At 36.2% G+C, this 72,089-nt stretch overlaps 2 protein-coding genes across 2 annotated transcripts; one reads left to right on the top strand and one right to left on the bottom strand.

Annotated features, from left to right (window-relative positions):
- Nucleotides 1-12,003: 12,003 nt before the first annotated feature.
- LOC140149012 (2,3-bisphosphoglycerate-independent phosphoglycerate mutase-like) lies at nucleotides 12,004-46,948 on the bottom strand. The gene is made up of 11 exons (XM_072171149.1): nucleotides 46,821-46,948; nucleotides 37,270-37,439; nucleotides 35,820-35,936; nucleotides 34,814-34,946; nucleotides 33,662-33,840; nucleotides 30,174-30,377; nucleotides 25,735-25,861; nucleotides 25,447-25,595; nucleotides 22,284-22,401; nucleotides 21,123-21,257; nucleotides 12,004-15,684 (listed from the first exon to the last, which is right to left on the bottom strand). The coding sequence occupies exons 1-11, from the start codon at nucleotides 46,885-46,887 to the stop codon at nucleotides 15,539-15,541; spliced, it is 1,545 nt and encodes a 514-aa protein (XP_072027250.1). The 5' UTR covers nucleotides 46,888-46,948; the 3' UTR covers nucleotides 12,004-15,538.
- A 3,238-nt stretch (nucleotides 46,949-50,186) lies between these two features.
- On the top strand, nucleotides 50,187-63,872 carry LOC140149011 (phosphoacetylglucosamine mutase-like). Its single transcript, XM_072171148.1, has 17 exons — nucleotides 50,187-50,376; nucleotides 52,549-52,619; nucleotides 53,190-53,322; nucleotides 54,022-54,191; nucleotides 54,701-54,828; nucleotides 55,375-55,533; nucleotides 56,127-56,169; nucleotides 57,333-57,413; nucleotides 57,586-57,629; nucleotides 59,054-59,167; nucleotides 59,593-59,694; nucleotides 60,394-60,449; nucleotides 60,797-60,860; nucleotides 61,889-62,011; nucleotides 62,278-62,399; nucleotides 63,095-63,146; nucleotides 63,568-63,872. The coding sequence occupies exons 1-17, from the start codon at nucleotides 50,276-50,278 to the stop codon at nucleotides 63,655-63,657; spliced, it is 1,653 nt and encodes a 550-aa protein (XP_072027249.1). The 5' UTR covers nucleotides 50,187-50,275; the 3' UTR covers nucleotides 63,658-63,872.
- The last annotated feature ends 8,217 nt before the right edge of the window (nucleotides 63,873-72,089 follow it).

Raw genomic sequence — 72,089 nt, 5'->3', positions numbered from 1 at the left:
TTTTGACTCAAGACGCAAGCTACTGTCTCAAAGCGCAAGCTAACGACTATCATATCTGTTCAAAATATATATTCATGTGCAAGGAACCACATCTGGTTTCTTTATACGAAATCATTTACGGGAGATATTCATCATTTTCTACACCGGTATCCAAAGATTTTCTTCTCATATCAAACTTGTGCATAGCAAATTCACGTGTATCGATCTCGGGTATTTATTTTAGTATCTCTGCTGACAAAGTAATTATTAGCCAGGCGATGTCGGTGTGCGGCGTTGTGCTGAATTGGGCTGAGTTATGCTATATGGCGTATGGTGGTGTTATATGCTATTGATATTCATACTTAGATCTTTGAATGTCTACATCTGGAGCTGGGTACAAAATCATGAATATCTCCCGTTATTTTTGGTTTCTACTGTTTCTATTGTGGGGCTTGCACTTGACTATATGTATTGAAAGAATATGGTAAGCTTCAGCCTGCGCATTGAAAACCAAGCCTGCGTGTTGAAATGAAAAACTGACAAAAAAAATCGTATTTTACATACGCAGAACATAAAAATTCTTCACACAGATGAGGGGCTACCGCCCATGCGTAGTGGGGAAGATAGCCTGAGTAGGATTCCCTCGGCCCATAGTCTCAAAACTATTAGACATGTCGGAACAAAAGGCCATGCGTGGCTGTTGAAGAACTAGTGGATTCGACCAATCATCATGGGGATTTCTGCCATGCAGGGGCGTAGCCAGCTTTCTTGGTCAGGGGGGGCAAAATAAAATTTTTGGGGCACAGACGAAAAAAATTGCAGTAACATCATACAATACATAGAGACTGTATGTCTTCGAGCTTCTCGAAAAGGGCCTTATTGGGATGATGTGCGCGCGTAGCGCGAAAAAAAATGGTATTTTACACTATTTTCGCCCATTATCCAGCTAAAAAAGGGCTTTATTGTTACAATTTGCGCGCGTAGCGCGGAAAATTTTGTATTTTACACTATTTTGGCCCTGAATTTTGCTAGAAAAGGGCTCCTTGCCCTTTTTCTTTTCCTTTGCCCTCCTGATTTTCTCTCTCATTTTTTGTCAGAGGGGCACTTTTTCATTCATTTTTTGTCAGGGGGGCACTCTGCCCCACCTGCCCCCCGCTGGCTACGCTACTGCTGCCATGAAGATATCGGGGCGATTACCATGATGACATTGTGACCCGGTGGGCACAAGTAGATAGGATTTTGACGTTGTCTCAACGTTGATACAACGTCAGTCTTAATATTTCACAACTATCTTATACTACATCATTACTACATTTCCTTTTTTTTTTGATTATTTATTTGCTTTATCTACATAATTGCTTTGAACCCGTGTTACCTCAATAAATACTTCATTGATTGTTTTGCCAATTTAAAACGGCACTCTATACTACGGATGTTACAATAACGAGGTAAAGCTTATTAGTTCCAGGAACTCTATTAAGCCCAATTTTCCAGAAACGGGAACGAAAAAAGTGAAATTCTAAAAATGAGTAGATAAAGGAATTTTCAGCTCTTTCAAGATTTAACACATGAGCCTATGACAATATTTTGTAAATCTTCTACATAAGCTTGATAATGGAAGTGACATAGTTTAAACACTTAATACCCTCTGCATTTCTTATTATTTTTATTGCGGTAAAGGTCATTACTTCAAGAGCGTTGAGAATGCGAGTCATTTCTGGTCATGTTTTTTGTTTCATTGAACAAAATAAATGTACGGTAATTTTAAGTACAAATACGAAACCAATCTGTCTAGTAGGATTTATGTTGCTTATGCAAATATTGTCAAGTGAGAATTTGCATTGCGTATACAAATTGAATTTACAAAAATAACACACTGGAGATTATTGAGTCGGAAGCTAAAACAACAACATAATGTCAATGCATTAAAAGCATTCAAAAACGCGAATATACCTTCCCCTCTCAGGTTTCATTTTTCCCCGACTCCTCTCATTTTATTTTGTCTATCTTTGTCTATCTTTCTGTTTACTTCAACTCTCTTTTTTCTCTCAATGTCCCTCTGCGGATCCCTCCTTTCTCTCCCTCCCTTTTCTCTCCGCATTTCTTTTTCATCTCTACAAACTTAGTACATTATAGTCAAGGACAAGAGGTGAGCTACCGGGAGACAATTCTTTCACAGGAATGACACCTGTGATATAACTGACTTGACTGGCTTAATGTGTTTAAAATGGTTGTAATGTTTTATAAGATACTATTATTGTCAAGCGGATGAAATTTGATTAAAAGTGGGAAAGTAATTTGATCATTCTATGTGTCATCATTTTCACACGGATTTATATTTTCAGTAGAAAGGATTGATTTTCTTTGTTTTTAATCTTTTGAATGCTGGAATTAGGGACAAATCCTTTCTAATTGATGTCACAACCTCATTATAGTTTGTCACTATGGTCTATGGTAACTTGTTGTAACGTCAGGTGTATCTTTAATACGAAAGGTCAAAATTTAAAAAATTATAGACGGCTTTTCCTCCCAGCTACATACACCTTAAGTACATATCATTAGATTGATAACATTTACTTCGAGGACTGTTAAAAGTTGTTAAATATCCAAAAACTATTAAAAAAATCAACCTTGAATAATTTGCCATAAAGTTAGCAATATGTCGCGAATTTCAAAAAATCTGAATTTTGGCCGCTCTATTGGGCTATCTCAGACGACACTAAGTCAGTACTATAGGTTCTGGAATTTCTTGATGTTAATTTCCGAGGCATTAAAATGTTTCAAAGCTGCAATAATTGCATTAGTTCTTGAAAAGTGTGACCTTTTGAATAGCAACTTCCAAATAGTAAAAAATAAAATTAATGTAAATGATGAAGGTTTAAACACAGAATGCTAAAATGCCACTCAATTTAGTTTTAAATGACGTCACTAAAATAGCAGTCTAAAACTTGAAGTAACTTCCGAGTTTCTATATTCGTGACATCACATGTATCTCACAATATTTGTTATTTCAATCTAAATTGTGTCTCTTATCCTCGCGGTCCTAGTTTCTGACTTGATTTAGCGCTGAATAACGGCATTTATTTCAGTCAATTTATGCAATATTTGCACAGCCTGATTTAATGCAAAACGTGGGCTATTACGTACCTATTAAGAGGAATATTCTATTTTAATGCTTTTAATGGACGTGTGTAATCAATTAAACTCAATTTTAAATAATTGAAATTGCCCTATCAAGTCTGGCAATGATGTTGTTCTTTACGCCTCCAGTATTAAAGGGACATTTCGTGATCTACAACCTCATCCCCCCATTACCTCCAAAAAGTTATTATATTTGTTGTTGTATCAGAAACCTTGGACAGCATATTCGCTGCAGAAGTAAAGCAATACACAAGAGCAACTCACAAATCCTCCATCACGGATCAACACAAATCTGAATTCACTGATCATGTTGTGGGTACAAACCAGTGAACCACAACATTGAATGGGATCAGGCCAAAGTTATAGACAGAGAGTCGGGCAAAACTAGCAGATGACTCAAGGAAGCTATCTGGATTGGCAGGAGAGGAGACTATATTCTCAATAAAGACGAGGGGCTTACAAGTTACATAACATCTTTGATCACCACGTCCCCTATGGCGTTCGCCGAAAGGACAGTGAGCAGTGGTATGGGTTGCCAGTCTGATGAAGATGATAGATTATCATAGAAACGTCACTGAAAACGTGCGTAAATATAAAATCTTTTACTACTGGATTTGATATAATGAACTTTCAAAACCATAGATGAATACAATATCTGACTATATCGCCCTGGTAGCAGTGCCTTCGGATCTGGTGGACACAAGCTGGTGTGCATTTTGTAGAGAACTGTTGCTGCAGTAACTTGACGGTTTTTATGGAGATATGTGATGTCCAGCTCTGTAATCGCTTCCTCTTCTCCACACCTATGATTCGAAGGGCCTTCCTCTAGATATAGTCTAAAAACTCCCATGATCTCCAGCTCCTTCTTTGCCAGTTTGGTGGTACCAAACAGAAGATCTAGCTTGGTTGGATCCCTCTTTCTTGATATTGTCATTGCCTTACATTTTGATGGCTCGAAAGTCACCTTCCATCTGTCTGCCCAGATCCTCATTTTCTCCAGGTCTGTTTAGGCTAACAGTAACGGCTTCAGGGTTGTCTCTAGATGTAATCTCGCAAAACAAGGTGGAATCATCTGAGTAGAGGTATAGCTGGTTTTCACACTCATCACCCAGGTCATCAATGAAGAGAGAGAAAAATTGGGCCCAATATTGACCCCTGGGGAACTAATGTATTGGTGGAGGAAGTATTTAATGACTGACCAGATAGGACAACTTTGATGGAACGACCTGTCAGGTAGCTCCTAATCCAGTTGAGCAGTTTGCCGGATTCTCCTTTACAAATACGAAACCAATCTATCTAGTAGGATTTATGTTGCTTATGCAAATATTGTCAAGTGAGAATTTGCATTGCGTATACAAATTGAATTTACAAAAATAACACACTGGAGATTATTGAGTCGGAAGCTAAAACAACAACATAATGTCAATGCATTAAAAGCATTCAAAAACGCGAATATACCTTCCCCTCTCAGGTTTCATTTTTCCCCGACTCCTCTCATTTTATTTTGTCTATCTTTGTCTATCTTTCTGTTTACTTCAACTCTCTTTTTTCTCTCAATGTCCCTCTGCGGATCCCTCCTTTCTCTCCCTCCCTTTTCTCTCCGCATTTCTTTTTCATCTCTACAAACTTAGTACATTATAGTCAAGGACAAGAGGTGAGCTACCGGGAGACAATTCTTTCACAGGAATGACACCTGTGATATAACTGACTTGACTGGCTTAATGTGTTTAAAATGGTTGTAATGTTTTATAAGATACTATTATTGTCAAGCGGATGAAATTTGATTAAAAGTGTGAAAGTAATTTGATCATTCTATGTGTCATCATTTTCACACGGATTTATATTTTCAGTAGAAAGGATTGATTTTCTTTGTTTTTTAATCTTTTGAATGCTGGAATTAGGGACAAATCCTTTCTAATTGATGTCACAACCTCATTATAGTTTGTCACTATGGTCTATGGTAACTTGTTGTAACGTCAGGTGTATCTTTAATACGAAAGGTCAAAATTTAAAAAATTATAGACGGCTTTTCCTCCCAGCTACATACACCTTAAGTACATATCATTAGATTGATAACATTTACTTCGAGGACTGTTAAAAGTTGTTAAATATCCAAAAACTATTAAAAAAATCAACCTTGAATAATTTGCCATAAAGTTAGCAATATGTCGCGAATTTCAAAAAATCTGAATTTTGGCCGCTCTATTGGGCTATCTCAGACGACACTAAGTCAGTACTATAGGTTCTGGAATTTCTTGATGTTAATTTCCGAGGCATTAAAATGTTTCAAAGCTGCAATAATTGCATTAGTTCTTGAAAAGTGTGACCTTTTGAATAGCAACTTCCAAATCGTAAAAAATAAAATTAATGTAAATGATGAAGGTTTAAACACAGAATGCTAAAATGCCACTCAATTTAGTTTTAAATGACGTCACTAAAATAGCAGTCTAAAACTTGAAGTAACTTCCGAGTTTCTATATTCGTGACATCACATGTATCTCACAATATTTGTTATTTCAATCTAAATTGTGTCTCTTATCCTCGCGGTCCTAGTTTCTGACTTGATTTAGCGCTGAATAACGGCATTTATTTCAGTCAATTTATGCAATATTTGCACAGCCTGATTTAATGCAAAACGTGGGCTATTACGTACCTATTAAGAGGAATATTCTATTTTAATGCTTTTAATGGACGTGTGTAATCAATTAAACTCAATTTTAAATAATTGAAATTGCCCTATCAAGTCTGGCAATGATGTTGTTCTTTACGCCTCCAGTATTAAAGGGACATTTCGTGATCTACAACCTCATCCCCCCATTACCTCCAAAAAGTTATTATATTTGTTGTTGTATCAGAAACCTTGGACAGCATATTCGCTGCAGAAGTAAAGCAATACACAAGAGCAACTCACAAATCCTCCATCACGGATCAACACAAATCTGAATTCACTGATCATGTTGTGGGTACAAACCAGTGAACCACAACATTGAATGGGATCAGGCCAAAGTTATAGACAGAGAGTCGGGCAAAACTAGCAGATGACTCAAGGAAGCTATCTGGATTGGCAGGAGAGGAGACTATATTCTCAATAAAGACGAGGGGCTTACAAGTTACATAACATCTTTGATCACCACGTCCCCTATGGCGTTCGCCGAAAGGACAGTGAGCAGTGGTATGGGTTGCCAGTCTGATGAAGATGATAGATTATCATAGAAACGTCACTGAAAACGTGAGTAAATATAAAATCTTTTACTACTGGATTTGATATAATGAACTTTCAAAACCATAGATGAATACAATATCTGACTATATCGCCCTGGTAGCAGTGCCTTCGGATCTGGTGGACACAAGCTGGTGTGCATTTTGCAGAGAACTGTTGCTGCAGTAACTTGACGGTTTTTATGGAGATATGTGATGTCCAGCTCTGTAATCGCTTCCTCTTCTCCACACCTATGATTCGAAGGGCCTTCCTCTAGATATAGTCTAAAACTCCCATGATCTCCAGCTCCTTCTTTGCCAGTTTGGTGGTACCAAACAGAAGATCTAGCTTGGTTGGATCCTCTTTCTTGATATTGTCATTGCCTTACATTTTGATGGCTCGAAAGTCACCTTCCATCTGTCTGCCCAGATCCTCATTTTCTCCAGGTCTGTTTAGGCTAACAGTAACGGCTTCAGGGTTGTCTCTAGATGTAATCTCGCAAAACAAGGTGGAATCATCTGAGTAGAGGTATAGCTGGTTTTCACACTCATCACCCAGGTCATCAATGAAGAGAGAGAAAAATTGGGCCCAATATTGACCCCTGGGGAACTAATGTATTGGTGGAGGAAGTATTTAATGACTGACCAGATAGGACAACTTTGATGGAACGACCTGTCAGGTAGCTCCTAATCCAGTTGAGCAGTTTGCCGGATTCTCCTTTTGCCATGAGTTTCGAGCAAAAGCCATTATGCCAGACCTTGTCAAATGCTCCTTTGATGTCCAGGGTAATCAGGCACACTTCGTTGCCTGTGTCCAGGAAGTTGGACCACCCTTGAGTCAGAATGGTGAAGATGTCAGCTGTGCTGTGGTGTGGCCTAAATCCAAACTGTCTATCCGTTGTTTTCCAAGGAGGTACTTCTGAAGTTGGTTCTGTACAACAGCCTCCGTGACCTTGCTCATGATGCAGAGCAGAGAGATGGGGCGGTACATAGATGGATTCGATTTCGAATCTCTCTTGTGAATAGAGATGACAGATGCAGTTTTCCATTGGCTTGTGAAAACTCTCTTGGAGAAGCAAAGCTCAGTCGCCAAGAAGAACTACTGATTGTGCATTGAAATTAGAAAGCTTTGACAAGGTGGTGGAGTTCAGATAGCTGATGATATCACTGTTAGCACCAGGTGGTCTATAGACAGCAGCAAAGAGATTTCTGTGACTTCATTGTCACTGAGAACCACATCAGCTCCAAGCCCTCTGGATCAAGAGCACTGTCATGATATATGGCGATAACCTCTAGGCATATAGATGGCGATTCCTCCTCTATTGGATGTAGGTCTGTCTCTACGACAGCTGAGGGAGTATATTGGTATAGTTATGCAATCAGTACCATCATTCATAGTAGCATAACAATGTTTCCGCGATGACAATAATGGATGGCTTTAGTTCATGGCACAGGCTGGACAGCTCACCGATGTTTGAACGTAGTCATCTGATGTTCACTAGTAAACACGTTGGGCAGGCATGGGTCGTTTCCGTTTTGATCCGTCCATTCAAGGCTTCTTTAACTTATTTGTAGCGAGAAAAGTTGAAGACTGGTTGGTTGCTGGCCCCCTCACCCCTGATACATACGGTATAATGTACTTTATTCGCCGTAGAAGTGATGATGTAACAGGCTTAACTACCAATAGTTAAAAACAACTTTTAAATATATCGTCCTGCACTACAAGCTGGTTGCCCTCTTCACCTGTGAATATATGTCTACAATCATAGATTGAATACAATACCGCTCTTTTCAAATATACTAATCGTATAGGTGTGAGTGATCAGCATGATATGTTACATCATCACTTCTATGGTGAATTCAAGTACTTTGCTTGAATAGAATAAATTTTTGTTTTGTTATGAAACACATCCGAGTTACTACGATAAAAAACAAAAAATATATAGGGTCAAAATTATATACTAAGATGATTTAATTTAAAAGCACTTTGCAGGTATAGATATTTTATAATTTGAGGTCATAAGCTGAAGAACATAATATTATTTACTTCATATATTTGCAAGAGGAAAAAAGGAAGAGGGCATTGATGAAACTCGTGATATTTCGTCACCTTAAAATAGGGATTTCTTTTCCGTCTAGTCATATAACAGGTTCATATAAATACAATAAAGGTCTTTAGATTTACTTTGGTGAGATATACACGTGTCTCAACGAACCTTTATATATCTTGATTTTTCAAGCGCCGAGTTCTGTTTACTCATCGTAAATGCCATCGCGCCAAAACTAACGCTAGCAGGATGCATTGAACTCTTAAAACAAACATGTTGTAATGTTCGCATTCATTCATATTCTAGATTTGCCTGATTTCGCCATAACGCTTTTAAAACATTTCTTAAATAAATGGGTTAACTCTTTCGATTAACTACTTTTATACCGATCGCAAAATCCTTGCAAACGGTGAAGTGATCTTCATTTCAGATCTTTGCATTCAACCAAAATGCCTTCCCTTATATTTGCACATTTCTAGTATTATCATAATACGGAATCAAATTGGTTTAATGTATTTGGCCAGTGTAATATAGCTCATTCAGTGGCTTAGTATAAAAGAGCCTTATTTTACGCACTTTTTACTGACATGTTAAAGGAAGGTGACCTGATATATTTGGAAAATCAAATTCTTTAAAACTTATGTATAACATAAAATGGCATCCTTTCAAGTGCTAATTCCTAATGGAATTACCGACATATTTATTGAGTGATATTGGTAGTCTCACAGTGTTTTTATTAATGATAATCATCATGATCATGTAATATATTGATTTCAAGTGAAAGGCCCTATTTTTCTCATAAACATATTGAAATTAAAAGTTCCAACTCGGTGTATTTCCGAAGATATCTTGAAAAAACTACCTATAATTAGTCTCAAATGTGGTACCGTATACCATATTTGAGACTAATGCGACAGTTTTTTGATGATTTCTTCGGAAATATACAGATTTGGAACGCCCAATTTCATTGTTTATGAGAAAATTATGAGCTTTCATCTGATACCAAAATCAGCATTTTGGTGAGGTAAAGTGGGGGATGAGATTGTCAATCAGGTTACCCACCTTTAAATAATCGGATTTCGTAGTTTTTAGTTAAATTGCACTAGAGGTCTTGATATTGGAAACCACGTGTTTCAGTCTGTGTGCCCAGGTAAAGTTAACAAGCAAAGTGTTAAATTTATTTGATGAAATGAGAAAAAATGGCATAGAGGGATTTGAATAAAGATAAATGAAGGTTACTTTCAACAATCAAATAATTTTTTTATCTTTTCTGTATAAACATGAAATGTACAAAGACTTCTTGTAGTCGTAAAAGACAGCTGTGATCATCTTTAATCCATGATGTTGTTCAGTTATTCGTGTGTACGGATTCCCTGTTTCTAATAAGAACGCTCTGTGATATCGTTTTGCAGTGTAGAATGTCATTTTTAGTATACTCGGCATGTACTCCCTATTCCAGAAAAATACGGCACTAATTTTGTTTGGATTTTAAAAAATATCTTGTTTTGCCAAGTGAAACATAGCTAAATCTGAATCCTTTAGTTAGTTCTAAGTGGCAATAAAAGTCAAATTTTAATATTTGCACAACTTGAGGTAAATGGGCCAAAAACATGCAATTTTGATAATTGGTTATGAAAAAGATTTAAAAAATGTGCCGGTTAGAACTAAAGGATTAGGATTTACCTATGTTTCATTCAGCAAAACATGATTTTTTTATAATCCAATTAGTGCTGTATTTTTCTGGAATAGGGAGTACATGCCAAGTATACTAGCATCAAGAAAAAATTACATTCTACACTGCAAAACGATATCAGAGAGCGTTCTTATTAGAAACAGTAAGGGAATCCGTACACACAAATAACTGAACAACATCGTGGATTAAAGATGATCACAGCTGTCTTCTACGACTATGAGAAGACTGTACTTCATGTTTATTCAGAAAAGATAAAAAGAATTTACTTGATTGTTGAAAGTAACCTTCATTTATCTTTATTCAACCCCTTCTATGCCATTTTTCCTCATTTCATCAAACAAATTTAACATATTGCTCGTACCTGGGGCACAGACTGAAACACGTGGATTGAATGGATATCAGAACATACTACCTTTTAACACACCACACAACATCGACAATTCTTTTTCTCTATTATATATCTTTATTTTTTGACAATGATAAGTCTTCACCTGGATATACATTTCAACTTCACATCAACTTATAATGGCTCTATATGAAGAGAGCTGCATAATTATATTGCACCTTCGAGCTGTAGCTATTTAAACTGTTTCATTTGATTCAGAACTAAAAGTAGAGTTGACTTGCCAAGCACATTCTGTAGATAGTATTGTCACTAAATTCACGTATGTAGGCCTATCATACAAAGCAAGATATGTCAAGAAAGTAAGTTATCAGGAGTGTGCAAGAAAGTGCTATTTGCAGCTTGACTTGTAAACATTTACTATAGTATAGGTTTTGATGATTCATCGTTGACTAGCGAGGTCTACAGTCTATAGGTTCATGGAACAACTCATTTTGCCAAGGCACCATCTCATTTGCCACCGACCTATTACAGATTCTCACCATGTAAATTAAAACTTGGGCAGTGTAGAAGATTGGTTTTCTTGCACTTACCGTGTAACCACCTAATTACCCAGCAAACACAAAAAATGTGTTTTTAAAACGTTATAAACGTCTTATACATGCGGTTTTATCCAAGATGTATTAATAACGGGAAGGTCATTAACAATTGTAAAACATTTGTATGAGAAAAAAAACCCACTACAATCTCATTTTGACAAATGTTGTGAAATATTTTTTGGTAATATTTTTGTGAAATATTTTGTCAACATTTAAATAACATGTCAGAATGTTATGCAGCAAGTATGTTTTTGAAGGTTATTAATAAACCAAGCTGTATCAAAATGACTGGTACCCATTGATAATGGATGAGTCCGACACATCAAAATTTTACATAAGATCCAAATGCAACTACCTGTTACATGACATCTCCATGTACATGATATCAACATTTACAGCTAATAAGGTCAAATAGGGAACAATAATATATTACAACAATATTGTTTAAATGACCTGTGTGTTTCTTGAAGCAGTGACTTTTGTTAATTTATTATCAAAGTGCACTACCTAAAATAATATAAAAGGACTAATGGTTTCCGGAGGATACAAATTAAAGGAAATGGAAGTGGACAACAACAGCCACCCTCACTTGGCCTTTTCATGAAACGTCTTTTAAATTAACTCTAGGATGACCTAGGAAACCTATTGTCACAATACAATTAGTTCAGTAATAATGACCTGTATTAAATGACTAACAGTGTAACTGATATTTGCTACAAGTTAATTACATTTATTCCATTTAACATGTTCTCCTAAAAAGGCCACCTTAATTAAATCCCGAATCTCAAAGCTCGTGATAAATTGAAAACCCAATGCGGAATGTGGGGTTTTTTTTTATGTGTTTTGTACAGGAAGTATCCAATGTATGTTGCACATTTTAAAATAGTGGACAAATAAAGCTACTGCTACAAAATAATTCTTCTCAGTGTTGAAAACTTCCAAAACTTGTTAAAAACTTGAAATCAAATAGGAATTTTGAGTTTTATTTTTGCCTTTGTTTAAAAAAAAAAAGACATAAAAAAAAAGAATTTCTTGATTTTCAAAGAGGAATACGTGCAGGATTTTACAAATGCGTACAGCAGCTTTGAGACTCGGAATTTAATTAAGATGGTCTAACCTAGTTTAGTATTCATATATTTTGAATATCAGGTATTTTGATTCATATCTCAGTCATATAAAATATGCTTGCTACATACATAGACCAGGTCGCAAACACTCATCTTTTTCATTTGATAATAATATAGCCTCACTTTTGAAAAGGCAGTCTATGCCCCCATTTCAGGTAATGGTATTGTCCAGTGCCTTCTCTAAGATTTGGTAGTCCAATTAGGCAACTTTCCAAGGGTTCACCGCAACGCTCAAATTGTGTACCACAATTTTTTTTGGTGACATTTGTACTAGTTTTCTATGGGACTTCTGGTGTTATCTGTGACTTATCAGCAATTTGGGTGATTTTCTGACCTCTCTTACTGTGATTTGGGCAAATTATTTTTGGCAACCCTGAACAAAACACATCTTGCAATCCTGTAAAGTATTTGTGCTCTATGAATGGAGCATAAGACCTTATGGCAGCTATGTACTTCTACGTTTCAAGAGTCATGTACTGACCTATATCTACATTGTGTGATATGAGTCCGCAAACTAACAGCGAAATCAGAGCAGACATTTCACCGATAACCATTTCATGCCATTCTTATATCAAAAGAAAATTCCACTCAGTATTCTAGATTGTCTGCAGCGTGCAATTACAGATGATAAAGATCAGGCGCAACAAAAACTGAACATATTGTACAAAAGTGCTTTCTACTGCCATTTCTGTTATCTTGTGTACTATATGCAAAAGGCAAAGAGAAGTTGTCCCTTTAGGGAGAACATAATACTTGTCTGAGTGTTATTGGGACTAATAATCCCCTCTAGTACCTATGGTTATTTGCGATGTAACTCAATCCCATCTCTATTTAGTCTCACCATTCATGCTGGACTATTGCTTCAATCTTTCTTAATTTCCCTTGGTCAGTCACACTTATATGTTACAATAATTCACCTTGCTTTTTAAAATGGTGACGGCTAAATTAAACTTGGTTGTGTGAATTGTTTTTGTTTTTTAAACAGCTCTTTATTATTACATAATGATAATATGTACTTTAAAACGGCCAAGTTAATAAATGAATCCAACAAAGCTATCAGCATTTCAGCCATCTCAGAAGTTAATGTTATATTCTTACAAAATGATACACTTCACATAAAAGTATATAAATATGCATTTGGTAAAAACTATAATCTTTATCTCTTTATAGTAAGTACATTAAGCGACAAAAAAAGAAAAACCGGTTTACGGGCCCAACCAACCCAGATTTTGCATTTTGGAATATTTTTACATTTTGCTAAAATCAGGTAAAATCACCAATTTTTGGGCCCTAATAGATTGACTTTGACTGAAAATTTTTGAAACATTTTTCAAAATATGTTTGCAAAAATCATCAAAATTTTGCCAGATTTTTAAAGCTTTTGGTGATATTTTAGGGTCATACAAGCCTCCAGAAAAAAAAAACCTGACCGCCGACCGACCCTTCATGAAAAGTCTGTCTGCCCGTAAAACAGAGTGTTTTGTTTTTGTCGCCATACTTTTGAAAAATGTGTCACATACACATGCAATGCCACGCAGCTATCTAATCCTGGACCTGTTGAAGACAATGCTTCCTATAATTTCACACTCACAATTAATAACACCCCAAAGCTCAGGATAATTCAAAATACATTGGGGATATCTATCAGCACTTGCCACAACTTGCATGCATTATATAAGTTTCACAGTAACAGAAAGACATTGATAGACAAGGAAGAAGATAAAAAGCCTCAAGGTGCTTCAAGTAATTGTCAGTCTTTTTTCATTATTTTTTTGTAATCAAACAATAGTATTCAAGGACGCCATTAGTGAAACAACAATTTTACATTTACGTTTCACTGTTACAATAGTACAGGACAATGAAGATCGTAGCCGTATGTAATAACAACACTCAATAATTTGCTGCCTATCTTTACTGAGCTACGTGAATAGTGCAAGTCTTGCCTGCAAGCTGAATGGATGAAAAGGGTTAATATTAACCTATTTAAGGTAGGATTGTAGTCACGGAGTCGTGAAGTATGTTTAAATATTCAGTATGTGAGGAACGATTCTTCATATAACACAAAATATATCTTTCGGCAATTACAAATTGGATTAAATAGCTCTGATAACAAATTGTTCCGCAAAATAAAAATTGGAAGAAAAGTTAATTATTTTAAGGATTATTCAGTGATTTGCTCATTCAGAAAATCGTAAAAAAATCATCTAAATTAGTTTTTTGCACCCTTGTTAGTATCATAGATGTGTTAACACATCCTGCTAGTGGTTAAGCTGAAAGCCATGTAATAAAGACAAAATAGGTCATGTTACATGAAACTGTAATACCTCTACTTAAGTAGAGAAATTATAGCTACATCTATTTGAATGGGGCTTCAACTTTGTCAATACTGCTGTTTTCCTCGTTTTCTATGAAACATTTCAAAAATACCTAATGACAATTTTAAAGATTTATCCTGGGGCCAATGAATGGACCATCAAACATAAAGATCTATAATAAGACAAAGAACAATATAACTAACGCTTTACCTTTCAACAAGAAAGTACTATTTCAGATTTTTACAAATTTAGATTCTGCAACAGTCAAACCCATTATAATAGTATTTCAGAAATCAAATCAAATCAAATCAAATGTGAAGTATATATTTAGTTGTAACCATTTAAAAAAAAAAGTCAAACATTTGAAACATACATTCAACACAATCTAATATCCTAAAAATATTAAAATGTGTTTTCGCTTGTTTGTTTTTAAAACATAAATATGTATACATTTGAATGAACAGCTGCAACCATGGCACTGCAGATAAGCACACAATTACATCAGGATCATATTATGGAAAAAATATTTATTAAAACTTCAACTTTTTAGCTGAAGCAAAATTGCACACCTGCCAACATATTTAAGACGTAAATATGTGATATGGACATAGGGGTCAAAGCAGAATCCAGGTGCACTTTTCCAGTACGAATGCATGGAACACAAACTGGGTTTGGGCATTATAATGAAAGCTCTAGTCCACAAGGCAAGCTGAAGGGAAGTTTTGTGAAATTTACATCACATTTTGTTTATCTCATGATTAAATTTACACTAGTATAATGGTATCAGAAACAGCGATATGAGCTTTCAGCAAATATGGACTATCTGTATTTTTCAGAAAATTAAAAAGGAGACAATCCCAACCTAGTTGGCAAGCATACAATCCTGCAATGCATAAGGATTTACAACTACATAAAACAGCAACTTAGGTTAAAAATCTGTGAAGTACATAAAGCACAAGATAGTTCAACAAGAAATTATCGATTGATGGCAGTATTGCTGTTTGTAATACTCACTACCAACTGAAAAAAAGTAAGTATAGATATGACTGGCTAAGAAAATTTAATGAGAATTTTGCTAGTATAAACCCTAGCTATTCATTCCAGTAGGCTGATTCCTCCCATTTCGGCTGGTTTTGGTATTCCCATCAAATCTAGAATTGTTGGAGCTACATCGGGAAGTGAGCAATTATGAGATGCATCATATTTGAACTTGCGGTTTCCACCTTGCATCACAAAAGGAACTGAAAATATAAGAGCACAATAACAGGATAATATTAATTCATACAGTTGTGGATATTCATACATACTGGTAATAAATATCGTATTCAGTTAGCTATGCAACACCTTTGATTTATTCACTATGAACGCTTCCATTGATCTTCCTACGTCGTCTGTCAATGTTAAGGCTTCTATGATTTATGGATTTAATAGTTGCTATGGCAAAATTTTTATATTCATGTCGTTAGTCTTGCTAGGCTCAATATGATCTCAACCTAATCCTGCATATAAATACTTGATAAGTTTGACTTATTTCAGCAAGGTTAGCAACTACATTTTCCAAGAAAGAAAACAAAGCCAAAACTCCAGAATAAAGAAACAAAAAGGATGAAGAAAACTGCCTCTGGCAAGAGATATATACACAATAGATATCTGCATTTAAAATTTACTAAGATTATATTTTCATCACACAGAAGGTGTGAAAAATTCTCCATGTCCAGTCCGATAAAAACAAGTTAGTGCAGGTCCTGTTCCCAATAGGGAATTTCAATATCCTGCAATTTCACTGCAAACAAAAATCACAGCTATAATTCATCAGTATCAACAATAACCGTGTGGATTATGGATCACTTTACTGAGGCTACAACCTACATCATGGCAGGGGGTTAATGGCATCAAGCAATGACGCCAGTAGGTATTCATGCAATCACAACAAGGCTTATTTATTTCTTTAGAGCAAGCTAAATCATGCATGTGGCATTCAATAGCCAAAGAGCCTATTTACTTCAATAGATGAAGTGCTGAGTCTAACTGTCCAAGTTAATATTGTACGCTAAGGCATGCACCTCATAAGCAAGCTAATAAAATAATGCCGGCCACAGTAATCAGCAACATAACAGAGCCCAATAAAGCCTTCAGGATTTGTGTAGTGAACTCAAATTCAAATAACCTTTCTATTTTGGTCCAATGTTTTTCTTTCAAACCCACACACGTAAGTATGTGAAAGCCATCCTAGCGTGTTACAGGCTTTTTTTTTATTTTAAGTTAGGCCTAAAAAAACAATTGTTTGATTGGCGTAACCTAACCAGCCCTAAAAATAGGCCCGGCCCTAGACTATTTTCTTTCTTTTTTTTTCCAAAAAACTTTTTTTAAATTAAATTTAAAAAAAGAAACAAAAAAGTTCCAAGGCCTTTATCACATGCAATTTACTGCTTAAAATGTGTGTAAAAAAATTGGAAAAAAAATGCCGACCGACCTACCCTAATTTTTTTTTTTTTAATATTATGCCAATCAAACAATTTTTTAGGCCTTATAATAAAAGAAAGAAAAAGTGGACACATAGCAACAAAAAAGTGGGCTAAAAATACAATAAAAAAATGCAAAGCACATATCTTTTTTGCAAAATATTTGGGAGACTTATTTTTTTTCTTTTGTTGTCCTAAACACTATGGTCCAGAGATTTATTTTGCATTTGTATAGCACTTTTTATAGTGCTTTAGTATATGGAAGTATCCCGATTATGATGAATAAGCCAAAAACGGCTACGCAAAATTTTTAAACGAATTCGAACACTGCACACCACAGTCAGATGTCAAAAGTTTTTGTTTTGTTTTGTTATTAATATAAAGCAAGGTGAACAATAGCTCATTTGGCTAAAAAAAGTTAAGTCTCAAAGCGCTTGGTAGTTTCAAAAATGAATGCAGAATGCATTGTTTATTCTTTTTCTTGTTTTTTTTTAAACCAAATTTTGAATTAAGGTGTCATTTGCGAGTTATTTTATACTTATAATTGAATCAAGTAAATATTCTTCAAAATATTTCTCAGAATTTCTTGATTTTATGACAAAAAAAAGGAAATCAAAAATGAATTTGCTGTTTCAGCTGAAATGGACGCACTAAGAAAACCAAACGGGCATGGGCGCTTCGAGAGAGCTTTTTCTTAACCTTGGTAATCATTTTCTGGGACGTGTTTAAGGCAAACAAAAGAGCACTATTATAGTAATCCTTATGGACCATTCAGTGGTTCACAGCAGCTTTGGAGAGTGACAAGAACCCTCTGGTAAATAATAATCCCGAAAGATGTTGATGTACAGGGTGTCCAAAAAAAAAAAGAAGCCCCTCATTGCGCACTCTTTTTCTCCCATTTCAGAAAAGTTGATCAAGTATATGTTGGTATGTAAAGAAGCCTTTACCCATTAGCTTTAATAAACCGAAACAATTATTTCAATCGGCTTAATAACTTTTGAAGATATGCTCTTTTAAAGAAATGTATCCGTTTTTCACTCTGTCCATGCATGAATATAAAACATTCCTCGATGATAACTTTATAAAATAACAACTTTATTTTAGGGAATGGGCTTTACCGGTGGGCTTATGGCTTATGGATTTTGTTAAGTGTCATTAATTTGGACGGAATTGATGTGGGATGGGACTTTTTTTGTTTTCTTATGTTTCTTACTTTATTGTTTCTTGCTTTCTTTTTATTGACAACATAAGTCATTTCTCTTGTTGGAGTAAAAGTAGCCCTGAAAAGGGCTGTTTAGTTTGTCTTTGGTTCTTTTGAAGTGAGTTTGCTGTACTTCTCTGCCCTCTACATGGTTGCCTCCTTGACGAATACAGGTTTAAGCCCTAGTCCTCATTGCATCAATTGCGTTGCATACCATCCATGTGCGCCGGATACTTGCGAATGCAGCAGTAATACGGTTGCAAAGATCTTGGAGGCTAGCTGGCGGTCCTCGCTCATAGACGTCGCTTTGGATTTTGCCCCAAAGGAAAAAATCAAGCGGTGTGAGGTCTGGTGATCTTGCAGGCCACTCCACAGCATGACCCATCCCAACCACTCTGTTTGGGAACAGCTCCTGCAGCCGATCTCTGACTCGGGCGGTGCGATGAGGTGTTGCTCCATCCTGGAAATACCAAGCGCGCTGGATCGCACCAATATTTTGATGTCCAAGTACTGCTCCCCATTCAAGTTACCGTCAACAAACACAGGGCCAATTAAGGTGTTGTTGCCAACCATAGCAGCAAAAACCATCACTTTCCGACGATCGTTTGGTCTGTCGAAGACGAAGTTGCGTGGAGGAATTCTTCTATCTGCGTACATTCTGACATTCGTACTGCATACGGAGCTGTTCATGTAGAAATTGGCCTCGTCTATTATGCAGATGTCCCGTAGTATCCTCTGCGGTCGCTGTACGAACGGGAATATCTAAGTCTTCGTTGTTGATCTCCTGGTTGAAGGCCATGCCTTTTTTGTATTCGGTATGGATGGAGATGCAGGTCTCTTCTTGTGATGCGGTTGAAATTGGACTTTGGTAAAGCCAACAGGTTTCTCCTGGCACTCACTCTTGGATTTTGTTGAATAACCCTCCGGACTCGAGCGATGTTTGCCTGACTTCTTGCTGTCCTGGGGTGACCAGATCGAGGAGAATTTAGATTCTTCACTGTACCATGTTCATCAAACTTGAAGCACATCTTTTGTATTGCAGACTTTACTGGAACTCTAACTCTCGGGAACCTGTTTCGAAAGCGCTGTTGTGTTTGAACATAGCTACCCATTCGCGTGTATGTGTTTTTAAACAAAACTCGTTGGGCAACAGTAAACTGAGGCTGACGTCTAACCATCTTGCCTACTTAGTAGCAACTGAAGAGAAGCTTCAAGAAACTTACTTGACACAATGCCTCTTTTGCATTTTGAAAAGCCTGCCCCAGATCATAAGGTATACGAGCTTTTTAAGAGCTAGCTAAACCATTAATCCTCAATCCTTTGCTCTGCATGGAGTGAAGGAGCTTCAGGGTGGTGGTTGCAGCACTTATCCAGCATAGTGAGGTGTACTTCATAACATTACAAACCTGAGCCTTGTAAACTGTGGCTCTCCCTTTCATGTCAAGCTTGTTTGCTACCCTCCTTTGGGTCCCAATGTTCTGTCCAGCTCTGGCTGCAGTGTTGGAAATGTTCTTAGCCCAGGTGAGTTTCTTATCAATAGTGACACCTGAGATTTCCAGCTCATCCTTCTCTGCCAGTATAATGTTACCAAAATAGATATCTGACCTAGTTGTACTCCTCTTTCTTGAAATATTCAGGGATTTACACTTGGAAGACTCGAAGGTCACTTTCCACTTGTTTATCCAGATCCCAGGCTTGCTGTTGGAGACATGTTATCATCACTTGATCTGATCTCGCAGAATAGGGTGGAGCCACCTGCATACAGATTCAGTGTGTTCTTGCATTCACATACTTGGCAGTGGGGTTTGACTCCCACCCTTTTCATTTTACCCCCACCCTTTTTATTGAGGCACCCTTTATACTGAAAATTCTTGACCCCCACCACTTTTTGTTTTTTCCGCTATTTGTAAACATTGACGAAGTCACACACAATTTGGTTCGAAGTAAATCAAGTACGCCGAATTCTGCACCTATTTCACACGTGCGAGTCCGATGTTTTTCTCACCAATGTTAAGTTGATACATTACGTGAACAATGCAAATTATATGTGAAAAACTACTACTGTACTGTATAATAAGCATTTTAATGAATAACTGTACTTTTATGGCATTCAAATGTTGTTCTTGTCATGAACCTTGACGTGCGCTGTGTTCAGCGACTATATCCTACTTCTTCCGTGCTGCTTCGCTCAATCAATTATGCATGATTAATGACGTCACTCATATACGATCAATGTAAAGAAAAATAACACGTCATGGAAAATCGGACATTTGCATATGACGTATGTGTTTTGGCAGGGCTTCCGGGGAGGATATAGTGTTGCGCTGGACACTCGTACTGCATCAAATGGTGATTTTTCTTGGAACTATGATTATTTTATCATTCAATAAAAATATACTTTTTTATTTTAATCCCACGCTTTATATCATTCCACGCTTTTTACCCAAAAAGTTTAAACCCCCACCCTTTCACCAATTTTCAGAATTTCGAACCGGCACGCATTAAAAAGCGTGGACTGCCGAGTGTGATTCATCTCCCAGATCATAAAGCAGTGAACAACAGCGGGCTCAGTATAGAGGCATTGATGAATGTAGTACTTGAGGATTGGCCAGATAGAACCACTTTGATGGACCGGTTGGATAGGTAGGCTATCGATCCAGATCAGAAGCTTGCCAGAAACTCCTTTGCTTTTCAGCTTGGAGCAAAGTCCTTTAAGCCACACCTTGTCAAGTGCTCATTTGTGACGCACTTCATGAGCTCTGTCTAGAGCGTTGACCATTGCTGAGATAAGATGGTTAGGATGTCAGTTGTGCTGTGATAAGGTCTAAAGTCAAACTATCTGTCTGATATGAGATGGTGCTACGTATATCAGGTACTTCTGAAGCTGCTTCCGTACTACTGCCTCCATAAACTTACTGATGTTGCTAATAAGAGACATAAAGTGTTACTGAAGTTCTGATGTTTTACTTCTTGAATATCTTATAGCCCCAAGTGTTAAGCTGACAGTGTTACTTACCTCTGTTTGTAGTATGTTTAGTACTTGGGCTTCCATCTTCATACTTCATCACTTCAGCATTTCCATGGTCAGCAGTGATAAGCAGAACATACCCACACTCCTTACATGCTTCATGGACCAATTTAATGGCTTTATCTGCAATATTGCAATGACAGTCAACTTAATTATACTTTGTTTGTACACTCATTTTTATTAATTCAAAGTGTGGTATGAATTTTCATAAAAATGTTGACAATTTAGATTACAACAAAATTCTTTTTGGTTTTTGGTCTTAAAGATTCTGAATCAGATTCAGTAATCAGATTCCTTCTATAATTTCTTTTAAATACTTGATAAGAGTTTTGTTATAATTTAGAGAAGCAGACTACTATGAGCAAAAATAATATGTCTAACTTTATCAACAAGTGTAGTATTTTGGATACATTTCTTTTCCCCCACTGGATAATTATATTGCATTTTAAATGTAACCAGAAAGTTTTGGATGTGATCAAACTTCAAAGACCTGTAAAATAAAGCTTTCCTTCAACAGACTTGTCTGATCACACAAACATTTTTCCAATGGCTACTTCATGGATGTTAATACAATGTTAATTATATTTGATGAATTTTAAGTTCCTAAAACAAAATTGACATTAAGGCAGCTATTTGGTTAATTTATATAGGCCAAAGTCTCTGTTCCGACTCCTGGATCAATATTAAACTAAATATTATACTTTTATATGCCAGCATTTCTATACATGCCGGCATACTTTTCAATCTCTCAAATGGACAAAGAGTAGGAAAACATCAACTGTATCAAAATGTTGTCAAAAATGCAGAGAGAATCAAATTGCATATTCAAATTAAGCATCATAGGATTTCAAGTCTCAGTAGGGTGTGGACATCGAATGAAAAGTAACATGTTACAATCTTTCTTTACATATGGCAATCCTGGAGTGGTACTTTATTAACCCAGGTGAGCCCTATAAAGCTAGCATGTCTGAGCTGTCATATCGCATATCATAAATACATCACTCAACATACTGCTATATGTGTTCATAACCCTGAAAGGTGTTTTATAAAAGTCACAAACACAGGTGTGTCCTAGAAAGCTAGATGTCAAGGGATGTCATGATGTACATCATAACTGGATCACTCAATATATTGGCATACATATCTTACCTGTGTGTTCACAACCCTGAACAGCTGCATCATAAACCCCTGTGTGTCCTACCATGTCTGGAGGTGCCATGTTGCACATAACAAATGGATAATTACCCGATTTGACTGCCTCTATCATCTGAAACAACAACATCAAATTAAAAAATACATTTTATTCCAAGATGAAAATCACCGTTGATCATAAAAATTTTTTACAAAGATACGACAGGGCACACAAACAAAGATACGACAGGGCACACAAACAAAGATACGACAGGGCACACAAAAAAAGAAACAAAGTACATGTACTAGTTTGGAAAGCTGAAATTGAAATTGATATTAGAAACTCAATAAATGTGCTAACTTTTAAACAGTTTTACAAAAATGTATATTTTCACCGGTTTTAACTAATAGTGTATAATGTAAATAGCATCTTGAAATTTATATGTTGTTGAGTTATTATGTTTTTTATATGATGTTTTTATGGATCAATGTTCATTTAATAATGGCATATGAGTTTTAATAATTATTGCAAATTGTACAAATGTGTTTTCTTGAGATTTATATTCTACTGGCTTATGATATATGTGTTGTGTTTTATATAATATTTTTATGAATGAATGTTCTTTTAATAATAAAGTTTTAATATAGCACAGCGAAAATTAAAACTCGTTTACCCCTGGGGAGAAATGGACGGTGCCATTGTTCGTTGTGTTGGCCCAGGTCAGTCTAATGAGTTCGTGAATGGTTTTTTGTTGTATAACGGGCTGGACCCAATGGGTTATTGATTGATCGTGAGAACTTTGGTAGCGAGTTTTCTGGTGCTGTGCTCATTTATGATTTGACGATCAAGCTTGTCAACATCGAAGAAATTTTCCCACCCACCACTCCCAACAACAAGTGATTGGTGAAAAATATGAAATAGATAAAGCATTGTAAATAGAGTTTAAATCCCTTGAATAAGGAAAAATATAGAAGTAATAGGGGAAGGAAATATGAAATCTATGTTATGACTAGTAAGATGTACAAGACAAGACAGGGTTATAATTAAAAACAATAATAAAATGGGTTATACTATAGCAGGGGCAAGCAGGCTGCATCAGCACACATGAATTGAAGTGCTATCCAAGTTTAATAAGGCATAGGAAGAGAGAAAATGCCTCAGTGTGATTTCGGAAACTATGTAAATAGGTTGTCTCATTGTGTATATATAGAATGTAGGTTTCTGCCAAATAGGTGTACAGTACTTTAAAGAAGGGAAACAACCCTAGAGCTGCATGCAAAATGGCAAATAATTTTTCATAATTTGTGAATTGAGTTAATATACTTGCTAACTCCAAGTTATTTATCCTATATGACATAGGTAATGGAGAGGAAACTTGCAAGATCTTCAAAATAATAAGGTCATCAAGGATATTGGTCTTCAGAGATAAAATGTTTACAATATAGTAATATTTCCCGCATAATTATATTAGTTCTTGGGAAATGGTTTTTTTGAGCCATTGTTGTCATAAATTAAAATAATTTATGCACATGTATATAATTCACAGTAATCTTTCATCCTTTGTTACCTTCCAGGTCATATAGGCGCTTGAGGAGGAAATCTTCTGGGATAATCACCTCGGAGATCTTCAATGTATGCACCAGTAATATAGAACCTTTTGGAGGTCTCAGCCATGATATTATTCTAATTTATGTATGTTTGTGTTAACCAAGGTTTTTTGAGTCTTGCGCTGAGGAAATTCGAGTGCCAGGGGGTTTGTCTACCCTGGGACAATTTTGGTCTTATTTTAAAATTTACAAACAGATGCAGAGTCTCCGCTCCGTAATGCAAGTTCTAGGGGGATTTGTCCACCCTAGTACAAGTTGTGAGTTTATTTGAAAATTATAACGATACAGTCAGCGTCGCTGTGTCAGTGGACCTGATGGTGACGTCGCGTTCAAAAGCTAAATGAAAACACTTTACTTTGGTGCATGACGCTGTTGTAAAGGGAATCCGATGGTTTAAATCGCGTTCGATTGTTTTCCTTTCACAATTTTGTGATAATATATTTTTGGGTTGGCTGAGATCAAAGGTTTAGGAACAAAGATTCCATTGATTTAAAATAAACGGTGACTCGTTTGATCGCCATCATGATGAGCAAAAATTTTGTGTTTTTTGTCCTTTTTTAGTTTCTCTGTCAAGGGGTAATGGCTATGAGTTGTAAATTGTATAATTGTATTCTTTGTAATGTATAATTATATTTTTTATAATTATATTCTTTTTATGTATGTTGCAGGGCCCCGTCTTAGACCAGCTTCGGCTGAATCAAACTACCCTGGGTAAACATGTTGTAAATAAATAAAAAATAATACTCTTTGTATGAGATTCTCAAAGGATATAGTACAAGAGATGTTCCAAACTGAAGCAAGAATGGAATTCCAGCTTTTTTTTCTATGTAGCAATGGCAGCCAATTTTGATTTTGACCAGGGGAGAGTAGAAGTTATTTAAAGCCATAATGTGTGATTTGTTCACAACAAATTTTTATCTAATTTCTACTTTTTGCACAATTGCAATACAAGTACCGCATGGTGTACTAAAATACTCTGTGAAAGACTAAGCCAAAAGTGCTTTAATTACAGCACAATTTGATTTTTTTTAAATCAAAACCAGGGATCCCATGTTTTATTTGCCACTTCCCCCATAGAGGTCCATAGATTGTTTTTAAATATATTACTCATTTGACATTTCAAAAAAAGAACAGCAACCAACAAGTGTGGGCTGCCAGGGCCCAGCAAAAGTGGCAAATTAAGCACTGACATCTAAGAGGTGAGTAGACCCCACCCTTGCAAACTGATCATAAAATGTAAACAAAAGTGTTGCACTCTAAGTACACATACAAATTACAAAAATATTAACACATTAAAAGGTAAAAAAAATTTAAACAGCTATCTTTATGATATCAAAAGCATGAAGCCCCAAAATACAAGAGCTAATATATTACACCTAGTCAAGCTGGATAAAACACACCACACATATTACAATTATGTAACCCACCCCATCTCCACGACAAAACACAATTGGCACCAAGGCTCTCAACAGAAACTACATAGGAGTAGGCCCTACTCTTCCGGCAGCTTTTGACATAAAACCACATACAAACACACATTGTTGACGCATTCATTGTAAGAACAGATACATACCTTTTCAGCAACTCCCATTACACTCATTTCTGGTTTCAGGTCATAGGTCGCAACCTTTGGTGATGGTACCAAACACCTGTCTTCCTTATCAAACTGTTTTTCCTGGCCACCATTGAAAAAGAATGTCACATGAGCATATTTCTCAGTTTCTATGACATAAAGAAAAGAAAAGAAAAACAGATAAGAGAAATTGGGTTAACAATAAATATGTACATTGAAAATGTGAATGATGAATTCCCACACATTAATCAATATTGGTTCAAAATTTTAAGAATACAATAACCTTACCTGCACAATGAAACTGTGTAAGATTCTGTTTAGACACACATTCTGCGAGTACATTTGAAGTCGGCTGAGGGGGGAAGATCACAGGGAACGGAAACTCTGCTTTGTACTCATTCATTGTTGTTATACCCTGCAAATACACAAATGCAAGAATGGGTTTCAATATAACGGGAATATTGTATTTGTGACAGAATATACTAATTCATTCAATCTATCTTTATTCTGGTAAGCTCTTTCAATACATAAGTACTGATCTCCCAAGAGGTCCGGATCAGACAATATCAATATATAATTAGACAATAATTAAACAATAAAAATTCAAAAAATACTATAATACAAATGAGGATATGATGGGCATGAAAATAAGATGAAAATAATAGGAACTACATCATTACCATTATTATCATAAAACAAAAACATAATTACAAAATATATACACAGTATTGTTAAACAGCAATAGCATTTTTGAACTCATACATACTCATGGCCATAAAGTTTGAACGGATGTTCAGTGGAAGATTATTCCAGAGTACCGCAGCTCAGTAATTGAAGGTTCTTTTACCTGCAAAAATATTCCACGTTGGAACAATCAGGGCATTATGAGTTTGACTTTGAGTACATTTGTCATGAGTTGAGTGAGTGAAAATAGATGAGAGGTAGGATGGAGCTATTTGTTTCAGACACTTGAAAGTAACAATCAGTGATTGATTATCCCATCTACAATTTAGTTTTACCCAATTCAGGTCTTTCATCATTTTGTCAATTGGAGTTCTGATGTCAGCATGGAGAAGCATTCGAGCAAGCTTGCTCTGCAAGACCTGGAGCTCATGATGATAATTAACATTTAAATTATTCCAAACGGAACTACAATAGTCAAAATGAGGGAAGACTAGAGCTTTAGCGAGCATGTTCACAGTACTAGGTGGAAGATAATTCTTGACTCAACCAATTACATCAATACGTTTAGGCCTACACTAAATTCACTTTCTACTAGTAAATTCATTGATGTGAGGATGTGTTAGTGTAGTGGTCTTCCCCCACCCTTCTCAACACTGCAGCCTGGGTTCAATTCACCGCTTGCCACATGTGAGTTTGGTTGTTGATCCATGCTCCTCCCACAAGTTTTTCTCCAGGTGCTCCGGTTTTCCTCCTGTATCTAAAATTGGACCTCTTCCCATATCCGTCCCATTAGTGCTTCTGAGCACTATTGGGCTTTGCCTGGCTTCGGCCGAATGGTATAATATTCCTATTCCCCACATATATTGAAATCACCACTACAAAATGCAGTTCAAAGCTTGATGCTTTGAAATAAGTAAATAAACTTAGGGCTATCTTAGTTGCACAAAATACAAACACATTATTTTGGTCTTGAAACTTCATCTGCATTACAACAGGTGAGTAAGACCAAACAAGATGTTTGTGAAAAGTTACATGCAACCATCAAAGTGATGTACTATGGTAACACCCAGGAGAAGATTTATAAGCAGTCCCATGATACCACTGAAACATCCGGGTACTTGAGAACCAGTCTAGTAATCACAGAGTTTCACACAATTCTTCACTGTTGATTCCCGTTCCAAAGACGCGATTTTCAAACACTCAAAATATGTCCAAAACTTGGGTCGATAAGCATTTTTAGATGATCCCTGAAAAGAACATCGGTACCTTGTTCAAATGAGCTCTTTTTTGTTACTATCAACCCACATTTGAATGAGGAATAAAAGTCAGAAAGTACAAGAAATCGGTATACTAAAAGTAAAAAATTCAATTTAATGGACTCAGCCCCGGACACTGCCAGCAGCTGTAGGCCTACGTGATGCGACCGATTTTGTACGTCACGTATTTCAAAGTACAACGCGAATGCACGACCATGGATACGTAATAATGAAAATAATAAGGTAACCAATCATGAGTGAGTTGACAAGGTTCAATTCACTTCCGCGTTACACACACACAGGCGTTCATCACACAGTGTACACAGAGAAATCACCATGCTGTTGACAGCTGTGTTCATTCAAATCTCTAGTAGACTGGTTCTTAAATACCCGGATGTTTCACTAGTATCATGGGATCGCCTATAAATCTTCTATGGGTAACACCTGAACATTAACTTGTGTAATATGTCATGTACATGCACACCTAAAAAAAAAACCTGGGCACTGCCACAGAAAACTTGGCTGCTAAATGGGCAGGGTGGGGCAACACATTGTAGAACTAATCACACATAGCAGCATATAGTCTTGATAGTTTGGTTGGTATGCTCATGGCTGACAGATTGTGACTTCTGAGATGTGATGCCATAGTTGACAATCTTCAGCAAGAGCATAACATTCTTGGAGAGGGCACCCTATAATTGTCTTAATTTAGTTGATCCACTATGTCTAAGTCTTTGGTCTTCCTTGCCTCCATTTTCCTTCAACTGAACCTTGCATGATCACCTTTTTTAAATGGTCACCTTTATGTCTTGTGATGTGGCCAAAAGTATCTAACTATCTGCATGTTGATGGCTCGCAGAAGACGTTTGGTCGCTCCAATCTCAATACTGGAGTTGGATCTTTTTGGAGTCAAGGAGATGCGAAGCATACACCTCCAGTACTGCATTTCGAAAGCGTGAATTCCGTTACGGTCAGCTTTATTTAGAGTCCATGCCTCGAATGCATAGGTGTCTGTGATGATTGGGAAGATGAGAGCCCTAACAAGACGGATCATGTTGATTCTTCTATCAGCCCATATCTAAAACAGGTTAACCATAGCTGACCGGGCCATTCCAAGCCAACGGCAAATTTCTTGACCATAGCCTCCCTCCTTTGCGATAAGGGATCCAAGGAAGTTAAACCCAGAACCATTTTCAACCTATTTGCCACTAACGAGAAGTGGTTCTTCTATACCATCAGGCATTATTACCATGAGTTTTGTCTTGCTGACATTGAAATGTAGGCCAAACCGTTCACTCTCTTCCTTGACCTTGTTTAAGAGTTCATCCATCTCGGCTATACTAGTTGCATACCTGCCAACACTGAAAACCTAGAAAACAGAGTACATGGCGAACATTTTTGACTTCAAACGATATCCAGAAGCGGAGTTATGGCTTATTAAACTTTGCTCCTTCAGTAAAAAGGTACATTATTTTGGTGCTTCAATATATCTCTTTTTCTATATTGCTGGTATTAAATATCAAATGGTCATAATTGGCGGTCACATCATCCCCAAGTCAACGAGGTTCAGGAATGTCCTCTCATTGTTAATTGTTGGTTAACCCAACACTTGAACAGGATTTAGCCAAAGCAAACAAAGACTAAAGCTATTTACTATAAGTATAAGCTTAATATCCTCTTCAACAATAGGATTAAAGATTGGTATTTGACTGGACTGAAATGAGAAACTTGTAGGACAATTATTAGGTACATTTTGAATACAAGCTTTATGCACATTTTAGCTCATTTTGGACTGTAACTCGAAATACAATTTGCCGACGGTTTGAGATGGATGGTCACATATGTGCTAGATGAAGAGGTAAACATTAGTTAGTGCGATTGTGAAGATTATCATTCATCCAGGTAATAACAACTATGAACTTGAGATTATAATCTGATCTACTGGACTTACGTTTTGATGAGTGGCAATATTTCACATCCTATCTCGGATGCATCATCAGGCCCACTGATGTTATCGCGGGAAAAGTTTGTTGACCTGTGATGAGGATGTTGTGTCACAGGTCAAGATGAGCCGAACCTCTGAGGGATCTTCTTGATCGCTGAACAATAGTGGTTCGGATATTAAGGATATCAAACTGCAATTTTTTTGTAATTTTTTTCAATTTTTTTTCAAATTAACTGTGAATGATCCTAGCACTTCAGAATAGGTCCAGTGGTTTTCCAAAGTCGCGAAAACTTTGGAAAAGAAATAAAATTTAAATTAAAAAAAAAAGTACTTTCGGATTTTCGGGGTTTAAAACTCGGAAATCGGAGTAACTCTCTAAAATCGGAGTAGTTGGCAGGTATGTAGTTGTTATGAGGGTGGTATTGTCTGCATAACATAGGTTTCTTACTATCCAACCACCGACTGACAAGCCATGAGACCAACCGTCCAATTGCACTTTACATTTCATACTCTGCATATAGATTGAAGAATAGCCTGATATCAATGTTAAAAGTTTAATACCCTACCCTTTTAGAGCTTGTCTTTCGTTGAGCAGGAATATAGCTTGCCAAACCATCACAGCATATTCATTTGGGAGAACACTGCTGCTCAACAAAAGAATCTGAATTGGCCACTTTTAGGTGAATTATATGTAGCAATTACCTATTTTTCAAAATTAAAAAAGTAAATCAGATTTTGTTATGAAATGTTTGCAAGACAAACTATTTTTTAATAACAAGAAGTGAAATTGAATAATTTCTCTGTGGGGAAGTACACCATATGCATTTCCTTTTAATACTTACAAGATTTTTTGGTATAACACTGGTTTCAAATGGAGGTTTAATGCCAATTGCTTCTGACAACTGCCTGGCTCGGTCTGCCCTGAAGTTGATGAATATAAGTGTATCACCATCCTGGATGCAGCCTTCTTTGTCAACTATGATTGGTTTGAAAAACTCATCCTTTTCACACTTATCTCCTTCCAATTTGTACAAAGAGTTGCAGTGCTGTTAAGATAAACAGAATCAAAGGTATCACATCAATCAAGTACAATGGCAGATAGTAAAGAAATCAAAATTGTACCTTTTTACACAAATGTCTGACATGGGCAAATAATTTAATTGTGGCTTATGAATGTGGTTGGATACAGTCAACTAGTCGGCACTAAATAGTTGTGACTAGCCAATTATTATGACCATTTGGAGGTCAAAATTTGAGCAAAAACTCAAGGTCACTTTCAAGTCCAAAATGCACAAATCAGCATGTGGAAGGTTTGTTTAAACATGAATGACAAGGGCAATATATTATATCAGGACACAAGGTATTGAAACAGACATCACAAAACTTAATTGCTTTTACTTTTCTGATATTTAGCCATTGAGGTATACCATCTACCCAAATTGATCTCAGGCATTTTCACAAAGCTCCTTGCTAAATGGTGTCAAAGATTGCTTTGAAGTTGAACAAATTCTAGCCTTGTCAGATGATGACAGCAACGTGACACCCCTTTACGTTGTGTAACTTATGTTGCGTTGCGCAACTTACGTTGCATTGGGCCTTGATTAAGTGGTTTTCTATTGTATCATGTATTCTGTTCAAGTCCATTCTACTGAAGATATTGCCTGGGTTGGTAACTAATTTAGCAGAGCCTGAACCCTAAAGAAAAACATCTTTGATATGATGCGCTGTTGCGCACTACTGATGACACCGATTTACTAATCCATCAAATTATCTATTGCCATTCAAAAAGTACATCCAGGTAATATTCAGTAAGTAGATCAAAACTGACCCATGAAAACCTGAAATGTTAGAAATAAGCTTGTGATCTTTTATACTTTTAAAATATTCCCGACAGAATATTCAGTATTACCTCTGTTAAGAGTTTAAAACACAAAACTCAAGTCAACACAAAACTCAAGTCAACATCTATGGACAAAATGCAAACAAAAATTCTTTAGGATGTCATTTCTACAACACTTTGGCTGAAATAATTTCTTCGGTACATTGAAGCTGATAAATTATGGTTTCCATATATATATGTGTCAAAATGAGCTATATAGAACAAGCTATGTAAAGCCAATATGATGGCCCCACGCACACCCACAGCCTGTTAAGCCAATATGATGGCCCCACACACCCACAGCCTGTTAAGCCAATATGCTGGCCCCACACACCCACAGCCTGTAAAGCCAATATGATGGCCCCACGCACCCACAGCCTGTTAAGCCAATATGATGGCCCCACAGCCTGTTAAGCCAATATGATGGCCCCACACACCCACAGCCTGTTAAGCCAATATGATGGCCCCACACACCCACAGCCTGTAAAGCCAATATGATGGCCCCACGCACACCCACAGCCTGTTAAGCCAATATGATGGCCCCACACACCCACAGCCTGTTAAGCCAATATGATGGCCCCACACACCCACAGCCTGTTAAGCCAATATGATGGCCCCACACACCCACAGCCTGTTAAGCCAATATGATGGCCCCACACACCCACAGCCTGTTAAGCCAATATGATGGCCCCACAGCCTGTTAAGCCAATATGATGGCCCCACACACCCACAGCCTGTTAAGCCAATATGAATGGCCCCACACACCCACAGCCTGTTAAGCCAATATGATGGCCCCACACACCCACAGCCTGTAAGCCAATATGATGCCCCCACTCTCATCTACATTGATAACAAATTTGGTATTTTTACTACCATAACCTCAACTTAGTCATCAAGCACATCAGCAACTATCACAATTCCATCAAATTTACCCATAAAATTTCTGACACCAGCTTATCATTTTTGTATCTCAAGTTCCACATACAAGGCAACTCTATCTGCAGCACACTCTACTACAATAAGAGACTAATTCCCAATCCCACATACTCTTCAGATTTGACTCAACCCACATGCCAACTTGTAAACAATCAATCCCATATACAGTCAATTTCTACGAGCCAAATGCATTTGCAGCCAGCAGAAAGACTTTGATAATGCTGCTAAAGAGATTGTTGGTTACTCTAAGAAACATGGCTACCCAACACTCGGACATAATCCAGTCTTCCTTCCAACGTGTCAGGCAAGTCGACAGAAATCATGCCTTACATGCCAGTGAGAACAAATCCAACCGCACCCCTTCAGTTCTCACATACCACCCCAAGAACATTTCCATCCAGAACATCCCATCCGCAACATTATCTTAAAAATTTAAGACGCCAATCAGATCCTACCACAACAGATATCTTTGCATTCAGAAGAGCTCATAACTTATCCAACCATAATGTTAGAGTGTCTCACGCCACCCATAAACTCGAAAGTCAGGATACCACCAACACTTGAACATACCACTGTGACAGATGTTGCTGCAACACTTGCAATTATGTGACTATGGAATGGCCACATGTACTTCTTGCTATCTAGTTTACGTCGTCATTTGCACCCGCTGTAACATTCTCTATGTTGGTGATATGAATAAGAAAATCGCTGACCTCTTTACTGAACACTTGCGGTTGATCAAATGTAATTTTGATGGTTTCCCAGAAGCGCAGCATTATTTTCAACCACCCTTCCCTGTGCACCATCAACAACATCCAGGTCACCACCGCTAGAGGAAGCAATAAGGACTGCATCATCACCAAACAAACTCATTTTTATGGTCAGCATAGTTCAGCCTGGAGGTTTTTAAACAGCAAATTTGACACTTTCAGATTATGGCCTTGATGTTTTGCATTTGTCTGTGGCTCTATTGTACTATTCTGTCATGCATCTACTGTACTACTTTTTTGTGGTTGTCTGCAATTTCTCACCTTCCTCAGTTTTTGTATACAAGGTTCTGTCTATTTTTGCTTGGTTTGTCCTTTCTTTCTTTTATTTTATAAGTGTTTGGTCTTGACCAATAGGTTATTTCTCCCCTAAAGTTGTTCATGGTCACACACGTTTCTGCTTGCTTCTGTGCAGTGTAATTGCATTTGTTCACACAAGTTCAGACCCAAAACGTTGTATAATTTAATGCATTTAACATTATTATTTGGTGTCATGCAAAACTTTGTGTAACAAATTGTCAACCATATATATGTCAAAATATATTTGATCAGTCTCATAATATGTAAAAAGACCACTAAATCAGGGTTCAACTTTTATTGGGTTATCCTGTATTAGGCTACATTTAAAATATTGTTGGTATCAGGAACCCTTCAAATTCACTTGCTAAACCCAGTGATTTTCTTCACTCAAACCTTGTGTCTGTAAGTAAAATGAATTCTATTGTGTGTGCGTAGACTGCGTACTAACCTCAATAACCTTTTCCTTGGTTGTAGCTGTACCAATACCCTGTACCAGACCCTCATAAGCAAGCTTGGTCCTCTCGTGCCTCTTGTCTCTATCCATGGCGTAATAACGACCTATTATGGTGGCTAGTGACCCATATTTCTGCTTCTCTGTATGATCAAGTACTTGCTGGATGTACTTCACTGAAAATGAAAAAAAAATGGTAGTACCATACAAAATATTCTTTAGTAATATTATTGTTCCAAAATCAATGACAACATGTATTTATGATGACATATCAAAATGTACTTCAAGTTGATGAACCTGATTTAAAGTTACATTGCAAAATATGACAAAATTCATTAAGCCATTTCTTATTGTATCTTTCCCATCGCAGGGTGTTGTTATAATATTAGGGATGGGTTATTCCGTTTATTTTCCTAAATGTTTAACACATCAGTGATGCGTGTATTTAACGTATTAACACACATTGATCCAGCCCCGTCTGGCGGCAAGATTTCATGAATATATGATAGGTGCTCACAAAACAGGAATTTCTAACAGAACATGCTAGTACCAATGGTGCTGTACATAAGGTAAAATTTGCGATGTCAACAACCCAAACATGTCAGAAACTATGCATTATTTCAAGGTATTAGTGTTAAAAAATGAATGTTTTGAGCAAGTTTCAAGTAAATTATATAAGGTCGTCTTCAGATTTTGTTACTTTAACTGTTGATTAGTACTGAAGAATGGAAAATTGAAGGTTGAAAATGACTTGCGTGTTACATGTACGTTTGCTAAACGTTTAACGGATCATGTGTGCGTTTAACGGTACATGCGTTTAACGTTCCCATGCCTAATATATATATATATAAAGCTTTCATTTCATTGTCTATTGAACCCATATCAAAATACATTTCCTTAATAGGGAACATGTGTGCTAAAATCTGCAAGAAAACAATATGATGGTAAATTATTTTATTCAAGGAAAGCTAAGGAACTGAAACTTCATGTAATACATGCAGTCAATATGAAAGCTTTTTTTTCTCTCAAGATTGGTGAGATATTGGCTTATTAGGCGACTGCTGGATGCATCACAAACAATCAGTGTTAAAACACATTGAACTTGAAATACTGCTGTATATCTTTGACTATTAAACTATAAGTACATACCTCCACTGGTAGGTGCAGTATCTCTACCATCACCAAAGAAGTGCACAAATGACTTGGGTACTCCAGCTTGCTTAGCACCTTCCAACATTGTCAACAAATGGTGCATATGTGAATGAACACCACCATCACTAACCTGCAAGTTCATAATGTACATACTAATTTTTATTATTCTATATTAAAACAAACACATATCACATAGCATGTTAGATTCTTAAGATGAAGTTGGAATTGTAAACCAGGGAACCAACAATGCAGAGAACCACTGCTAGTCTGTTGGCCAACAACAGGTATAGGAGCAGTAGATTTTCTGTCTATATTATATGAGCAAAAAAGCAAACTAAAACAGTACCAACTGACCAGCAGGGAAACTTTGAATGGATCTTAAAAAGATTCAAGTAGTGTACATAACCAAGGAAAATAAATGTTAAAAACTGTTTAATATGTACAACAACATCCAAAATTTAGGGTTAAAAAGACAAAACAACCGACGTTTCGGGAGCATAAAAACATCCCTTTTGCAAGGTTAAAACAAGTAGCACTAGTAGCTAGCACTGCAAGAGATATTATATGACCAATCAAGACATTTGGTTTATGTAAGTGCATCATCATGGTTATTGGATACAGTGGTGCTTCTTCCTATTCTTTGAGTAGGTTTGAGTAAAGAGACCAGACAAAATTTTTAAACCTTAGAGAGAAGGCGGCAAATTTGAAACTGAGGTAAAGGTAAAAAATAAAATATGGAGTAAAAACAATAAAATACATAAGAAAATAGGCATAAAAAATTCATAACTTTAGAACCAAGTACCCTAGACCTTTGGTGTTTTCAGTAAATGATAGCCTATTGTATTTATAATGTAATAATTACAGTATCTCAATTTTCAAACATGCCTCCTTTGTCTTGACCCCCATGGACCAGATCGTGTCACATATATACGAAACTTACAAAATATCTCCAACAATATTTTTGCAGGTAAGAAAAAATTAGTCTTAAATTACAAGATCTTACCAATCCAAGGAAGTGGAGACGTCCATTGCCATTTTTGGCCCGGTCACAGGCATTTACAAATGCTTCCTTCTTGAAAAACTCTCCCTTCTCGATGGCCAAGTCAATCATTACAATCGCCTGTTGTGACAAAACATATAGATGTATGCTCTATTACTATTAGAAAACACTCCTGCAGGTTGTGAGGAGTTTTCATGTGCAGTAAAATCTGCACATTTTGTTTTGGTTTGGGGGCAATTTTAACGCATTTTTATTTTTATTTGGGAAATTCAGCAAAATTTATGACAAAATTGTTCAAAAGATTTGTTTCTTCTCTTGATGATTCCACTCTGCACCTGACACGGCATACCACATTTCATCTTGTCTTGTCTACTTTGGCTCCAAATATTACTCCTGAACAAAGAATTTCGTTTCTGTTCATTCAATGAAACTGTTATAGTACAAACTGCGGATGGAATGATGTAGTAATTATGTGCTCTTCGCATTTATAAAGATCTTCACATGTTTTGCTTTCCACTTTTCATTGTAGGTTTAATAATATGGATAATATTATGGATACGTTCAGTCCACATTTTATGAGCTTTATGAATCCTATGATTATGCTAGGATGCATGCAATTTTAACAAATGTAATTATTAATTGAATCTCCATATTTGATTAACCAGCTTTAGGCTAATGAAAGTCAAGTCACAGTTTCTTGTTACTTTTTTCAAGATTGAGTAGGGACTTTTTCATTATTCATTTTTTTCAAACTTTCATTATATTTGAGCAGAGCACTTACTTATTTAACACATGGCTTGAAAAAGTGGGGAATTTGGGAAGCTCATTCCCAGGAAATGTTGGTGTTGGAGGGAAATTCTGGTATTTGGAGGGAAATGGTGTCTTTTTTTGTATATAAAAACATGCTAAAAATTGTGGGAAATTTAGCTTGCTTCCCGGGAAATTAACATTTTTTCAAGCCCTGATTTATAACATAGACTATATTGCTGACCTTGTTACTTCATTACTGTGAAACAGAAAATGCCGTATCTGAACCAACATATCACAAAATCAATGTATTGGGAAAGAAAGTGTGCATCTGTATAGAGGTTATCCGTGTTCTATAACTAAGCTGCATATCCTACCAGCGACTCCTATACTTTGTTTAGGACTTTCAAAAGAAGTACCTGCATGTGCAACCATGACTATTTCAAAATAGCCCGCCAAAGTCATGCAGGTAACTCCGAGGTCGTGCATTGAATTAGTTTGAATGAGGAATACTACGGGAACCAGCGCCTTTTGTTAGAAGTCACGCATGATTTAAGTGGATAACCTCTATTGGTATTACATGTATGTAGACTTCAATGCAGAACTGTTAAATTACGACTGCGACGTGTAGCAAATCCAGCATGTGGTAAAAGATGCTATTGTTGGCATTATTCAGAAAAATATTCCTACTTCAAATATCACAAACCTGATAAATGACACGGCCAGAACCAATGGTGAGATGTCCCACTTCACTGTTACCCATGAGTCCTTTGGGCAAACCCACAGCCAAACTGGACGCATCTAATGTTGCATAGTGATCACTAGGCTGACAGAAACTGTCCATTGTCGGGGTATTAGCATTGAGGATAGCATTGCCTGTGAATGATTAGAAACATTGGATAAGTTGTGTTTGTGGCAAAGGTTATCATTTCTTTGAACATACAGGGTCGGATCCAGGAATTTTTGATAGAGGGGGTGCCTTTTGGTCGACGACGAAAAAATTGTGTTAAGGGGGATTACCCCCTCGAAAACTCAACGGGTTTGGCCCATTGTTTGCTGTTCATGGCCGAATTTGTTCATTTTTTTTAATTCCTTTCATTTTTTTGTATTTTTAAGTTAAAATATAGAGGCGTAGCGCCAGCTGTGCCCCCCCTAAATCCGCCCTGACATACGTGTTTGTACACATTGTTGTGATAACGAGTTGTTAGGAACTACAATTTTATTGTCACTAATCACATACTATTGAACTTTTGGAAAGAGGGGGATGTTGTGATAGTGCAAGTAACACATTTAGGGTATCATTTTAATCCGTTTTTCAAATCTGCTGAAACTCCGATTCCGAAAAAAGTGTCGTATAAATGTTTAAAGCATTCTCCAAACCCTAGAGTGTCACCATGTACCGGGTGTTAAAAATGATCATATGGAATTTGAAAGAGTACACAGAATCGCAAATGGACTAAGTCTACCGAGGAATTTAAAAACTCTTTTGATGGCTATATGGCCTATACATCATTTAGACCAAAAATTAAGAAATATGGTCGATTCCTTGGTGGTATTGCTGTGTTTATCAAAAATAAATTTATGCAGGGCATAACCAAAATTAACACTGATTTTGACCATGGTATTTTCTTACTCTTTGATAAAAACTTTTTTGGTTTTCTTGAAAACATAATTGTTGGAATAGTTTATATCCCTGATCTTCAATCAAGCACGTATAAAGCCACTGAAGAAAGTCCTCTTGAAACACTCAATGACATCTTATTTCACTTGAAGGATACATATGATGCTGTGATTATGTTGTGTGGTGACTTCAATGGACGCACTGGTGTGGAAAATGACTTTATTTCAAATGATTCTGTACAGTATATTTTTGATTATTCATGTGAAGAGTTTAATTATGACTATGATGATTTTGAACGCAAACGTGTTTCAAAAGATAATATTGTAAATAAAAATGGTAGAGATGTTTTAACTTATATATCATGAATGGTAGAAGTTGTGGCGATGTTTATGGTGAATATACATTCATTAGTTCACAGGGCAAAAGTGTGATTGATTATTTGATTATTTCTTCATCACTTTTTGAGTATATAAGTGATTTTTCTGTAGATATTATGACTGAATCTGATCATATGCCTTTAAAATGGTCTTTAAATTGTAATGTTAAACTTTCTTTGCATAATGGTCTCAAGGAAAATTGCAAAATTCATACCATTGATAAGTATTGCTGGTCGGTTGAGAAAAGTGGTAAGTTTTCAAGAAATGTGTTTGAAAATAAGCATGAATTTGATGAAATTTGTACAATGATAGCTAATGGTCATATAAATGATGGTGTTCAAAAGTTTATTTGTTTATTACAACAGGCTGTAAACCACATGAAGTGCTGTACCACATACAAATCCAAGAAACAAAGTAAAGGTGGATGGTTTGATGATGAATGTCGTGATATGAAAAAAGAAAAACTGTCTCGTCTAAAGTTGTTTCGGAAAAGTAATACCAGTGAAAATTTGCATTTTTACCAGATGAGTAAAAGGGCATACAAAAATTTATGTAGAAAGAAGAAGCGTGATTACAAAAATTCTTTGAAGGAAAAAATGGTTTCAAACTGTGTCGATCCAAAGTCTTTCTGGAAGTTCATAAAGTTTTTGAGAACAGAAGGTGAGATCCAAAAAGATCCAAAAATTTCTCCATCTGATTGGTTTAATCATTTTAGCTCTCTTCTCAAATCAGATCTAAATTTTGATGTGAATGATGATGAACATAATATGAATGTTGGTGTAAATCAAGATCATGCCCAGTGTTTGAATGTTGATATAACTGATATTGAAATCATTGAGGCGATAAGAAAGTTGAAGTGTAACAAGTCAACTGGCACGGATGGTATATGTAGTGAAATGTATAAATATTGCATTAATGATATTTTGCCATGCTTGACCTGTATTTTTAATGTTGTTTTCTCCTCAGCGATTATTCCTGATAATTGGTGCATGTCTGTTATCACTCCTCTACACAAAAAAGGCGATACAAATGATGTTAGAAATTATCGTGGTATATCATTGATTAATGTGTTCAGTAAGATATTCACTAGTGTGCTAAACAGTCGATTGAACAAATTCATTGAAAACACAAGTATTATTCCAGAAGCTCAAGCTGGTTTCGGAAAGGCTATTCAACTATCGACAATGTATTCACTCTCCATGCAATTATCAACAATCAATTCAGTCGGGGTCATAAATGTTATTGTATTTTTGTTGATTTCATGCACGTGCTTTTGATACAGTGCAAATTGATAAGCTTTTGTCGCGCCTATGCGAAGTTGGTATTTCTGGTAACTTTTATAAATGTATTTCTGGTATATACAAGAAGCTAACATCTGCAGTTAAGGGCGTACTACACCCATGTATTGGTTTGATTGGTCTAAAAAATATTTTTTCATTTATAGCTAGGCAATATATGCACGTTTCATTTGAAATAAAAAAAAAAATTAAAAAAAATAATAAAAAAGGTGCTTTTAAACCATTGTATAGCAAGTCATTTTAGCCCTATATATTTTTTGTTTACATGTATCCTGGTAACTCAGATGCGTGTTTCATAACAAACCATAAATTGTCCATAATTTATTCTTTTCAACATGTTCAAGTAGGGGCATGAATAGAATACATTAAATCCTTTGTTATACCATCTATAGAAATGTACTCACTGATTATAACACTGAATAAATTAAATAGGCCTAATCTCTTCCACATAGACAATTTAATAGTACACCATGTATTTATCTTCTATAATGTGGTGTTAGGAAAAGAGATTAAAAAAAGGCTATAAGGTCATCAAAGGTCAGGTTATAGGTCAATTGGTTCAGGTCAAATTCAGGCATCAACATGTGGTAGTCTGTGATATCATACCGTGTCATAATGAGGCATCAATTTTGATATTTTGTCTGTTACTGGATATATAATGGAAATATGTGAGGTGGATATACTAAAATACCTTGGGATGTAAATGGTGAGTATAATTTAGATTGCCTAGTTGAGATGAATTGGGCAAATAAATATAAAATAGTTACCAAAATCAGAAAAATGAAGCTTACGGAAAACTACCTACATTGTAATATGGTGGTATGGGTGACAAAAAATACAATCTTTTTCAACATTGCTGTAGTGTGGTTGTGGTAACCTGTTACCTATGGCTTAATTAAGTTTCAGTGAAATAGTGTCGCAAGTTCAAAATACAAAATATAGCTCAACATTGAAAATAGAAGCATTTTAACCGGTTCGCTTTTTTTTGATAGTTGTGGAGCACCAAGTTCATGAAGTCATAAAAGAGATCAGGGACCGCTTATTCCCATTTTACATATCAACATTATTTCCCTAATGTGTTAGCAACACATATCCAAAATTTTAACGAAATCCGTTGATAGTAAGCTTTCCAAAATGAAGTGAATTTAAAACATCAGTGATGTACCACCTTTTGGCTTATATCATTAGAAGCATGTACGCTTCATTGATACTGATGCCACCAATTGAACGAGAAGATTTGCCCCTTCATTTTGCATACCACTTTGTCCAATTTCTTTTCTCATTTCTTCACAAAATGCAAAAAAAAAAAAAAAAAAAATGCATGGGTGTAGTACCCCCTTAAAGTGGATAAAAACCACATCACTGATTTTTTCCCTTGTAATATTGGTCTTAGGCAAGGTTGTATGCTAAGTCCATCTTTCTTTTCGATTTTTATATCGATATTTCATGAAATGCTTGAAAATAGAGGTGGAAAAGGTATCAATATTGGAAATGGTGTGAACGAAATCAAATCCTTATTTTTTGCCGACGATATTGTACTTATTGCTGATACGGTTTATGACCTACAACGGCATATAAATATTCTCGCCCGTTTTTGTGATGAATGGGGTTTGGATGTAAATATCATAAAAACCAAAGTGCTTATTTTTAGGCGGGGTGGCAGAATTGCATAGCGTGAAAGATGGTTTTTAAGGAAATCGCATTGAAATAACAAATACTTATAAATATCTTGGTTTAGATTTAACACCAGGAAATACATGGGGAAAAGCAACATGCACTTTGTCGGACCAAGCTAGTAAAGCTATGGCGCAGTTGCGTTTAATTTCAAAAAAGGTGGGTGCTTTGCACATGCGGCACTTTTTTAAAGTTTTTGATTCAACTGTCGCTCCCATTCTTATGTATGGTTCTGAAATTTGGGGCTTTGGTGAATATCATCTTATTGAAAGAGTCCAAACAAAAGCGTGTAAGTTTTTCCTTGGTGTAAATTCATCAACTCCAAATTGTGCAGCTCTGGGTGAGTGTGGTAGATCATCTTTATACACTCGTCAAATAATCAGATTTATAAAATATTGGCTGATGATTTTGCTACTTCCCGATCATAGATATCCAAGAATTGCATATAAGATGCTACTTAGACTTGATGAAAATGGTAAAACAACTTGGGCAAGCACTGTTAAAGATATTCTGTTCTCGTATGGCTTTGGCTATGCATGGCTTGCACAAGATATAGGTAATGAAATCGAATTCTTAAACACATTTAGCCAAAGAGTTTCTGACATCTCTCATCAAGACTGGGTGGCAGAGGTTTCATCAAACGGTCGTCTTGTTCTATATCGGGAATTTAAGAACATGCGCATTTCTGAACACTATCTTGATGTATTTAATGATAATCGATTCATAACTGCCGTGGCAAGATTACGATGTTCTAGTCATTGCCTTCGAGTCGAGACAGGACGGAGAGAAAATTTGCCTTATGATGAACGTGTCTGTATTTTATGCGACGAAGAAGAAGTTGAAGATGAATTGCACTTTCTCCTAAAATGCAGCTTCTTCGATGATCTTAGAGCAAAATATTTCCCCTCCTGTTTGGACTCGAGGCCAACAAAGGCAAATTTCATTCGTTTTACATGTATGACTTCATCAAATGAACACACTTTAAAAGAACTTGCTTCATACTGCCATTATGCACTGCTTACCAGATATAGTATTGAAAAAATGACTGACTTTGTTTGTATGTGTTTCTAAAAATTGGTAAATATTGTAATCATTGATTTTATAGATGTGAAAAGGGCCGGTGGCCTTACAATGTAATAAAACTCTCCTTTTGGGGAGGCTTAACTGAACCATGTAAATGCAAATATATTTCATGACGTGTTACATGTGATTTTTAACCATGGCCTCGTACTTCTATGTAAAATACCGTTTAGATTAAAAAACGTGCATATTAATTAATGACCTCATATAAATGTTGCTTGAATTATGATCATGATGATGATGGGTATATAGTTCAGTGGACAAACGGGGAGACGAAAATCCGGGATGAAAATATCATGTACATACATATTTCAAAAAGATTTTCAGGACCTTTATAGATTCCTCACATTATTTACTACTCCTGCTGGTAGATTTGCGAGTTTCCCCTTCTCTGGATTACTTTAGGAATAATATTTGCAGTAGAAAGCATGAAAAGGGCACACGGTATCGGGACACGGTAATCAACTTTAGGTGCCGAATTCGGAACCAAATACAATGTGAATACTGCTTAACGGTGCCTCTGGATAAATTACTCTGAATATTGGTATTTTATATTCTCACAAAACTACTTTACGAGAATCCAATCAGATTCATGTAACAGGCTACGAATCTGAAGGCCTCATGATACACTCTGAAATCTGAATTCATTGTGTCATTATTTGTATTTTAAAGTGGCACGGTATGGTATACCGGAGTGGGGTATATCCGGGAGGGGTAGACTTTTAGTGTTCAATGACAAGTGAGTAGGCCTACCAAAAATTGTTCAATTTGTCGAAATCCATCAAAACTTTTTTAAAAGAGGGTCAAATTTAGACAAAAACTTGTTTGGGGGTAAAAATTAGACGAAAACTTGTTTAGGGGGTCAAAATTAGACAAAAACTTGTTTAGGGGTCAAATTTTTTGGAAAAGCGCGCTAAAAACTTGCTTAGGGGGTCATTTTGCTCACAGAGGAAAACTTGTTTAGAGGGTGTTCGAAAAAAATTTGGTCACGCATGCGTACACTCTCATATTTGAGTGCCCCCCCCCCTCCCGGTTTGATTTGGGCAGAGGTAATTTTCCAAGGGAGCATGAACATGAACACACTGCCAAGGAAAAATACATTTTGGTAACAATTTAAACTTCTCACATATTTTTTTTATCAATGTGTTTGAAAACTGATGAGGATTTACTGTCTTGCGCCAATATGCTTCCTCCGTTCTATCCACACAGTAGGCCTACACTATCTTGTTGTCATGCATCATGGATAGTAGCTTATAATATTTTTGGTGATCAACTGACCAGCCAGTTCCTTCCTCCTTGAATTGCGGGGAAAATCATATGGCGATACTCGATTCAATCACAAAATCATCACTTTCACTTGCTCACCGATAGCTTCACAATCAAGGCTGAAATCCATTGCAATCGATCCAGTCCACCCGTCTGATATCAAATAATTTTGATTTTTTTTTCCTGTAGCCATAGCGTGCACATTACGTTTTATTTTGCACATTAGAATTTTTTTTCACTTTTCAAAAGAAAAAAAACCCAAAAAACGGTTGATGCTTCCGATGACCCAGTTTTTTGCGGACACTCTTTGATAACACTATTCCATTGTACGTCATAGAAACGATATACAATTGTACAAAATATACATTTTGTTATAGGCCTGACCTAAAATTATGTGCTCAAAAATGCGCAAATCTTGGGATGTTAGTCATGTCCGGGTTACATGTTACACACATACACATGCACATGACATGTACATACTAACATAGCATGTATGGACATGGCGCACACCGTCGACGTCCTATACGATAAATATAAATTTAATACTCCGTTGGTGAGCGACGGGCGAGTGGTAGTGAGCGACAGGCGAGTGGTATTTCACTGAACGCAAGAAAAGGAGTTCTATCTGATTGGCTAGCAATCGATCGCTTAGGTCGCTCAGTAGTCAACTACAAACTCATGCATTCAATTCGATTGAAATCGATTATTCTATTATTGACGAAGATAAAGAGCGTGATAGTGTGTCAATAATGTACATTGTATTGCACCTGGTTTTACCAGCATTCCTTTATAAAATAATTTTCTCAAAGAGTTAAATATTATCAAAATTTTTACAGCGGATTTCAAATGTTTTACATCAAAATTGCAGTTAAACATATCCACAGCAAAATACCGGTCCTCACTAATTAGTACATTTAATTTCCAGTTAGTACATTTAAACGAAACCTGTGATTTATGTGACAACAAATAAAATTTTCTTACAATAGAAATATCATATGGGATACTGATATGGTAGGCCGCAACCGCCACAACGTGGAGCTGCTACGCGTAGCTGACTTTTTGTTCCGTGGAGCCAAATTGACCAATCATGTTAGAGTTTTTCATTACTCGGAGGTAAAACTGACCAATCAAGTACGACTTACTCATTACGTGAAGCTTAATTTAGTCATTAAGAATTTGCCAGACGAGCTTCACGTAGTTGCAAGATATCCTCGGTCACGATAGTTATGATTCAAAAAGTAATTTATGAAAAGTACGAACCGACTTATTATTAAGATGGACATGCACTCACAAGAAACTCATACAGTATTGTACACAACTATATAGCTAGGCAGAGTGGTGGTAAACCATGCACACAATTCTGCGATCTGCAGTGTATCGCCGGGAGCTGATTTGTACATCTTCTTGTGGCGTGGCCTCATGGAATTCGACCTTCAGCAAACCAGTTCGGATTTACTTTATATACTAGTAGTAGGCCATACATACTGTAGTTACGGTACTGCCCGTTTTCCTATACACAATACTCAGTGCGCTCACCATTGAAGCGTGACCTAGTGTATGTTAGAAGTATTATGCCATTGCCTATATGACGTCACTGTGTAAAAAATAACCAGTCAATATTTAAAGTATTCTCTGAAATTCTAGAAAATATAGTTTTGTAACATTTCCTAAATTTTAGCTAATTTAGGTGTTTGGAAATATTGGTACTTTTGTGTTTTAGGAAGGATATGTAAACGACAGATAACACCAAAAAATATGAACAAATTATTTCTAAACCGTGTTAAGTCTGCAAACCATTATGCTTCTCATTTTCAAGAACGCTGGTTAACAATAAGCAGACTATTGTCTCATTTCAGTAAACAAAACCCAGACAGTATTGTTACCTTTGCGTTAAGCTTTATAATCATTCACCCAACTGAAACTATAATACCAGCTCATTGTTCATTGCACAGGTAAAACAGACACAAGTGCAGTGTGTATTTAACCAGAGAAGATCTGATGTAACATAGTTGAGCTGTTTTCATTGAGTGTTATCTTGGTTTAATAGCTTTTAATGGGGTTTAAGTCCTTCAAAGGTCGTGGTGAATTCTACTGTAGACATGACTGCATCATGATTATTTTAAAGTCAACAACATTCAACAATATGATCACCGTGATAGTATGACAGTATCAGTACCGTGGGTGTCAGTGATCCTGGCCTGACACAGTAGACAAACAAACAAACACGCCACACACATGGCACATGCATGCAAGGTAACATTGACTATACACTAATCAAACAATGGTATTGATCCTGTACAACTGTTGGTGGTTTATTTACATTCGATTCATTTAAAATCCACATAGTAAACATTAATTTTGGCAAGAGTTTTCTCTCTCTGGAACGATGATGCATCAACTGGCTCCGCGTAATGAAAAGATCTAACATGATTGGTCAATTTAGCTCCGCGAAGCGAAAAGTAAGCTATAATTGAAGACGGAATTAAAAAGACTAGTTTGCGTATGACGTCATGTCAACCTGACCAAAAATGCCGTACTGGGCAGGTCAGCAACCAATCACGTTGCGTCTTTGCTCTGACGTCAGACGCAAAGTAGTCTTTTTAATTCGGTCTTCAATTATAGCCTACGCGTAGCAGCTCCACGTTGTGGCGGTTACGGCCAGCCATACTGATCATGCGAAAATCGTAAAACATAGAATAGAAACAGTGTGGCCGGCTCTCAAAATCTCAAATTGTATGCATAGCCTGAGTCGCACGGCCTATCTCGAACAAAATCACCATGCGCAGTTGTTGAAAAACGTGAGGATTTATCGTACTACCACGGCAATTTTTAACACGAAGATATAGGGATGATGACGGTGTGTGGCGACTTTAGACACTTTAGATCCATGGAATTTACTACAAATCTCGGATGTATCAGGCAATTATTATTGAACACCTACCATCTTTATGTTCAGAAATACCCCATCCGTCAATTACAATCAAGCAAACCTTAGCCTTTTCGCCCATTTTGGCTGTAAATGTCCGTCCAAATTTCACTCACTTCCAGCACGTTCACCAGCAAGGAAACTGGAAACACCGGCACGATAACCCTTGACCTTTAAGTTGAGTTTACACCTAGTCGCCAAACAATAAGCGATTAACAAGTACCAATGAGGTAGCGCGATATTCCCTGTTTATGAAAATTATTGGCAAGCTGATTGGTTCAAAATCAATAAGCGATCGAGTATTGAAGCATGTAAGTTCACTTTCCCAGGGACGTATAGCAAGCCTAGTGATCAATAATTCAAAACAATTCAATAATTTTTATTATGATCTGCATGATCAGGGAATGGTGCCGGACGGTGGGGATCCCGGGGTGGGGATGCGCGAAAAAGAACTGGGGCCAGTGACCACTGGGGCGGACGCGGGAAGGACAAAAAGAGGGGAAGAACAAGTTGTAGGGAGTGAGTGGGGTAGTGCCTAATGTCTATATAAAAATCACGGAATATTAAAGCCTGGGCCTGGAAGGCTTTTAAGAATTTTTCACCCATTAAAAGCTATTAAAGGCCCATTCAGTGATTTGCTCATCCGGACGATTGTGAAAACCATCAAAATTCAATGTTGATACCTTTGTCATTGGAGCCGATCAAGTGCAGATCCGTCGGAACACGCTTTTCATAACCAACTAGAACCCTAACCCTATTAACCCTATAGGCCTAGCCCTAACCTCATTGTGACATCATCCAAGCAGCAAAGTTCATTTCCCATTGAAAAGCGTTATCCGACGGATCTGCAGTTAAGTCGACTATTCTGCAATTTGTCATAGATGTGCTAACATAGCATGCTTCAGCCGATGAGCCATATATTTTTGACCTATACATATACATGGTTGACAGATTCGTGTAAAATAAAACATTTTACATGAATCTTAAAAGACAAAAATAAGACATTTTACAGGATTTGACGCTTCAACGCATCATGCTGCTGCTGTTTTCTTTGTTTTTTGCCAAATTTTCCATTTCAAAAATACATAATGACAATTTGAATGACTTATCCTTCAATTTTAAGCAATTTATAAACAATTTAAATTTTTTTACACGTATGCCTACTGGGCTCACTGCACTGAATGGGTCTTTAAATCATCGTTATTATTATATAGCAAGAGCTAGCTACTAGCTCGATGATTATATGTTATTCATACACTCATAGATGTTGATTATCATTCACAAATATAAACAGGACGTCTACAGTTTTAAAATACCAAATTTAGGTTTCACAATTTTCTATCATTATCCAAGTGTTAAGGTTGTTTTGGGCCCGGGGTTTTGGGCTACCCTATAGTATACCAGGCCTGCACGAAATTTTATGGTATATTATAATAGGCCTATACTAGCTTGTTTGTTTGCAGCTGACAGGTGATCTGCATGTCTGTAATAAATCATGTGGTGTTTTAATTAAGTTAATAAAATTAAATCAAACCATCTAGTTCAATGTAGTATATAGACCACTTTACATCATTGTTTATCAACAAAGACGAGGGATTGGTCTGTAGATATGCCCGAACGAACCGCTTCACTGTTCAATGGCTTTCTTGTACTATATGAAATGTGGTGGGAGATTTAAACTGCACATGCCCTGGTACGATGCGCACGCATACTGCAGGGCAAAGAACAATGGAAAGTCAATGCGTCACATGTCAAGTGGTAAGTTATTGAAGCTTATTGATCGAATATGGTTGATTGAATAAACGATTGATTGATTCATTGATAGTATAGATGTAGTATACTCGAGGCATAGTTGATTGATTAAACGATAAATCGATCGATTATTGATTGATTAATCGATCGATCGATTGATTGATTGGTTGATTGATTGATTTATTGATTGGTTTATTGATTGATTGATTGATTGATACAAAACCCAATTTACCATTGGGCCAGATGGGCACGGGCCCAGGGCCCCCAACATTTGGGGCCCCCAAAATTGCCCTGTTCCTTTTTAGCCCGAAAACACCATGTTTTGCACCATGGCGTTTTTGCGTAATATTTGTTTGTGTGTATTGTAAGCTATTGTACACCTCGACTGCTTACATTAGACCCCGTTTTACGCTCATTCTACAAAATCCGGTGCCAATCCACTATAAAAATTGAAAAAATAAAAGTTGTTCAAAAAGACCTGCTTTTTGTGTTTTTAAGAGTAGGGAGAGCGGGGAGTGTTCGCCCTATTTTTTTCTGACTTTTAAGATTAGGGATGACCTGATTAGCCCATGTGAAAGCCCTATGTCTTAGCTATATACGGCCACAATCCCATAACTATAGGCCTTACAATAGCAACAGGATAGAGCAAACAAAAAAGTTTTGCAAAGTGGCGAACTTGCCCCATATTGGTGCAGCCACGGTCAATCCTTTCTTTTTATGAATACGTTGTACACTGCGGTGCTAGTCAGTTGCAAGTTCGAAACTCACGCACACGTCAGCATAAAACGGATTTATTACCAATCAATCAATCGATCAATCAATCGATCGATCAATCAATCAATCAATCAATCAATCAATCAATCGATCGATCGATCGATCGATCAATCAATCGATCAATCAATCCAGGTCAGAATTGGAGGCCCCAAAACTAACCATGAGGAAGGCAAGTGCACTCAAAAATTGAAAAGACTCGGGTGAAAAGCCACTTTTGAGCCAAATTAGGTGAAAAGCCCCCCCAGTTGGATGCTCTGCCCTTCCCTCCTCCACCCCCCGAAAAATGCCGCCACTGCACTACCGCGGTAAAATGCATTGTGTTTGATAAAGTATCTGTGATTGAGCCCGCTTTAGCTTTAATGATAAATGTTGTTGACAGATTTGTTTTTTTCACATCTAACTTATTGTTTAATTTCGGCTATTTGTAATCAAAAAAATTAAATGTTGCTTCATTTTTTTCGCGAAATGTTCCAACAATTATTTGAGTCCCCATTCTCAAAGCTTCTCAACGAGCCTACATGTATCAGTGATCCCCCGTTTTTGTTATACCCAAGGGCCCCTAAAAATGTATACATTTACCGATATGCCCTACTTCCTGACGTCGGTCGGCACATAACTTAGACCCCCCCCCCCACACACACACACCCACACCCACCCCCTCCCCCCGCTCGGTCTTTTCTATTTACCATGTTTAGGCCCTACTGAGCATTTTATTCTTTATCTCTTGGCTTGCCATACACGATACCTGATCGCGTCAGCTGTTTTGTACTATTTGCAGCTAGGTAGCGGTAGAGCACAGTAAATCGCGATGTGACCCAGTGATGTGACCAGTAAGGTGCTGCAAACAGTCTGCAAGTTGTTGCACGAGACGATCCACGGTGCACGGTTGACCGGTCAAGGGAAGCTTAAAACAGCACTGAAAGGCCAGAACACATCTGATAGAAATGGCTAGTTCTTGGTTAACCAGTGCTTTAAGTGGTGCCTCCAGGCATCCTAAGCGTCCAGAGCATTCTTATTCATATGGTACAGCGGGTTTCAGAACGAAGTAAGTTGTTTAAAATAATTTATTGACGTGGCATCCATCATTCCAAATGCAATGGCAAGGGTGCAGAATTTTGAAGACTACTACTAGTACATGTACTTATGACTATCGTTTTCAGTAGTCCTGCCAGCAAAACTTCAGTCTTTATCATAAACATAATGACATCTAGTATACTGCCGAATTTGTGACAGCTTGTCTTTACAGCAATCCAAACCCCCGGTCCAAACCTCTCATGGTACTAGATTACCATTTCCTTAAAATATAAAACTTTTCTGAGTCAGTTTGATCAGGGAAGTGAGACAGATGGAAGCCGGTCAAAGAGTACATCAAAGTGAGTATCAGTCTTACCGCGAAGCTGAACAAAAGAAGTACAGTTGGAGGGGAACAATTGAGCCAACGTGTAGCATGTCGAAAATCAAAGTTCCCGCTTAAAAATCAATAGCAGTATGAAGACATGCGCTTAGTCCCGACAATGTCAATGGGCTACGTTATATTACCGCAGAGTGTGACTAGTATTATAAACCCAAATAGATTTCATAAAATCCCTGTACGCAATGCTCAGAATGCTATCATTTTCATTAATACAATTTTATTAAAGCTATTTAATTATGTGAAAAGCTACCAATTAAATGTATATGTTAAGTTCACTATCAGATAGCAGTTCGCAATTTCGGAGGCCTAAAAATCAATTTAAAGTCAAATAACTTTTATTTTGTAGCCAAAATTTAAAGGAATGTGACCTGATATATTTGGAATATCAAATTCTTTAACACTTTAGGTACCGGTATAACATAAAATATCGTCCCTTTTAAACATTCATTCAAAAAGAACACGTAAATGTTCCTTGTAAATTTTTTTGATGATTTCTCCGGAAATATACCAATTTGGAATGCCTAATTTCAGTGTGTTCATGAGAAAAATATGAGCTTTCACCTGATACCAAAATCTGCATTTTAATGAGGTAAAGTGTGGGGATGAGGCTGTCAATCAGGTTACCCACCTTGTAAAAGTATATTTATGCCTAGGGTAATTTCAACTTCCTGGTACGTAAGATAAGGCCAAAAAAAAAAAAGGTTTGTCTCACGAACCCGCAGCAGCATAAGTATGTGAAAGCGATACAGCGTGTTGGTCTACGCGCTGACCGCCTTTTTAAAGGTTTTTTTTTTTTCCCCGATTTTTCCGGTTCCCGATAGTTCGACCAACGTAGAAAAAATGAATTCCTCAATGTCAGAAAACCATCGAAAATGTCAGGCAGCGCGTATGCCATTAGTGTTGCAGATAGCCCGTAACCCACACCGTAGCCTCAGTCTCGCTAGTTTCACGCCATCCTTGCAACGGCACGGAGCGTAAAGCCGACGAAGCAAAGTGGATGCAATATAAAAGGACTTAGCCTACGGAGAACTCTGCGATCGAGTGAAGCCATGTTGTTTTCATAAATTTTTGTATTTTTTGTAGCTGTTTTTTAACGAATTTTTACCGTTTATTTCAACATGATTGTTCGTATTCGTATAGTTAAAACAGGGGGGACTGTGCTGAAGAATTGGGCACTGCATCGGTGCGCCGATTCGGTTACTCTGAATGCCCTAAAAAATGTGTCGGGGCGAAGCTGTAACCCGTATTTTCCGGCATCGTAACTTTGTATTTTGCACTGATTTTTAATAGTGATCAGCTCTAGGAAGGCAAATAAAATACAGTTACAGAATATTAACATTGTAAATTTGTTGCTTCTCTTTCATTGTAAGACCACTTGTAGTTTTCCAATACCTGTCTTGTGATTTTCATTTGTCTCAGGCTAAAAAAACAAAAAAAAAAAAACGCATTAGCATAGCTTCTAAACCAAAAAAAAAAAAAAAAAAAAAAAAAACATAGCACTTAGCTTTTTTAGCAAATGTTCGTGAGACAAACCTTTTTTTTTTTTTTTGGCCTAACAGAGATGTGACTATGTAGGTAGAACTTTTTGAGTGACCCTCGTACATAAATGACAGAAGTAATCTGGTTCTTCCAAATGATCTGTTATTACTCAAGAAATCTAGCTTCAAATCTGCACACAATAAAAATGCATTCGAGGCTAGAGTCCAAAGCTATCGTTATTTGGTACCGTAGTGGCAATGACACTGATTTTTGACGTTTGCTTGTCAATGTTTCAATTCCTTGCTTTGATTTATTTTCTTACAGGGCGGACATTTTGGAGCCTGTATTGTATCGTGTTGGTCTCTTAGCAGTGCTTAGATCTAAAGCAGTAAAAGGTTTGTATATCAATCTATGATTACTAGAACAATTCAATATTTCTAGTGTCACTGAACAATATAGATAATTATCCTACATGACAATGCTTTATTTTGTGATTGGGTCGGAGAAATGTCAACATGTTGATAGGGGGTTCATACACACAGGCGCACTTTAAAATACACACACAATATATAATTCCATCTGCATTGACTGGATTTTTTGCTGTATTATATAATTAGTGCCTGGGCAATAAGTCACTTTCAGGAAGTGCTTATTAAAACTGAGATGAAAATACTGTCAATTTTCATCTTTAATCTAAAAAATGAAATTATTAAATGGATTGGAAGTAACAATTTGCACTCCAAAACAGTAAAAAAATCCAAAATTAGGAAGGCTAGATGGTAATTTTATTTAGACATTTGATGAAAATTAGTTGTCAGATGTCACTTGATAAATTATGTAGGTCAGGTGGTACTTGTGTTAGGGAGGAGTTACGAATGATGTTGAACACACCAATTCCATTGATTTCATGTTACATGCTTGCAAGTGTTTCCATTGATAATGTTTACTGTGTTGTTTTATATCAGGAAGTACCATTGGGGTAATGATCACAGCATCACACAATCCAGAAGCTGATAACGGTGTTAAAGTGGTTGAACCTATGGGAGACATGCTACTAGCTCAATGGGAAACTTATGCTACAAGCCTAGCCAATGCCAGGTGAGTCATACCATGCTGTTCAATATACATATGTACTGAGTTGATTGCTATATAAACAAGACCTATTTGCAGGTTACCTATTGCAATTTTGTTGGATTGAATACTGTATATATTTAGCAGCATAGTTTGGGACAGTTTGAAAAGGTTAGAATAAGGACCAGGGACGAGCAACTTTCAGAAAAATGCTATGTGTGTGTGGATGCATTTAAAGTATAATGTAACTTTGCGTAAGTGTATCCTAATTGAATATCATTATACATGTAAGTTTACTTTGGCTAAAATATATAAATGTTATGTCTCAAAGCCCCTGCATATGTTTCTTTAAATTCTTAGTGCTTACAGCTGAAATTGCAATTTCATTTCATTTCCTTTGGGGAGAGGTTGCCGTAAAATCATGAAATTCTGAGAAATATTGTGAAGAAAATTTACTTGATTCATATACTATAGGTATAAAACAATTGATAATGATATTTGTACTTCAGTTGTGTAAATGAACCACAATTTTATGCTGTGTACTTTTGAACACTTGCAAATGACATCTTAATTCAAAATTAAGTTTAAAAGTGTTTTTTTTAAATACATAAACAATTCTCATGTGTTTATGAAACTACCGTAACATATGAGACATAACATTTATTGCTTTAGCCTTATTGAATGCTGAAAAATGTAAATGTTTGTTTGAATGCTTGTTGAACATAGGGAGGATGATCTAGAAAGTGTACTTCAAGATATAATTTCCAAAGAGAATATTGACATGGAGCAATCAGCAAACGTCTTTGTGGCCAGAGATACAAGACCAAGTAGTGTATCATTGGCAGAGGTACTGATCGAAGGGATACAATCACTCAGTGGACAATATGTGAATTATGGTATGTAACCTTAATAAATATATGTACTTAAAGGGGCATTTCGTGATCCACAGCCTCATCCCCCACTTTTCTCAAAAAAGTTGAGATTTTTATATCACTGGAAACCTCTGGCTACATAATGTTTATGTACAAAATATTTCTTGCAGATTAATTCGTTTTGCAAAGATATCGTGAAATTTGAATTTCGTTCTGGTGCACCAGAACGAAATTACAACGCATTGTCTATGGAGCAGTGTAATACACATAATCATGCATAAATCGCAAACGCAAAATCGGAATCAACTGGAATTTTGGGAATAGGCTTTTTCGTGGATATGTACTAAAAAATGTCATAAAAAGAGGATGCTAGGATCACGAAATACTCCTTTAATAGCAGTGATATGATAAAGAGTTTCTGGACAGGGTTTGTGATTTTGGTAGTTATAATTAAATTTGTGGTGAAGTATATAAATCAATGATCATTTGAAACAAACTTAATTAAATGTGCACTATTGCATGTATTTTTACAGGGCTATTGAGTACACCCCAGTTACATTACATGGTTCGATGCCACAACACACAAGGGAGTTATGGGAAATCTACAGAAACAGGATACTATGAGAAGCTTACAAATGCCTTCACTAAACTCAGACAAAAGGTAGCATATTAAATCACACTACTGGTACTTCAAAGGATAAGTTGTTAAATTGTCTTTTACATGTTTTTTTTTCAAATGAAAATATTAGCTAAAAAGGAAAAATAACAAGTGTTGATCAGTAGTGAAGCTCCATTCAGTTGTGTGGCTGTGAAGGCACTTATCTGTACAGACAAACCGCTCCAACACTTGACTAAAATGTGACCTTTTACCAAAGTTATTAGATTGTGTTCAATCTTTTCAGTTTTCACTTAGCAAGGTGTGTTAGCACACAAGGTAAAAATATGGAGTAAAAAACAATAAAATACGTAAGAAAATATACATCAAAAATAAAAACCTTTGATGTTTTCAGTAAAGGATAGCCTATTGTAAGTATAATGTAATAATTACAGTAACTTAATTTTCAAAAATGCCTCCTTTGGCCCCCATGGACCAGATTGTGTCACATATACTCTTTAAAAAATGCCAAAATGGGATTTTCGGATTTAGTGCAGCACTGATTGTTAGTGGTGAATAATAATAAGTGATAATGTTCTTTCTTCTCTACAGAATGGTGGTAATGGCAAAGGAAGTTACAGCAACCAAATTTTATTAGATGGGGCTAATGGGGTGGGAGCACTCAAAGTGGAACAGCTGAAAGAACATCTGAAAGGTCAATTGGATATCATTGTCAACAATGATGGGTCAAAAGGAAAACTAAATGAAGAGGTGAGTGAACAATTGGAACAGAAAACACCTGTAACTGACTGATAAAGTGCCAAACTAACTGGGATACACCATATGTCAACCTCACAGAGTAATTGAGGCTTCAAATATATTAAAATGTAGGCTACATGTTTAATTGTGTTGTCCAGATATATGCCCAGTTTCGTGATTAATTGTACTTTGGATTTTTTAAAGCAATAATATAATTTATTTAAATGTTGTCCTTTGTTTATGAACCCTTTATTATATCCAACCTATTTGACATCTCGAACGCTTAGGTCATCATATTCGGGAGATACTTGCTGACATGCAATGAAAGTTACAAATGGGAATTTACACACATGAACATTGAAACTACAGTGTATCTGAGGTCAAGATCATAATCATCCTAAACTGGAAGGTTTAGAATATCACTTTATTCAGACATTTGATGGAATTTAGTTGTACAGGTGCATTGAAAAGTGGGTACTATGACAGTTGTCACTCAAACAATCTGTAGGAGGCACTTATTAGGGGAGGGTGCTAATTAGATTGAATACGGTATTTGTTAATAAATATTTTTAAGTACAAGCTGTTTTGTTTTGATATTTTAACAGTGTGGTGCCGACTATGTGAAAATACAACAGAGACCACCACCTGGTAAGTTTGTACTTTTGCTGAAGTGGCTTTTATGCCATTAGTTTGTGTAAGGTTTTGCAGTTTGTGTACTTTTCTGTTCATTACACAATTCAGCCAGAGCGTGCAAGTTGTTATATAAAGTCTTATTCAGATTTCATTTGACAGCTTAACCATCGCGTATACGCGCGCGACGTCAAGCGTGTGCATTGGACCTTGTGCAAATAATACGCGCTGGACGGCTAGCAGTACGCTTAATTTGTAAAAGGAAATCTGAATAAGACTTTACCATGACTAATAACACATCACTTATTTGGTTTTAAGACCCATGCCTATTTACCAGGTTTTAAAAAGTTGTGAAAAGTAACTGGAGATGCTTGAATCATCAGGATTGTTTCATAAAACTATATTTTTTCATATACTGGTCCAGAATTTAAGACACTTATGTGCAGATGTTTCGATAACTACCAGTTATCTTTGTCAGTGGTACTGTTGATGTGATGATCATTGAACAGTAGTTGTTGATCGCTGCTCTTCGAGTTGCCAGACGATTTCTTCATCAACATTATGTCATTAATTATCAAATCATATCAAATCAAATTTATTTATTTTCATATACATATATACAAATTGTACATCAAAACAAACAGCAAACAAAAAAGACAATATGGAGGAGTTGACCGGAAGGCCAATGAGGCCTGAATAAGCCAACCCCTAAACAAAATTCGTTGCAAAAATATCAAGAACAAAAACACATGAGACCTAACATGCAAGGCCAATAAGACAAGACGGACAGTGCCCAGAAAGAAAGAAAAGAAAAAAAGTTATTCGGGAAAGTTAATTGGGAGCTCGGAGGCAAATATTGTCGGAAAAGAGAGTGATAAGTACACAAGATGGATCAAGAAGGACATCACCATCAGAAAGCAAGGCACCACAATGAACCGAGATGAGGGCTTATATAATTTGAGACATATTTTTTTCGACCTGTTGATGGATGATCATCACATCAAGAGTTCACTGAGAAAGATAAATAGTTATTGAAATGTCTGCACGTAAGTGTGTTATATTCTGGACTAGTATATGAAAAAATATACAGTAACTGGAGACTGGCAAATAACATAATAGTAAACATCAAAGCAAATACTTAGCAATCATATTTTACCCTCCATATTTGTGTTTTGTTTTAGAAATGGATGTGAAACCAGAAACTAAATGTGTCTCATTTGATGGTGATGCTGACAGAATAGTCTACTTCTATATGGGCAAAGGTAGGCATAATTTTGAAGAGCACCAAGGGAGGAGATACATATTCCTCGTATTCAGAGTTCAATTTGATATGTCTGATATGATCTTATGTCCCACAAAAAATACTGTCCAAACGTTGATACCAGATCCCTTAACAATATATAATATGTATATTATTTACATTTTGTTTTTCAGGTGGGAAATTTAAACTTTTGGATGGTGATAAAATAGCAACATTGGTAAGTTCAAAACAAAAACAGTATGCCTGAAGGATTATTTTGCATCTTCAAACATACAAACCATCTCAAACATTAGGTCTTGGTAATGGGAAACTTTCTTTCCTGGAGGTACCATGTCAACTATGCCTAGATGCCTTGTAAAAGTACTGTAATTTTTTGCCATTTTGAGTGATTCCTTTTCTCCGATGAAGGCACCAGATGAATCAGTCTTCCTTTTACTCACTACTAACCAATCAAGGTTCATGGGAAGTTTGATTGACTGTAACGGCAGGTGCAATGTAGTCTTCTTAATTCTGTCTCAGATTATAACTGGTTAGGGTTCTGTTCAGCCTGATGGTAATCAACCTGGCCTGTATTTATAACCTATTTTACTACCTCCATCTATAACAAATGCCTAAAATATTAGCAACCTATATGGGTATAGTATATTGGGTATAGTTGATGCAAATTTGGACTAAGTGACATACAAATGACATATACAGATATTGATGGGTCAGTAATCATCATCATCAGTCAAGCTTTCTCCAACTATTGCGATCTTGGACAAGCGAAACAATTTTGTTTGGCTGCAGCATCCCTTCAGTATCTCCCAGGAGGTGCTGGATATACTGTAATCATAGAGTTTGCAGGGAATTACTTTGGTCCATTCCCAACAGCTTTACGGGTGATCAGCCCTGTTTCAGCTTTTTTTCTGGACACAAAGCAGCCGAGATCTACCAATATGCAGTAGTTCGCCCCTGATCTGGAACATTTTGGCCAGTGTTGGGTCAGTAAACACAAATAAAATGATTGAATCTGGACAATAAATGACTTGTGTCACCAGTTGATTAGAGGTTTGGTCAGGTGTTGGTGATCAACCTGGCAGGCAGACATTCATACCTTTATTATTAGACAAGTACCTGGGAGGGAAATTTGGCTCTAAGCTTGTTAATAGATGTGTTGCATGATCTGAACCAATTGGACCAAAGTGACATTAATTGAGATACATAGGCAAAAAAAAGAGGACATATTGAGGGGTCAGTGACACAAAGACGTAACTCCATTTTTGCGAAAATGAGATTTTGATATCAAAATTGTCAGTAACATGAGCACTTTCCAATAAACCATAGAGGTAACTCCATTTAGCACCCCATTGAAATCAATGGCCAGTGAAACATAGACTTAACTACATAGCTCAATGTGGACCATTATCTTTAAACTCATTTTTCTCAGAATGGCCAAAATGGAGTTACGTCTTTGTGTCACTGACCCCTCGATATGAAAATTCATAACTCTACAACCAAGTATACCAGAGATATGTGTATTTCAACATTAGTAAGCTTAGGTTACTGTGGAAGGTAGTAATGGTAAGAACTAAATTTTCAAAAATTTTCGACTTCGGTCTGGGTGAGTCAGTTGTATTACATTTATTAATATGTTGACAGATTGCAGGTTACATCCAGGAATTGTTAACAGAAGCTGGAATACAACTCACTCTAGGACTAATTCAAACAGCATATGCTAATGGCAGCTCAACGCACTATGCCACAAAGATGTTGGTAAGACTATAGAATGAATCATTATTGAGCCATCCTAATAACATTTTTCTTGTGTATAATTATTTTGGAAATTAAAGAGGTGACGGTGGTGGTGCTATAAACAATGTTTTAATAAAATAGGAGGTGATATTTAAATCAGCATATTTCAAACAATGCAAAGAATACAAGAAAGCATGATAAACCAAGAAAGTTTGAATGAACTGTAAAATATTAAGTTAAAATAAGCACTTTTAAAATGAAATAAAACAATTAAGCAACATAAATTAAGAAAAAACCAACAGTCCAATTGAAATAACCAATGAGAGGTGACAATTGACAAAAGCAAGCAAATGCTTGATAAACTCACAATGTGAAGATGTGCTTCACAATGTGAAGATGAGCAAGGTGAAGGTGTTATTATTACAGTATTTTTTTCTCTACTCTAGAATGTGCCAATAGCTTGTACACGCACTGGAGTGAAACATCTACACCACAAGGCACAGGAATTTGAAGTGGGCGTATACTTTGAAGCTAATGGACATGGAACAGTAAGTCTTTTAAAATGAATAAACAGTATGTTTTGCACAGTGGTATAAACTGTATTATATTATATATAATGAAGCAAGTAATGTGCTGTATGCCATTGGATTCATTTGAATGATTTTGTTGTCAAAGAGACTGTCATTCATAGCATCAGCAACTTTTTACAGTTTTTTAAATGGATAAAACGGTATATTGTTTAATGTCAATTTGATCAAAATATTGACATGTGGTGCAGGGCCAGGACTTGATTGAGATTGAAAATTTCTGTGAGGGGCTGGGAAGTAGTCAGAGATTCTATGAAGTGAGATGCTTACCTTTCAGAATTATGGTAAGTATTTTACAGGGGACTTGAACCCCAGGTAGTTCTGCATACATATTAGGGATAGGGATTAGAATACTGTAAACGTGGACATTTTTGTGCTACATTAATTTTTTGCGTTTTTGCACAGTTGAACTAGCGCGAATTTAAAAACACATGAATATGCTATTTTTGTATGTAGGCCTGTAAGGAAGCTTAAAATCACAAAAATAAAAACAGGTGAAAGAGCTTAAATTTTGCAAAACGCAAAAATTTACACACACGAAAATTTCCACGCTTACAGTATGTGCATAAGTTAATGCAAACAGTTTGGCATCAGACCATTGTGTTCATTTGTTATGTCTGTTATTTTTAATCTTGTACTTTTCCCATTCAAACTATACAGGTGTTATTCAGCCCATCAGTCATCCCCAAATTAGATGACGTGTGTCAAGACAAAAGGTATGTTAGGATGATGAGTGCTTTATTTGTTTGATCTATATGATCAAGTTCTCATGTGAAGCAGTATAGTATTGAGATACTCACCAAACTTCATTTGTAATGAATCATGCAGATGAATGTGCAATTGTATAGATTATAGATGCATACAGTACAGCCATAATTGTCAAGGGATGACATCATGACAATACACCTAAAGTTCTCTTTTTTGGACATTCAGTTTTACAAAACATTAAAACAAACAAGAAGAGTGACCAAGTTTGCTATATGCCTATAGTAGGTTTAGTTTGGATCAGCATAATTAATATGTTAACTTGTTGAAAATAAATGTGTAATTTTGTTTGTTGCAGCTTGTCAGCTGGAAAGAAAGAAGCAGCTACAAAGCTCAGACTATTAGTTGACTTGATCAATGAAGTAAGTGGATGTTTTAAACCAAGGGTTCATCATGACAGTCTTTACTTTATTGTGGCTCCTGTCAAATAAGATATTGTAACAATATAAGCACAGTTTATATTTGTTGCAATGTCCATATTTTGACATCATGCCATCAACACCAATAATTTTGATAATTGATCAAGAGCAAACTGAGTACCTGGAGATTCAAAATGATCTGATCTCCAACTGATTCAATAGCTTAGTTTGAAAAAAAAGGGAAACTGGCAGTTCTAGGGCTGTACCGTAACACCACCCAGACACCAGTGGCAGGTAACATTGCTGTTTAACAAATAACATTTTTACCCACCTGGCAGATTTCATATCAGTGAGTATCCCAATGGCAATGTTTAGAGGTTAATAACTGCACATCGGTTATTTGGAGGGCATTGTGAAAAATCTACACATTTTGCCTTTGGAACCAAGGAATATCCCGATATTCCGAGGTCCAAAGCAAAATGTTTAGATTTTTCACAATGCCTGACATATTACCGATGCATAGTTATTAACCTCATTCATAACCGTCACTTTGGTCTCTTCACTTTACAAAATAAAACAAAATTTTGCTCAAAAGTTTGTAAAAATAGATGATTTTTACATCTTCCCTTTCCAAAAATCGGTCAGGCTAAAACAGGACGACCAATAACAAAAGTGCATATCACAACTGGTATATGGTAGCGCAATCCAAATAGGGCAGCCAGCGCACGCGCGGTTTATTCGACGCACAATGCGGCGCTCACATAGGTTACTAATATTTACTTTCAACCAATTACGCATTTTGCGGTCAATTGTGAGATATTAATGACCTCGATTTGCATTCGCGTTTTCACTAATAACTAACTGTGATTGGATTGCACGCATTGTGTTTATTAATGAGGTTATGAATTGGTATTATAGCCCTGTCTGGTCCAACTCCTGCCCTGGATGGTCAGAAGAATGTAGCTCTACAAAATTTAGTGTGGTGAGATTGTCCCATATGATTTAAGTGATATGTTTTCTTTCTTCTTCAGACTGTTGGTGATGCCATATCAGATCTACTAGTTGTTGAGACAATTCTCTATCAGAAACAATGGAATATAGAAGAATGGAATAGCTCTTATACCGATCTTCCAAACAGGCAACTCAAAGTTAAGGTAAATTGAACATGTGTGACTCCTGCATCTTGTATGAAAGCTGGATGGTAAAATATTTTCTGTATGTACTTGATTCAGTTGATTTCAAACAGTAATTTGTAAAGTATAGAGCCTAATTGCCTTAAAATGTGATTTAATTGAGACATGTTTACATGCTTTGCTTAAGGAAATTGTCAAGCAGCTTAGAAAAGAAATTAATAATAATTATTATTACTATGGCTACTTGAATAATGACAGTTTTGTAAACCACTTGATGTTTTAAACAGGTAAAGGACAGGGCTGTGATACAAACCACAGATGCGGAGAGGAAGACTACATCCCCGGCTGGGCTTCAAAGTGCAATTGATGAACTTGTGGCACAGTATAATAAAGCTAGGTCTTTTGTTAGGTAACTATTTTACCAGCTTACAAACAGACAGAATTTTCATATGGTGAATTTCTTTGAAAAAACATACTTTATATTTGGGTATGATGCATTAACCATAAACACACAGTCCAAAATACCAAAACGTGGGCACATTATTGTTCTTTTTTTATCACCACTTCAGACAATAAAACAGGGTAAAAGGTATTTGATTTTAATAAACACAGATTCAAGTATCATGAAGTCTTCAAGTCGAAAGGGGTGGGGTAGAGATTATTAACAGGCTGCACCATTTTTTTCAGGCCAGTTTAGAGGAATTATAATTGCCACAAAGTGGATTCTGTCAGATTACCCTTGTCAACAGAGAGCATCATCCATACCCACCTACATCACTTCTGTCTTATTTATTTATTTATTTATTTCATTCTTATTTAACCTGGGTTAACCTTTCAATGTACTAGCATTGTTTTCCCAAGGTGCCCAGGTGCCTTGTTTGACCATTAGGATTCTGCAAAATGTTCACCGTACAGTGTGTTTTGTATGCTCTTACGTAACATGCATCACACATATTTCCATGTTACAAATGCTACTGAAATCATTTTACAAAATGAAAATGGATGACAAACAACAGTAAGGGTATGGTTTGCAATGAAATATTTCTAATGAAACGTTGGAAAGTGTATATTTCAGATTGATCTGTTTTTATGATTTCATTGCAGACCATCTGGTACAGAAGATGTAGTTAGGGTTTATGCTGAAGCAGACACACAGGTATGTAGTTACTGGATCTAGCTGCACAAATATCATGTTGCTTTTTGTCATGAGCAACATACCGGTAAAGAGGGTATTCCATACAACGTCATCCTCATTTATATAAAATTCTCTCCTCCATAAGGTACCACAGGGCAATTCGCGTGATAATACAATAAAACAGGTGATACAAAAAATGTAGGTATGAATGGTTGTGGAATCAATCTACGGGCCTGTCCCTCTGATATCTTAAGTATCTTAAAACGATCCTCCAACATGGCTGCCTGTTATACCAGTCCAGTTGGTTTATTGCATGCACTGTAATTATATCCTGAAAAATTAATACTTTCACTTTCTTTTGCGGAAAAGTCATATAATTATATAATATGATAATGAAATGAAAAATAGTAACATGTGTTTATCTCTTTGCAAATTGATACAGATTGCTGCAGATGAGCTGGCTGCTAAAGTTGGTGTCAAAGTCCATGAACTAGCTCAAGGAGTTGGGGACCCACCTTCACTTCCATCATGAAATAAAGCCTAATTATAATTAGGCTTTTTATCCTATTTGGAGGCAGCTGTAACAAAGTTCAGTACCAGTGTGTGTAATTTTGATGCTTTCTTGGTGTTTAATATATAAATAAAAATCACAAATACAAGTGTCTTAGAAACAAATCAAAATTGAGATATTTTATTGAAGTTAGTCACATTTTGTTGTGAGATGGTTGAAAACAAGATCTGTGTCACAAAATATCTCTTGTCTGGATGATAACTTTACAGAAACATTGTCTGCAATTTCCAATAGTTTGGCCAGTAACAGAGGGAATGCTTCATTCACCTGAAGTTTTGAACAGTATAGGTTTATTTTAGTATACATTCCATCGTGTGCAAATTACAAGAAGCAGAATCAAGTTATATTTGATAGAAGTAAATGAACAGTAGTCTAAGAAAGATAGCTGTAATCTTTTGCTGTGAACTTTTGTCAAGAGAATATTTTAAGCTTACATCGCGTATTTACTGCGTTGAAACACACTTGTCTCTGATTGGTTGCTGAGGCGGTTTATGAATGAACTTTGCCATGTGCGTTGTTAGCTCCGACTTTGCAACATCACGGTAATACACGCACATCAAATGTTTAGAGCAAAATATTATAGTTGCTGTAACTCGTTTCAATCTTCCATTACATGGTGCCATATGTATCTCCTTAGATATTTTCCTACATAGATATTGTAAATGGTATGTGTTCAATTTAATATGTCTTCAAGAAATTGAGTTCAATTTTCTGTCAGAATTTCTTAAAGTTCACTTTAATGTCAATATAAATACAAAATGGAATTTGTCACCAGCATTGATAATTCATGATGCACAGTATGGGCAAATGTGAAAAAAATGTATCAAACTCCAGCAATTGGTAAAAATATGTGTACTTTGCTTAAACAAAATGTCTAAAAGTCAATAACATGGATTTTAACAAAAACAAAATCTCATAATTATGTAAAACAAGTCTGGTAAAATTTTCACTCTGAAGTTAAATTTATTTGTAAAATCACAATTGTAAAATACATTCCATTGTGTGTGTAAAAAGCTGCCTTATTTGATGTAACGGTTTAGTAAAATGGGCCAAGAAAAATGACATATTGTTCAACAGGCACAAGCACCTTCAAACAGTTGTTAAAAGATATATGTGTATAAATAAAATAAAGGGTAATGTTGAAGCCTTTACACCCAAATGTGTCCGAGGCAGTCAAAATGTAAATAATGGATGACAAATTATTTGGGTGTAAAGGATAAGTCAGCAAAAATTGATAATGCGATTGTTAATGTGATTTAAAGAGAAAATATCACTTTTTTGCCAAAATATTTTACTTCGAAGGTGTCTCAGAAATAGTGTACGCATAACCAAGCGTAATTCTATACATAGAATGTGTTACGGTGCTTGACCCATTATTTTGAATAATGGGTTGTGAGAGTAATGGAATATAGCATAGACTTTTAAAGTTGAAATTTATCATGTAGTGTTATTTATTGATTTCCATGAACATAATTTCTTTTATACTTGGTCATAATTTAAAGTATACATCGGTGAATTCCATGGGCTAAGCCGAATTACAATCATGTCATAAATACCTCATCAGATGCTCCTCCACCGACAAATCCTTTATTTTCAAAATCATGTATTCTTAAAGTACAATTTAACATTTAAGAAAGATTCCTAAAAATCTAGCTGGTGTACCTGTATTGTACTATATTTTATTATCTTCTTGTTATGCATCTTCTTGCAACATGAGATGTTGCTACATGTATATTTTGCATCACAATTTTGCTTTATTACAATATTTCGATGTATTCAAATCTGCACTTCTGTTACTTTGGGTTTATTTTTCTAAAGTATGAGACAATCACAATATTAATGTTTAGTAAATTGTATATTTATTGCAAGTTTATGGTTGTGAGCTTCAGCATCCACAACCTGTGTGAAATTGAGGACTTGAGTAGAAAAATGAAAGTAATTATTGCAGTCAACATGATAAATGAAAATGTACAAATTGTTGCACTTGGCCAACAAAACTTGCTGTATTTTGACCTACTTTGTCACTCCCACCCCAATTCAGATTGAGTCTGGATTACATTACAGGAAGACATGACCTTAATCTCTAACACAGGGAGTGTGAATGGGTGATTCCATATGAAATCTACACTCTCTGTGTGGGACATTAATTCATGTTTTCCATAGGGGTGTATCACTGTTGGCAGGGCACCCTTTTTAAAGGGTGCCACTTGGAAATTTGGAAAATCCTTAAAAGGGTGGGGGTTTAAACTTTGTTGGTAAAAAGGGTGGATTGATATAAAGGGTGGGAGTAAAATAAAAATGGTGGGAGTGCCAGCTTACAATTTATTTTCATTGAATGATAAAATCATCCTAGTTTCCAAGAATAAGTGCCAAACCACAAGAATAAGTGCCAAACCACTCCACTGGCTGCCAGCAAACCATATCGCAAGATAAAATTCCATTTGATGCATGTTTACATCCACTAGGTTATCGTGTGATGATAGGTGCAGAATTTGGCGTACCTGATTTACTTCGAACCAAATTGCCTGTGACTTCATCAATATATACAAATAGGGGGAAAAGCAAAAGTGGTGGGGGTCAGGAATTTTCAGTATAAAGGGTGCCCTCTGTAAAAAGCGTGGGGTCAGGTATTTTCAATATATAAAGGGTGCCTCAATAAAAAGGGTGGAGGTAAAATAAAAAGGGTGGGGGTCAAACCCCACTGCCAAGTATGGTGTATGGATTCCAAGTGGAATAGCCCATTGGTGCCAGTGATTAATTCAATTAATTAATTTTGCGGTGCACATCTCTCCATTGACATTCAACCAACACAATAGGCGAATCAAATGTCTTACTCAGATTACAATGTGTAGAAGCAGTGTGCAGAAATTCAAAACTTGTCAGAAATTCAGATTGCTGCATGCCATACTGTAAAACCTTGTCTAAAAGCATATAGAGTAGTTTTGATGAAGGCTATATTAAAGGAGTATTTCGTGATCCTAGCATCCTCTTTTTATGACATTTTTCAGTAGATATCCACGAAAAAAATTTATACCCAAAATTTCAGTTGATTCCGATTTTGCATTTGCGAGTTATGCATGATTATGTGTATTACACTGCTCCAAAGACAATGTGTTGTAATTTCGTTCTGGTATACCAGAACGAAATTCAAATTTCACGATATCTTTGCTAAACAAATTAATCTGAAAAAAAATTTTTGTACATAAACATTATGTAGCCAGAGGTTTCCAGTGATATAAAAATCTCAACTTTTTTTGAGAAAAGTGGGGGATGATGCTGTGGATCGCGAAATGCCCTTTTAAAACAAAGCAGCCATAAAGATCCATTGCAATAGATTGGTCTTACAATAGTACTTGTTTGTATATGCTTGTATCAGTAATTTATTAGCTAAAACTCCATAATGTTCTAATTTTGTCGATGGATGGTGCCTAGATTAATTTAGCTTTCATGAAAAGCACTCTATATGCCCTGGGTCTATATGCTTGTAGACAAGGTTTTATGGTATGTTTGTCCATGTTTTTGTTTAATAAACACTACTCATGATTGATTCATCCATTGTGTAGCTATCATCTAATCGCCAGAAGTACTGGACAGTGTTGTATTTTTGACTTACTGTATATCAATCACTAGCAGTCTTGAAAGGCTAGCATAGCCTACAATGTATCAAATCTACCTCTACGAACTAGTCTACTTATTATGGTACTAAAATGTAATTTTATTACTCTTGTGGTCTTTAGAGTGAAACCTGCAAGTACGAAATAATGTTGCAAAGAAAACAAGAGCTGAAGTATAAATGACCTGTATTGTCATTATGTTATTATCACCCGGGTATAAGCCCACCTTCAGGTATAAGCCCACCCCCTATTTTTCAAAACATTCTGGGAACAAGGGTACACACGGCTATAAGCCCAGTACTAAATTTTGGCTAAGTTCTTAAATCAAATCAATGCTTTTCTCTCACATTTAAGAACAAATATTTAAAAAAATATCAGTTGATAATGAACATTCCACCCTTAAAATTTTATAGATGATAGAAATTACTGGTACATTGGGCATATACAAATGGGGATGATTTTTCTTATTTCTAAATTCAAGTACTAGCCCCTCCCCGGTTATAAGGGGACTGCTCTATAATCCGAAGGTTCTATAATCCGAAGGTTCTTTAGTACGAAGGTTCGCTAGTCCGAACATGTGTTCATAGCATTCGCTAGTCGAATTTTAAGAGGTTCTCTAGTCCGAAAAAAAATTGAAAAGAGGTTCTTTATTCCGACGGCTCTTTATTTCGAAGGTTCTATAGTCCGAATTTTAAAAGCGGTTCTCTAGTCCGAATATGAAAATTGGCTCTATAGTCCGAATTTTAAAAGGGTTCTATAGTCCGAAAATAGAAATAGGCTCTATAGTCAGAATTTTAAAAAGGGTTCTATAGTCCGAATATAGAAATAGGCTCTATAATCCGAATTCAAAAAAAGGTTCTGTAGTCCGAAATTGCAAAACGGTTCTATAGTCCGAAACGGATACCGTGTTCTTTAGTCCGAATCAGTAAAAAGGTTCTATAGTCCGATTTTTAAAAGCGTTAACATTTACTCGCCCTCTAGCTAGATAAATAATACTAAAGCAGAGTTTATGGTAAACTTTAACTATTCTGTAAAATAATTGGTTTAAATGACTAAATTTGTTTAAATGGTTTTAAAAAGCCGAAGCATTTACATGGCGGGATGGCGCTATGAAAATTTGAACTTCGACAATGCTCGAATACATCGGTAGAGTATTACTAGTATATAGTATTATAATGGAATGAAAAACAGATAAAAATGAAGAAAATATCACCAGAATAAAGATGAACGTCAATGTACGCTACGGAAAATATCCAGAGAAACCAAACATGTTGAACTTCAGCGGATTTGTATTTAACAAGTGATGATTTGACACTGAAACAAATGATAAAAATAAAATTCGGACTATAGAACCTGTCTACCAATTCGGACTAAAGAACACGGTATCCGTTTCGGACTATAGAACCGTTTTGCAATTTCGGACTAGAGAACCTTTTTTTAAATTCGGATTATAGAACCTATTTCTATATTCGGACAAGAGAACCTTTTTTTAAATTCGGACTATAGAGCCTATTTTCATATTCGGACTAGAGAACCGTTTTTAAAATTCGGATTAGTGAACCTATTTTAATATTCGGATTAGGGAACCTTTTTAAAATTCGGACTATAGAACCTTGAAATAAAGAACCGTCGGAATAAAGAACCTTCGTAATAAAGAACCTTCGTAATAAAGAACCTTCGGACTAAAGAACCGTCGGAATAAAGAACCGTCGGACTATAGAGCTTCCACCGGTTATAAGCCCACCCCCATTTTTGAAGTGAAATCTGCCATCTAGGGGGGTGGGCTTATACCCGAGTGGTTACGGTAATACTGTCATGTCTCCAATATCAACTTGCCTTGTAAGATATGTTTGTTTCTGTCATATTTTAATGTGGTATATAACTAAATACATATATGAAATACTAAACTTGATAAGTATTTTTGAAGTGTAACCACTTTTTGTGAAGTATAAATGGAGTATTACATTTCTCATATATTAAAATGGTTTACAAATTGGATCAGAGTGCATTAGTCTGGCTGTATGTTTTTCAGTGTCTGAAGTCAAAGCAATTTCCCCTGCTGCAGTCTTCCCAATGTGGCAATGTTAAAGGCCACTGTAAATATCTCGAAAACATCTAAGGATGTGTATCAATGTCCCTTGTCCAATCTAAAGTCTGCACAACAAGTAACTCAGCTGTTATATATACGCCTATAGATTCAGAACTAATAATTGTTTTCACAATATTTCAACATAAAAAGAAGGATGATTTATTTACGCGCATTTTGATACCCCATTTTACCAATTGTGTTCAATATTGACAATATAGCAGTGTTTTGAAAGAAAAATACCCCGATTTAAAAGTTGCAGTTATTTGTATTGATTTGAAGTAAGAGCGAAAATGGCGGGCTTTACGTGTTGACAGCTAGTGCTGGCATTATAACCATTGATCGCTGTAAACTGCAACTTTTAAATTCGGGCATTTTTCTGTAAAAGCACTACTGTGTTGTTAATATTGAACGACATTTGACGAATGGGGTATCAAAATGTGTGTAAATAAATCATCCTTCTATGTTGAAATATTGTGAAAAAAATTATTTGTTCTGAATCTATAGGCATATTTATAACAGCTGAGTTACTTTTTGTGCAGACTTATTTCTTAAAACATGTTTACCCAGTAACAGAAATGGTGGCAGTTATTAACCAATTCAAAGGTTACTCAAACAGGCTTCTTGCTAGAGTCATTTTTTGTATACACTAAGCTAAAAAGAAATTTTTCACAAGGTCATATCTTAAAATCCTGTCCATCAAAATTAACCAAAATTACACACATGATTGCCTCAATACTCGACTCAAACACATGTCAGTAGTCCAACTGACACAACAACGAAATGCACTGATATGGAACAGCTTCCTGGGCCATATTCACAACCCAATAATTGGCACCCAGCACAAGAAATCTGTGAGAATCGTTGAACAGATGATAATTTACAAAACGGTGGTGCTGCTTTCTGCTTTTCATATACTTTCTTTAAGAAACAGGTCTTGTTCCACACTATTCCACCTACTCTTTGGGAATTATCATCTGTGCAAGGACCTTGTTCACATTCTCTCAGATTTCTCGCGCTGGGTGCCAATTATTGGACTGTGAATGTGGTCCAGGAAGCTGTTCCATGTCAGTACATTTTGCTGTTGTGTCAGTTGGACAACTGCTTGGTTACTGACATCTGTTTAATATTGAAGTAATCCTGTGTGTAATTTTGGTTCATTTTGATGGACAGGATTTTAAGATATATGACCTTGTGAAAAATTATAAGTTTTCTTTTTTGGCTTAGTGTAGTAGGGCATGTCCAGGAATTGCCTGAGGTGGGGGTCTAGAAATATGCCCAAAGTTAGGACAATTTTGCTGCAAACCAAAGGGGATTTGCCCTCCCCCCCCATGATTTTGTTTGCTAAATCAATTTTCAACCCCCACAGTGCAAATTTGAAAATTGGACCGGTAAACACAAATTTCACATTTAGGCATTTTGGTGGTCCTAACCCTGGAATTCTGGAATCTTTTGGGCAAAAAAAACCTGGTTTATTGGGATTTTCTCCAAAAACTGAGCATTTTTTACCAAAATTTGACCTCACAGATGAATTAATCAAGTCTTTGCCATTCTAAATATGTAAAGTGAAAGCCCCATGTTTGGTTCAAGTTCCTTTGGAAATTAGTCAAGGTTAAAATTTATCCATGTAAATTCTGTTTGTCATCAAAGTAACAGGTGTATTGTCAGTTCTTCTGTGGAGAACTGGCCAAGCGGGGCTTCCTGTTTAAGCAGTTATGAGGCCCAAAAGTTTCCATAATTCCAGGGTTAAGGGATCTGAAATGAGCGTTTCGACAGTATTTTTTGTGGGACATGAGAGCACATCAGACATATCGAATTGCATTCTGAATACGAAGAATGTCTTTCTGATATCAAATAATTTTCATTTTTGAAATTCACGATATAATACAAATTTTATGACAAATTATTAAAATTTGATATTTTTCACATTTTGATATATAACAGTCCTCAAGTAAATTTTATAAATCTAATGATATATTCTTAAAGTGTATGTAGCTGGGAGGAAAAGCCGACGATCAATTGAAAATTTTGACCTTTCATATTGAAGATATGGATTTTTTCCCAAAAATACCAGATTTTTTTTTGGTGTTATGGGGGAAAATCAACATCTTCAAAACAAAAGTTCAAAATTTTCAATTGATCCTCGGCTTTTCATCACCTACATACATAAATCATCAGATTTATTAAGTTTACTTTGAAAATATCAATTTTTAATCATTTTCCATAAAATGTGTATTACATTGTAATTTCAAAAATCTAAATTATTTGATATCAAAAGGCCATTCTTCGTATTCAGAATGCAAATTCGATGTCTGATGTGCTCTAATGTCCCACAATAAATACTGTCCAAACGTTCATACCCCATCCCTTAAGACCACCCTTAAATAGTGTAAAATTAACTGGCACAGCATTCCCACATTTCACCTTCACTTTGGATTTTTTTTTATCTTTTCCCCCTCATACAACTAACCCTGATATGATTGACTGACAATGTATACTCCTTTCTACAAAGACCACAGTGATACACAGGTGAGGGCTGTTCATCTGCGCCCCTTTTGGCAAGCTGAGAGGTGGAAGGTTTTGGAGGGGTTTTTTGTATGTCAAAATGGGTGGGGGAGCAGCATTTTTTGGCAGGCCATTTTGAAATTTACCCACCCTATATAATTACTGTACGACCCCCAAGGGAAACATAC

Source organism: Amphiura filiformis, chromosome 3 (genome assembly GCF_039555335.1).
Source record: "Amphiura filiformis chromosome 3, Afil_fr2py, whole genome shotgun sequence".
Taxonomy (NCBI): Eukaryota; Metazoa; Echinodermata; class Ophiuroidea; order Amphilepidida; family Amphiuridae; genus Amphiura; species Amphiura filiformis.
The sequence above is the reverse complement of the archived record's forward strand: the minus strand, read 5'-3'. Positions and strand labels throughout refer to the sequence as shown.

What these genes read in the sequence shown, in the direction of transcription:
- LOC140149011 (XM_072171148.1), top strand. Translation starts at nt 50,276, where the DNA reads ATGGCTAGTTCTTGGTTAACCAGTGCTTTAAGTGGTGCCTCCAGGCAT. An exon ending in ACAGCGGGTTTCAGAACGAA is followed by an intron (nt 50,377 to 52,548) that starts GTAAGTTGTTTA and finishes ATTTTCTTACAG; the next exon opens with GGCGGACATTTTGGAGCCTG. An exon ending in ACAGGCAACTCAAAGTTAAG is followed by an intron (nt 62,012 to 62,277) that starts GTAAATTGAACA and finishes TGTTTTAAACAG; the next exon opens with GTAAAGGACAGGGCTGTGAT.
- LOC140149012 (XM_072171149.1), bottom strand. Translation starts at nt 46,887, where the DNA reads ATGGGCGAAAAGGCTAAGGTTTGCTTGATTGTAATTGACGGATGGGGT. An exon ending in TATTTCTGAACATAAAGATG is followed by an intron (nt 37,440 to 46,820) that starts GTAGGTGTTCAA and finishes AATCATTCACAG; the next exon opens with GCAATGCTATCCTCAATGCT. An exon ending in TACACAGTTTCATTGTGCAG is followed by an intron (nt 25,596 to 25,734) that starts GTAAGGTTATTG and finishes TTTATGTCATAG; the next exon opens with AAACTGAGAAATATGCTCAT.